Source organism: Fundulus heteroclitus, chromosome 16, assembly GCF_011125445.2.
Source record: "Fundulus heteroclitus isolate FHET01 chromosome 16, MU-UCD_Fhet_4.1, whole genome shotgun sequence".
Lineage (NCBI taxonomy): Eukaryota > Metazoa > Chordata > Actinopteri > Cyprinodontiformes > Fundulidae > Fundulus > Fundulus heteroclitus.
The window spans coordinates 8,877,026-8,948,415 of record NC_046376.1 but is presented as its reverse complement, the minus strand read 5'-3'; the positions used below and the strand labels follow the sequence as shown (position 1 = coordinate 8,948,415).

At 40.1% G+C, this 71,390-nt stretch overlaps 5 protein-coding genes across 7 annotated transcripts in view; 1 reads left to right on the top strand and 4 right to left on the bottom strand.

Moving 5' to 3' along the window:
* Positions 1 to 1,124, bottom strand: part of rdm1 (RAD52 motif containing 1) — a 4,596-nt gene extending 3,472 nt beyond the window's left edge. The window contains exon 1 of one of the 2 annotated variants that reach the window (XM_012872060.3): positions 774 to 1,124. In XM_012872060.3, the coding sequence (XP_012727514.2) occupies positions 774 to 872 (99 nt within the window). In that variant the 5' untranslated portion in view covers positions 873 to 1,124. The remainder of the gene's footprint in view (positions 1 to 773) is intronic. The other variant, XM_012872059.3, reaches the window with a different exon arrangement.
* Positions 1,125 to 17,346: 16,222 nt separating this feature from the next.
* Positions 17,347 to 20,758, top strand: ifnphi3 (interferon phi 3). The gene is made up of 6 exons (XM_036148008.1): positions 17,347 to 17,452; positions 19,233 to 19,436; positions 19,953 to 20,045; positions 20,127 to 20,288; positions 20,391 to 20,462; positions 20,557 to 20,758. The coding sequence occupies exons 2-6, from the start codon at positions 19,308 to 19,310 to the stop codon at positions 20,662 to 20,664; spliced, it is 564 nt and encodes a 187-aa protein (XP_036003901.1). The 5' UTR covers positions 17,347 to 17,452; positions 19,233 to 19,307; the 3' UTR covers positions 20,665 to 20,758.
* An 11,706-nt stretch (positions 20,759 to 32,464) lies between these two features.
* syngr1a (synaptogyrin 1a) lies at positions 32,465 to 46,226 on the bottom strand. 2 transcript variants are annotated; one of them, XM_012872115.3, is made up of 4 exons: positions 45,908 to 46,226; positions 40,421 to 40,658; positions 40,197 to 40,342; positions 32,465 to 33,109 (listed from the first exon to the last, which is right to left on the bottom strand). In XM_012872115.3, the coding sequence occupies exons 1-4, from the start codon at positions 46,007 to 46,009 to the stop codon at positions 32,987 to 32,989; spliced, it is 609 nt and encodes a 202-aa protein (XP_012727569.2). In that variant the 5' UTR covers positions 46,010 to 46,226; the 3' UTR covers positions 32,465 to 32,986. The 2 variants fall into 2 exon arrangements, with proteins under 2 accessions (XP_012727569.2, XP_012727570.2); XM_012872116.3 differs by lacking the exon at positions 32,465 to 33,109 and adding an exon at positions 38,943 to 39,302 and having other exon boundaries at positions 45,908 to 46,225.
* Positions 46,227 to 48,363: 2,137 nt separating this feature from the next.
* On the bottom strand, positions 48,364 to 54,083 carry LOC118566462 (DELTA-sagatoxin-Srs1a-like). Its single transcript, XM_036148683.1, has 3 exons — positions 53,774 to 54,083; positions 50,174 to 50,256; positions 48,364 to 49,606 (listed from the first exon to the last, which is right to left on the bottom strand). The coding sequence occupies exons 2-3, from the start codon at positions 50,245 to 50,247 to the stop codon at positions 49,189 to 49,191; spliced, it is 492 nt and encodes a 163-aa protein (XP_036004576.1). The 5' UTR covers positions 50,248 to 50,256; positions 53,774 to 54,083; the 3' UTR covers positions 48,364 to 49,188.
* A 15,040-nt stretch (positions 54,084 to 69,123) lies between these two features.
* The window catches only part of LOC110368410 (DELTA-sagatoxin-Srs1a), a 7,298-nt gene continuing 5,031 nt past the window's right edge, over positions 69,124 to 71,390 (bottom strand). Inside the window, exons 2-3 of the mRNA XM_036148677.1 lie at positions 70,967 to 71,049; positions 69,124 to 70,399 (exon numbers count right to left, since the gene is read on the bottom strand). Coding sequence (XP_036004570.1) covers positions 69,982 to 70,399; positions 70,967 to 71,040 — 492 coding nt within the window. The 5' untranslated portion in view covers positions 71,041 to 71,049 and the 3' untranslated portion in view covers positions 69,124 to 69,981. The remainder of the gene's footprint in view (positions 70,400 to 70,966; positions 71,050 to 71,390) is intronic.

Here is a 71,390-nt window from a genome sequence, read left to right as displayed (position 1 = left end):
GAACAAAAAAGTGCCTATTTTGACCTATAAGAACAGGATTTGAGTTGATCTTTGTTTGAAAACATTTGCTGTATTTAGCCCATTTTATGAACTGAATTGAAGGCAGATTTTGGTGCACAAAAGTCTGCATTTCAGTAAAAGTCATTTGACCGATGTGGTCCCATTTACTATTAAATTAAACAGAAATGTAAAGGGTGGTTATTAAAAGGCCAATACATCTTAATTGTAAGAAGATTTCAATTTTCAACTGCTTGTGCTGGGTAGGGCAAATTGTTCTTGAATTGCAGTTGGAGGCCACAGAAAACCAGTCCAGGGGCCGCAGATGGCCCCCGCACCACAATTTGGACACCCTGCTCCAGAGGTCTGTGGCAGAAATATTCAGTCAAAAGGTAAAAACATAATAATAAAACAAATAAAATCATTCAAAAGGTAAAACTAATAAAACATTTAGAAGTAAAAAAAGAAACACCTAAAGTAACAAAAAGTTTGAAATACAATATTGAATACACTATTCAATATTAACGTCATGAAGCTGGAAAATATTAAAAAACTAAAATAAACTAAAACCACCAAATAAATCAAATGGAGAAACTTTTAATTAAAGACAAATCTACAATTATCTATTAAAATAAACATTAAATAGATGTCATTCATTAGATGTCATTCTGAACATTTGATTTCACAATAAAAAGTTCTGCTTCCTATCTCTGGTACCGACAGGAACCATTCAGGCTCTCCTATTAAAACCTGATCCCGTTACAGTGTGTACTTACATTAACCTTATCCTGGGTCAGAACCGGAGGGATATCCCAAACGAACACAGTCTTGTTGTTGTCCACCGGAACCTTGAACTCCAGGATGTCCACCTCCATCGCAACACACCAAATTCCGTTAAAAACCCAACAGTTTCTCGGTCGTTCCCGTCTCCAATTTGAACCAGTCAGTTCAGAACATTACTCAAAGCCCAAATCTGTTTTAGAAGGACCACCAAACATTTCGGCATTGATGTCACCTGTTCACACCTTGAAATGAAGGATGTAAAAAGAGAAAGTTTAACTCTTCCGGCATAAATAGTCTTCTCCGTGTTTGAGTAAAAATGGCGGGTTTCTGACTGTAATCTGGTGGGTGGAGCTCGTCATCACACAGCCAATCAGATTCCCGATTCCCTGAGAGGCGGAGATTGTGATGCGGAAGTCCCGGAGCACTATCAGTTTGGACACACCTTCTCATTCAAAGAGTTTTCTTTATTTTCATGACTATGAAAATTGTAGATTCACACTGAAGTCATCAAAACTATGAATTGACACATGTGGAATTATATACTAAACAAAAAAGTGTGAAACAAATGAAAATATGTCTTATATTCTAGGTTCTTCAAAGTAGCCACCTTTTGCTTTGATTACTGCTTCTCACACTCTTGGGATTCTCTTGATAAGCTTGATAAGTGATGATGGAGGCCAGGTCATTTTTGTTAAGTATATAATTCCACATGTGTTAATTCATAGTTTTGATGCCTTCAGTGTGAATCTACAATTTTCATAGTAATCAGAATCAGAATCAGAATCAAACATACTTTAATAATCCCAGAGGGAAATTACTTTTGTTACATGCTCCAGATATACACACATTTTTATATATATATTTACACAAATATATATATATATATATATATATTTCATTATACAATGAAATGTGTAATTAAAATAAAGAAAACTCTTTGAATGAGAAGGTGTGTCCAAACTTATGGTCTGTACTGTGTATATATATATATATATATATATATATATATATATATATATATATATAGAGAGAGAGAGAGAGAGATAGATAGATAGATAGATAGATAGATAGATAGATAGATAGATAGATAGATAGATAGAAATAATTGAATTTTTAGTTTGAACATGGGCGTTTTGGTGTCTGAAAAGGATCAGTCTTTCTTTAGACATATGCCAACTGAATAAACACATATATTTGAAGAAGAACTGATCTTTTTCCAGCCTTTTTGGTCTAAAAGCCTATATTTGACTTAAGTTCTCAGGTCTTAATATATCACTGTGATCCCTTTTAAACGGCATACATTGACTCAACATTGATTAGACATTGCCATTTCAATCATTAGAATTTAACCACAAAGCAACATAGATTCAATTACATCTTTTCTTCATTGGTTAATTGGCTAGAATTGGAGGATTGTTTGATGGTTGATTCACCATCAATTGTCAACCTTAACCAAAGATAAACCTTTTTGACCAAAATTCAACATTGGATTAACATATTTTTCCTATCTGGGGGTTTAGTGGTCAGAGCAGCATGCTTTGACCACTAAACCATGCTAAATGAGTCAACTCCCTCCAATTATTTAAATTTCCACATTCCCAGAACTACAGGAAGAGAAGGAGGAGTAGCAACTATCTTTCAGTCTGATTTATTAATTTAAACCTTGTGCTGACATATGGCATTGATTGTGAAGAATTAACAGTATTTCCTCACAACCCTGTCCTATCTGACCATTTTTTAATAACCTTTGGGTTCAATTTAACTGAGTTCTCCACCACCAAAAGAAGGTTTTATTATAGTAAATCTTTATTAGATAATGCTGTATCAAACTTTAAAGAGTCTGCCCCCTTTTAATATCCTCAGTATTGCAGAAATGCCCTGTAGATGGCAGCAATGTTATTTCTTCCCATTCACAAATAAACGCATTTGTTGGCGGTGTCACTTCCTCATTGCGTTTTGTATTAGACAATGTAGCTCCCTTCATAAAGAAGGTGATTATTCACAGGAAGCTGGCTCCCTGGTTTAATTTAGAGCTGCGTTCTTTGAAGTACAATGTAAGGAAATTGGAGAGAAAATGGCGCTCTACACACCAAGAGGAATCCTACTTAATCTGTAGAAACAGTCTACTGTTGACCCTTCGTAGACTTAGAGCAGCATACTTTTCATCATTAATAGAGGAGAACACAAATAATCCTAGATTTCTCTTTAGTACAGTTGCCAAACTTACCCAGAGTCATAGCTGTGTTGATCCATTCATTCCCTCAGTTCTCAGCAGTAATGACTTTATGGGATTCTTCATAAATAAAATTGATTCCATTAAAAATAAAAGAATTGGCATCCTCCCAAACATGATTACCTCGTCCTCAAGTGAGGCAGCGTTGGAGGAATCTTTAGAACCTGATCGGTGTTTGAACTGTTTAGAAGCAGTAGAGCTTTCATAGCTTTCTAAAGTTTTGCTGGTGAACATTCTCAGTCATCCACGTCATGATCATTTTTTTTTTTTACTTTTTTGTAATATATAAAGATTTAGCTTTACCTAAACCTTCTACCTATGTGTTAGACCCAATCCCAACCAAGTTGTTTAAGGAGGTATTCCCTTTGATCAATGGTCCTATTTTAGACATGATTAATCTATCCTTAGTAAATGGATATGTACCACAGGCTTTTAAAGTAGCTGTTATTAAACCTTTACTTAAGAAACAATCTCTTGATAAAATGACAGACCTATATCTAATCTTCTTTTCCTATGTAAAATTCTTCAGAAAGCAGTTGCTAATCAGGTATGTGAAGCTGTACAAAGTATTGACTTATTTGAAGAGTTTCAGTCAGGCTTCAGAGCTCATCATCACACTATAACAGCTCTGGTGAAGGTCACTAATGATATTCTTATCGCCTCAGATAATGGACTTGTGTCTATACTTATCCTGTTAGATCTCAGTGCTGTATTTAATACAGTTGAAACTGTTCAATATTCTCCTAGAGAGACTTGGAAGCATTAGGCTGGTTTAAATCTTATCTGACAGATTCCAGTATGTACATGTTAATAATAAATCTTCTTCAAACTCTTGGGTCCCCTGTGGAGTACCACAGGGTTCAGTCCTTGGACCAATTCTCTTTACTATATATATGCTTCAGATTGGCAAAATTATCAGACAGCATGGGATTAATTTCCACTGTTATGCTGATGACACTCAGCTATATTTATCCATAAATCCTGATGAATCCAATCAATTACCTAGACTGCAGTCATGTCTTGATGACATCAGAACCTGGATGACTTTAAATTTCCTGTTTTTAAATTCTGACAAGACAGAAGTTGTAATCTTTGGACCAGAGTCCTCAAAAAATAAACTTCTTAATCAATCCTTTAATCTGGATGGTATTAAATTGGCCTCTGGTAATAAAGTAAAAAACCTTGGTGTTATTTTTGACCAAGTCATTTAAACCCATATTAAACAGGTTTCCAGGGTTTCCTCTTTTCACCTCCACAATATTGACAAAATATGAAACATTCTGTCCAGGGGTAATGCTGAAAAACTAGTCCATGCATTTGTTACTTCAAGGCTGGACTATTGTAATTCTTTACTATCAGGAAGTCCACAAAATGCCGATTAAAGTCTTCAGCTGATCCAAAGTGCTGCAGCAAGAGTTCTGATGAAAATCAAAAAGAGGGATCATATTTCTTCTATTTTAGCTTCCCTTCATTGGCTTCCTGTTAAATCAAGAATAGAATTTAAAATTCTTCTTCTAATGTATAAAGCCCTTAATAATTAAGCTCCCTCATATATCAGAGCTCTGATTACCCCGTATGTTCCTAACAGAGCACTTCGCTCTCAGACTGCAGGTCTGCTGGTGGTTCCTAGAGTCTCTAAAAGTAGAATGGGAGGCAGATCCTTTAGCTATCAGGCTCCTCTCCTGTGGAACCAACTCCCAGTTTTGGTCCGTGATGCAGACACCCCGTCTACTTTTAAGACTGTTTAAAACCTTTTCTTTTTTGATTAAGCTTCTGGTTAGAGTGGCTTAGGTTACAATGAGCAATCTTTGTAGTTATGCTGCTATAGGCTTAGGCTGCTGGAGGACATCAGGGTCTATTTTTCTCTCTCTGCTGAGCTATCCTATTGTTCTCCAATTTGCATTGCTTGATTGTTATTTTATCTTTTACCTTTTTGTTCTTTGTATTTTTTTTCTTCATAGTAGGTACAGCTGGTCTGGTGTTCTGTTAGCTGTGACATCATCCAGGGGAGGCAGGTCATCTGTTATTACCATCTATTGAAGAACAGATTCCTGGATCAATGTGTGCTTCTTGTTGTGTCTCTGCTCTGTCTTCTCTAACCCCCAGTGGGTTTGATGACTTTAAGTGACATACACACACACACACACACACACACACACACACACACACACATATATACTATATATATATATATATATATATATATAATATATATATATATATATATATATATATATATATATATATATATATATATATATATATATATATATATATATATATATATGTGTGTGTGTGTGTGTGTGTGTGTGTGTGTGTGTGTGTATAAATGTGTGTCACTTAAAGTCATCAAAAAAATCATCAAAAAGTAACTTGTCACTTAAAGTCATCAAAAAAAAAAATCATCAAAAAGTAAAATAAATTGCAGCAGAGTAAAATTTAGAGTTTCTTTTTTTTATATAGTTCTCAGTAAACCGGCGACACGAAGAGAAATTCGCCTCAGAGCCGTGGGGCTGTAACAAGCCGAATCCAAGGATATGCTGCAAACGTCACATTTTTTAGAAACCGCTAGCATGTGGTGGTGGATGTTGTCATGATGTGAGCCAGCCGGGACATTCCTCTTAGGGGGCACAGAGAAGCAGCGCATTCTTTTTTCCCCCCTTTTTTTTTTGCAGTGGGTGGGTGGGGGTAGCTGTGGGGTTGTTGCGTCAACTTGCGCTTGAATTCAGGTGCAATAACTCAAATAAGTCACAGGGTAATGTCGGTGCGTACGTTTAAGGGACATTTTTAAGGTCTTGTAACTTTGGGAGCTTCAGTCCAGACCCGTTAACGCCCTTATTCTTTAAAAAGAGCACTTTACAGTCTGTACTTATGCATTTCCCCCGCTATGTTTATTCCTTGCGCTCAGTGCAGAACTGAAAACAGTTTTGTCCGCTCCCCTCACCTGGCATCATTGAACATAAATGATGGTGGGACCGGACAATAAGTTCCTAAATAGCCTGTTGTTTTCCTATATGGGCTGTGTAGAAAAGGGATGCACAGTGAAGTGTAGAGCCTAAATAGTTGTAGCTCTACTTGTAGAATTTGGGGCTACGATAGAGAAATAAAAGTGCTATTTCCTTTACGGTTAAGACTATTGCTAGTGGATTAAAGGCAAAGCAGGAGTTCATTCCTCACTGGGTCCAAACATGAAACATCTGCTCGGAGAACAACTTCAAACTCAGCGCTCGGCGTAATTACGCACTTAGAGGTGCGCTGCGTAAATACAGAAATAATGTCTGATCAGGGTGGAGGCTGAGGTGACAAACCTGTCGCTGTGAAAGGTGACAACAGAGGTTACGAACGATACCCGCCTAGAAGAGCAGGAGCAGACCAGAGGAAAACCCAGCAGCTGGATCGTGCGTAAAGACGCAGCGTAACAACCGCCGGCCAACCGTATTTCCCCCTTTTTTTAGCTGTTAACTGCAACATTGTGTTTAATAAAAGAAAAGAAAATATAAGTTTTCCATTCATTAAAAAACGGTTCCGTGTGTCCTGGGCGTCTGGATCGGTGAAGCGACGATGGTGGTTATTGGGTGACGTTGCGTTCAGAGACGGAAATAATGACTTTGCCAGGCTGCCGCAGTTTAAATGATCCATGATTCCGCGGTGTTTGTGGCTCTAAATCATCTTACAGATGATGATGGGTCCTAATTATTTTTTTCCGCTGTCAATTCAAGGATGTTCACTGGAACGGAGAAGGTCTTTTCTCCTTCCCCTCAGCCTGGATATTCTCCATAGTGAAGTAACAAACGTGCAACTTACAAATAAACTTACTTTCAACTATCATTATTTGGCACAAACATTTTTTTGTTAGACCTGTCCGAAATGCAATTTCTGGCCACGCCACTCGATTAATGGCTAATAAGACTAAACATATGATCACTGATTTGAGAAGAAAACCTCACAAGCACAACGTCACTTTAATTCAAATTAGAGCAGTGCGCTTGCGCTCTGAGAAGGATGCAAGTACCAGGTTCGATATTCACTTGTCTTATCCTTTCTCTAAATCCCTGCAGTGTGCCACTATGCGTCCCTGAGCAAAACCCTCAGCTCCAGATTGCCCCTAATTGCTGCCCACTGCTCCCTTAAGGATGGGTTAAACGCAGAAGACAAATTTCGTTGCAATGTACAATTGCAGTGGCAAATAAAAAAAATATTATGGGGTATTAAAATCCCTCCCAATGGCAGCGAGTCCAGATGGACTATATCCATCTGGGGAGAGTCAGGTTAGTGGTTATCAGACTCTGAAAGAGAAGAGTTCCCTCCAGTAGGTGGAGATCCTGTCATTTTGACTCATGAGATGATGGTCCCAACCATCATCTCATTCCTGCACAGATGGGAGAGCCAGTCCCATTTTAAATGATGACCTTCATCCCTTTCACGGGGAGTTTCAGCTGCTTAGTCCCTAAATAAAAAAAGAGTGCACAGTTTTTTCGAGCTAAAAGTTGGCAGTAGCGAGAAATTTCAAAACTTGCGGCGCATAGAAAAATTCAGATGTATAAAACTGTGACTAGATATGTTACCGTACAATTTTCCTCTATACATCCTGATTTGCGAAAAATTAATCACAACTGCAATAAATAAATAAATAAATAAATAAAAAGAAAGAAAAGAGAATTTCACAAATATAAGACAGAGATCTCAGTGTCCTAGGTGGAGGCTGAAAGTTTAATTTTATTTGGCAGCATTTGTCCAGTATGAGTAATAAAATTTTAAACTAGTCCATGCATTTGTTACTTCAAGGCTGGACTATTAGTATTCTTTACTATCAGGAAGTCCACAAAATGCAGTTCAAAGTCTTCAGCTGATCCAAAATGCTGCAGCAAGAGTTCTGATGAAAATCAACAAGAGGGATCATATTTCTCCTATTTTAGCTTCCATTCATTGGCTTCCTGTTAAATCAAGAATAGAATTTAAAATTCTCCTTCTAACGTATAAAGCCCTTAATAATCAAGCTCCATCATATATCAGAGCTCTGATTACCCCGTATGTTCCTAACAGAGCACTTCGCTCTCAGACTGCAGGTCTGCTGGTGGTTCCTAGAGTCTCTAAAAGTAGAATGGGAGGCAGATCCTTTAGCTGTCAGGCTCCTCTCCTGTGGAACCAACTCCCAGTTTTGGTCCATGAGGCAGACACCCCGTCTACTTTTGAAACTAGCTTTAATACTTTCTTCTTTGACAAAGCTTCTAGTTAGAGTTGCTTAGGTTAACTTGAGCTATCTCTGTAGTTATGCTGCTATAGGCTTAGGGTGCTGGAGGACATCAGGGTCTATTTCTCTCACTCTACTGAGTTCTACTGTTCTCCAATTTGCAATGTTTGTTGTTATCTCGACTTTTAACTTTTTGTTCTCTGTCATTCTTTTCTTCATAGAAGGTACACCTGGTCTGGCGTTCTATTAGCTGTGACGTCATCCAGGGCAGGCAGACCAGCTGTCTAAAACGGCATGTTGGCCAGGAAATATCTGATCCCTGAAAACGCTTTTCCTGCTAATAAGGTCTGGCCTGTCCACCACACAGCTTTATGAATGAGTGTATTTTACCGTTTACAATAATTAAACCTTTTGCTTCACACCTTTTTACAATAATCTGTTAATCTGTGGAACACGTCACCCTGGTGAGAATCGGGAGAGGAATATGATAGTAGAAATTCCTGATAACTTTTATTTAAGATGTAAGATGGCTTATGGACATTTTTCTTACATTTAATTCAAAGGTCCTTTTGTATAGTTATGTGTCACCAGCCAGAGCATGAAGAACGCTGCAGGATCTATGATTAAAGTCTGGTATGAAGTGAAATTGAAGTCTGAAAGTGATCATGATGAAGTTTGGCTGTAATTCACCACTTTACCATCTGAGTCTCTAATTTCCCCCGCCTCCAAAATGAGAGTACCCCTGGGTCAGAGTTGGCATGAGGATCGCATATTTTTCAGTCAAGTTTATCTTTTTTTCTTTTTAATAGATCACAACCTTTGCATGGAAAGTGTACACATGTTTCAGTAATGTGAATTATTAACAAGTGAATTTGCTAAAAAGCTATAAGGGCCCCCACTAAAAGCCCTTCTGTAAAGTGAAACTAACTTCGCGGCTGCATAAAAGGGAAATGGGAAATAAAAGCTGGAGGGATGCTGTCAGAGGAGAACTGGGAGGAGATCTCTAGGCAACCGAGTTTGGCCCGGGGTGTTTTATTAGCACGATGGAAATCCCAGGATACAAGATGTTGGAGACAGCGTGGAGAAGATGGAGCCAGTCGCTTCCATATTTTTTGAAACTGCACCTACATGATAACACTTCGGCAGGATTTGAAGAACTGGACAGAGAACGTCTTGAGGGTGAATCTTCCAATGACTTTTGACATTTTATACATGGGAAGAGAGATAGAAAGGTTAACAAGTTTAGATGATAAATATATGTTATGGATCATGTTGGTAGCGAACAAAAAATAAATAAATACATGAATAGAGGATATTGGGTTGTAGTAATGTATGATATCTCCATTATGGAATGGTTGATGTTTTCTGTTTAATTTCTATGAAGTAAGATGTCAATATAAATGTAGTGTTTGGTGTCTGACTTAGTAAATTTAAGTCAATAAACATGAATACAGTAAATGTACGATTTGTGTTTGTTTCTTGTCAACTCATACATGTGACTCATACAGATGTTTCATCTGTGAGAATACAAGTTTAGCAGTTATGAATACAAGTTACAACTTTGCAACAATACATACAAGTACCAATCACAAATTTACGAGCACGATCTACTGATTTGTACCTGCATTGTTGCAAAGTTGTGACTTTTAAACTTGTATTCTCACACGTTCGTATGAGTTGAGGAACAAATCAAAATCCTAACATTTATTGATGTTTATTGACTTACATTTACAAATTTAGACACCTACGCGTGTGTTTTTATTTACAATTATCTTACCCCATAAAAATCAGGTCAATTTAAGAATTACTGGAAAACTGGGTGGATTTTCTAACACCACTTCGATCGGATTTTGTTTAGTAACAGCGAGCAATTGGGAGAACCCGATTGTGCCACAACATGTAAAAAGGTATCTTACAGGTACCTTCTGTTGAGAAGATATTAAAAATTTAAAAAGATCTGAAAGGAAAAATAAATGACAGGTATTTGTGGATTTGATGAGAAGCGTAAAGAATACCAAGGTTGTTTTAACTACTGAACTCATGCATAGATTATATGCAGTTTCTCCTGGGTATCCTGTGTAGGACATTTGAGTGAGTGATGGATTTACAGTAACATTGAAATTATAATCAATAAGAGGTGAATACAGATTATTGTAATTTCCAGTTTTTGTAACCACACATTAATTTTGGCAGGTTTTGCAGGTTGAGCTGAAGATACTTTGGGTTGTCCACCTGAGAGAACACAAGAACTCAAGGATAAAAGAAAGTGAAATATTGGCCGCTTTAAAGCTGAAAAGGAACCATTTCGGTCTGTTTTTTTTTTCTGTTTGTTCTGAGAGATTGTTGTAATAAGCTAAGTAGAACACAGAGTTCCCAGAACACTCTAGTGTCCTTCTTGTTTCATGATTTTAGCTGATTTTTTTTGTAGAAATGTCTGCTTTTAGGACACATGGTTTAAAGGGAGGGCCTGAAGAGCTGAAGAAGGGCTGAATGGGAGCAAAGTTTTTACAGAGTAAAATTGTCTGAGTACATTTTACTGAGACAAATTTCCTGTGTAGAAAACACAAGCTGAGTCGTCAGAAATGAGGTTTGTTGTCTTTGTCGCACAAACGTCCACAAGAAAGCTCTCCTGGTCTGGCTTATTTCCAAGGAAGGAGAGTTTTTCATCAAGCAAACAGTTTTACAAAAACGTTCTGTTATAAAACTAGTCTTTATCTTCAGAAAATAGATGTTATTGGTGAGTTAGCTATCTAATAAAGACAATAACTCATAGTTTCTCAGATTTAGTCTCCAGCCGATCCCTGTTACCCCTCAGCAGTGGTTAGCTTTTACTTATTTACAGAACATTTTAGACAACCTCTGTTTCAACAAAAGTAAAAAAGAAGCCAAAGTCTATGGATCAGCAACAACATATATATCTCTCTATATATTTCTATATAGATATATCTCTCTCTCTCTATATATATATATACAGTATAAAAAAAGGATCGCTCATTTTGCTGCATCAAACATGCATTTTCTAATTAAAAGACAGTGATGCCTCTTATACGCATGCATGTGGTGTGGCTATTCTGATACATAAATTCCAGTTTGCTCACATTTTCTGACCTGTTGACTGTTCTGAACTTGACGTTGACTTACTGGGATTGCAAAATGTGACGTGCAGACATTACAGACTGGTCTCTCCAGGAAGAAGGAGTTGCAGCATCATGATGCTGACAGCTGCTAAACTCAGATTTCCCTCAGAAACGTTATGCATCAGCTGAGCCAGACTGCCTCAGCCTCCCTGTTTCAGCTGAAGTGGAAACTAGCCCCGAGAGAAGGACTTTCCTTGTCACATTTCTCTACAACTGCTGCTTCCTGCCATCTTTCTGTTCTGTCTAAACCTGCAGCGGGACTCCACTTCCTGTTGTTTGTTGCCTCGTCTTCTCTGTAAACCTAAACTGAAGCGTTTGGGGGTTGAACCGCATTAGTTTTATTCTGATTCACAGTGTGAAAAGCTGCAGCTCGCGGCCTCGCGTTCTGTGGACAGCCGTGTCCACAGAACCTGAGAGGAAACATTTACAAAGACATGAATTAGTTCAACCTTTCCAGCTAGTCTGTGCCTCATTGATGCAAACCAACCAAACACGTCAGCAAGACAGAAATAAGCAGCCTGGGTGCAGCGCATAGTGGGAAGCTCTTAAAATGTTTTAAAACAATTTATATTTCTCATTTAATGACCCGAGCCTGAGGTTTAGGAATGAAGTTCCTGAATTCAAAGAGTGTAAATAAATCAAATCACCAATAATCGACCGCAAAAATAATTTAATGGTCTTGTTTTGTACAAAATGCTGAATTAAATAAAAATAAACTGAGAGAATATGTACTGATTTCAATTAATTTATAGTTCTTATGTTTTTTTTAAGCAAATGCTGTTTATGTTTAAACATTTCTCAAAGTAAATCATTATAAATGCTCATTCATGCTAATGTTTTCCTGTTTAAACAGTCAATCCTCAGCAGGGATCATTAAATATGGCTCTGACAGACTATTAATTAGAATCAGCTTTATTTGTTTTGTGGTTGCTCTGGGAAGAGAGATAGAAAGGTTAACAAGTTTAGATGATAAATATATGTTAAGGATCATGTTGGTAGCGAGCAAAAAACTATTAAGGTAATTAGAATCAGCTTTATTTGCTTTGTGGTTCCATTTTGCTCTGAATAAAGAAAATTTTAGTATGAATGAAAAAAGCAGAATAGATTATTTTTAGTAAATATTCATATATACCTGTTTCACAAAAGAAGAGGACATGGTGCATATAAACATGGTATCTGGACGTTGTGTTTAATCTTCATCAGATTGACGGTCTGGAGGAGGAAACTGTTTGTTACGACTGGTTTTCCACTGTTTTTCTCATAAATTGCACTCTGTGTGTCTGTTGTGTCGGAGTAAGATGTCGAAGACGAGTTGGTGGGAACTGTGGCTCCTGCAGACTGGGATGTTCCTCAAAATATCCCAGTCTTTAGCTGAGAAGGTGCCTTGTTGTCTTTGCTTAGTTTGCTCCTGGCCTGCTGATACAGGGCCCGGCCCCCCGTCATGTGGACTGTGCTTCATTGCTGTTATACCTGTGAAAGGTGTTGGTCCGTACACAATGTCCTCATAAACACTGATTTACGAAGGGACCGTTTCAGTAAGCTCCTTCAGGTCAGTGGCTGAAGCTTTAAAGAATCCTATCTGTGCAGTCAAAGCAGGCCTATCACATCAGTCCACTTCCCAATGGTCTAAACCACAGGTGTTTACCTGTAAGGTGCAATGAGATGAAGCAGGCACACAGGGATCAGAGAGCTCACGAGATGCACAGGGAACTGTGGGCTATACATCCTTCAGAGCTGTGTAACAAAGAATCAGTGTGTTTTTATCTCCAGCGGAGCGCCTAATATGCTGTCTGTAATTTGGGACTTCACTGGGGAGGTTTGCACTGTTCAAAATCCACAAAAACAACAACGAGAGAGTCTGAGTGTTTTTCCTCAGCAAGCTGTGTTCGGCCTCTGGAGCGCAGGCTGGTGGTGGGATGTAAACACCGGCCAGAACAGACCTGGAGATCTCCCTCTGTGAATAAAAAGGTTTGCAGTCAATAAAAAGAGCTTGGCAACAAAAAAAACAACAACAGCTGGACACATCTGCAGTGCACCGTTTGGGATGTGCTCATTGATCCAGGCTTCAGTGAAACAGAGGACAGCAAATCTGCAGGAGTCTGGGTTTACAGAGATGAGAACTAGCACATTATGCATGTTACCAGCCTTGGAGCAGATATTAGCCGGGAGGAATAAAGGCACTGGTGTACAGTGTCTCCATTACTGAAGCTTCACGAGAGCTCCTGTCCGTTTACCTCAGGAATTGCAAATATTTTAATTTTTCACCGTGGCGAAATTTCTCTTTGGCTACTTCGGTTCACATTACACATAATGAGGCAAAAACTGACAAACAATCAGGCAATGAACAGGAGTTCCTTATCTGTCATGAAACCATTAGTGTCTTAAACAAGCAAATATCTAATATTTGTATTTAATCAGAAACCAATGAAGTGACATCACTGCCAAATGCTTTAAAAAAAATACCTCTGCTGAGTTTTTCCTTTCTTTTCTTTTTTTCCCTGATTGGTCTGTCGGTTAGTAATGAATGTGAACAAGAGCAGAGAAAGTGGGAACTACAGACTCAAAAAGGTGCAGAACAGCTCTGGGTCGATCATCGTTCTCAAAGGATCACAGTAATGGAACCTCAGCATCAAAAGACACTGACAGACGAGGTTTTTCTCTCCGAAACTCAACAACAACACTGTGATCACGGCAAACCTCACCCTGCTGTGTGTTTTCATGTATTTCACGTGTGTAGTGTAAAGTGTAACTGTGCTGCACTTTATCTGTCACAATTTCAAATTGTTTCTTGGATCCAAAGCCTAAGCAGGGACAGGGGATGTAAATTAGCCTTTAGCCATTAGCACTGAGTACGGTGCACCAGTTGCCTATGAGTTAAAAATTTTAGTTGTTCTAAAGAAAAAAAAAATACAATTAAAAATGATCTACCAACTTTTTAAAGTTGGAAATATGGAGATAAAAGGCCCGGAAAGGACTTTCTGATGTTTAGGCGCTTCTCTCTAGTGAAAGTGACCAAAGGCAAGGCAAATTTATTTGTATAGCACATTTTGGTACAATGCAAATTGCTTTACATGATTAAAACATAGCAAACTAAAAACAGAATAAAAGCAAGTAACAAAAACTGTTGGAATAAAATGTAGGAAAATGGAAACAAAATAAAACATGGGAAAATGGAAATTAAAAGCAAATACTAATGATTTTAAAAATAGTTGGACTACAAAGTTGAACTAATGATGTTTCAGTAAAACAGTTTAACTAGAACAGTCGAAGGAAATCCTAAACAAATGTGTTTTTAATCTTGATTTAAAGGAACTCAGGCTTTCAGCACTTTTACAGTTTTCTGGAAGTTTGTTCCAGATCAGTGGAGCATAGGAACTAAATGCTGCTTCTCCATGTCTGGTTCTGGTTCTGGTTCTGGTTCTGCAGAGCAGGCTGGAGCCAGAAGACCTGAGTGGTCTGGAGGGTTGATGCCCTGATAACAAGTCTGTGATGGATTTAGGTGCTAATTCAGGGATTTATAGACTAACAGAAGGATTTTAAAGTCTATTCTCTGAGACACAGGGAGCCATGGAAGGACTTCAGGACCGGGTCCATGTTCTCTACGTTCTTAGTCTTAGTGAGGACTTCAGAACCGGGTCCATGTTCTCTACGTTCTTACTCTTAGTGAGGACTTCAGAACCGGGTCCATGTTCTCTACGTTCTTAGTCTTAGTGAGGACTTCAGAACCGGGTCCATGTTCTCTATGTTCTTAGTCTTAGTGAGGACTTCAGAACCGGGTCCATGTTCTCTATGTTCTTAGTCTTAGTGAGGACTTCAGAACCGGGTCCATGTTCTCTACGTTCTTAGTCTTAGTGAGGACTTCAGAACCGGGTCCATGTTCTCTACGTTCTTAGTCTTAGTGAGGACTTCAGAACCGGGTCCATGTTCTCTACGTTCTTACTCTTAGTGAGGACTTCAGAACCGGGTCCATGTTCTCTACGTTCTTAGTCTTAGTGAGGACTTCAGAACCGGGTCCATGTTCTCTATGTTCTTAGTCTTAGTGAGGACTTCAGAACCGGGTCCATGTTCTCTATGTTCTTAGTCTTAGTGAGGACTTCAGAACCGGGTCCATGTTCTCTACGTTCTTAGTCTTAGTGAGGACTTCAGAACCGGGTCCATGTTCTCTATGTTCTTAGTCTTAGTGAGGACTTCAGAACCGGGTCCATGTTCTCTATGTTCATAGTCTTAGTGGAAGGACTTCAGAACCGGGTCCATGTTCTCTACTTTCTTAGTCTTAGTGAGGACTTCAGAACCGGGTCCATGTTCTCTATGTTCATAGTCTTAGTGAGGACGCGGGCAGCAGCGTTCTGGATCAGCTGCAGCTTATCGGCTTAAGGACAAAGACCGATGGCAGAGAGCAGAATAATTCGGATGGCACCCAGGCTGTCATCTGAATCCTCCGAGTTATGGTATTAGTCAATTTTATCAGATCGGCCAATGTGGACGTGATTTACAGGAAGGGACAGAGCTGGCTATTCTTCCTAAGGAAGCTAAGGTCCTTTGATGTCTGCTGGGAGATGCTACATATACTTTATCAGTCTGTGGTAGCAAGCATCCTCATGTTTACTGCTGTTTGCTGGAAAGGCAACATCACAAAGAAAGCCATCAGACGTTATGACAACTTGGTCAACGGCAGGCGTCCCTGAGAAGGTTGTTCATGACACCCCTGACACCTCACATGGGCACCGGGAAAGAGACTATTATTATCACTATCAGTGCTATTATATGTTTTTAGTTATTTATCAACCAATCTATTTATTTATTTATTTATTTATCACAGTTTGACCTTTTATAAAAAAAATTTATTTGGAATGCCAGTCATTGCTCACTTGTTGAAACTCTCAATGCCGGTTGCTGTTGTTGTCGTGCATTTGTTAAATGTCAGGTTTTTTACACAGCTGAGCTTTTATCTATCTATCTATCTATCTATCTATCTATCTATCTATCTATCTATCTATCTATCTATCTATCTATCTATCTATCTATCTATCTATCTATCTATCTATCTATCTATCTATCTATCTATCTATCTATCTATCTATCTATCTATCTATCTATCTATCTATCTATCTATCTATCTATCCATCCATCCATCCATCCATCCATCCATCCATCCATCCATCCATCCATCCATCCATCCATCTATCTATCTGTCTATCTATCTATCTATCTATCTATCTAGTTAGTTCAGAAATAATTAATTCATCTGACAGTAATCTTTTATTTTCTATTGTAAAACTCTACATCAGGCAATATATATATATATATATATATATATATATATATATATATATATATATATATATATATATATATATATATATACTGTTAAAACAGTTGTATAATCCTTTTTGTGCTTTTTAATTTATAAATACAACTTCATCTGTATTTTTACCAGTATGTATGTTAAAACAAATAAGAGCTGTAATGGCTCCTTTTAATAATCGTTTTCTTTTTAAAACTGTTACTTTGCTCCTTTGAAAGTAATTGACCATTACTAAACCACAGGAAACAAAAATATACAAATACTTTCATTTTTCCAGGCAAAAAGTTTCTGTTACATGAGTTTGAAACCTGCAAAGACGAAAAATTAGAGTTAGTTAAAAATCTAGCTTTTTATCAGGTTAACTGTCTGTTGCTGTGGGCTGGGGAATAAATTCTGTTTTAGCTCCACATTCAGGTTTTGATCATTAGGATTTATTAACTGTATTTGTGTTTTAGCTAAACTCTTAAATGTGCGCTTAGTTGTGTCGAGTCAGCACACTAAGGAAGCTGTTGTGGGTGCTCTGTGGTTTGGTTGGTGGGGCTGTTGGTGGTTTGAAAGTAGGGAGGTGGGAGATCAAAAGGGAAATTTTCTAATTTCGAAGAATTTATCTACAGTTTCATTTTGTCTTTCCAAGCTCAAGCTTTATTTAAGCCGCAAGATGACAGCCTCAATCATCACAACCACATCTGCAGCCTGTCAGAAGAAGAACCAGATCTTTCAGGACCAGGACCTTCAGAGAACTTTGAGTCTTCAGAACCAGCAGGAAGGACTGACCTGTCAGAACCAGCGGGACCAGATTGTGGAACGTATGTTGTTTGCATTAATTTTAAAATTATTTTCGTCCAACTTCTCAGTTCAGAAGGTATTAAGTTTTATTGCTGTTTTTCACGAAGTTATCAACAAAAGTTGAATAATTAATTTTGACGAAGGCAAAACACAGAAGGTCGTTTTTGAGCTGTGGATTTAAAAAATTTTGATTAAAAATGTCAGACTAATAATGCTGAGACACAGAAAATGAATGCAATCAATCATTTGGATTCTTCGTTTAATTTCCTTATTATCCAAAATATCCTAAAATAATATGCAAAACTAAAATTATATTAGCCACATTTATACACATTCGATCTACATTTTCAAACATATGCTATTCATTTCAATATAATTGAAGCTTGACCTCTTTAAAATTAACACAACAGGTCGATTTTTCCTACATTCTATTTGATCTTTTTACATTTCACTGATTTATTGCTGATGTTTGAAATGATGGTTATCTGTAGGTATTGACTTATTTCAACCTCCTGATCCAGATGTTTTCCAGGTTTTATTCTTGACTGTTTCATCGCTCAGTCTCAGTCCATTCTTTGCATTTTACTAATCTGCGTTTTTTTAACCTGAGCGTCAGAATCGAATCTTTAGTTTCAACAGTCATTGTTATTTTTCTTTTAGAATTTGGGGAAATGTGGTGATCTTTTGGCAAAGTTTAATAAGTTTAAGTTTAAACTCTGCTCACTGGTATGGACCCAGTTTATTTAGACGTCATGTGCTGGGCCATTATAGAACAAAAAGGTCTAATTGGATGCAAATCTAATCTCATGCAGGCAAATTCAGCTGATGCTAAAATGCTAATTAGCACAAACAGCCGAGTAGACTGCAGTGAGGTTTCATTATGATGTAATCCCTTATGCTGAACAGACAAGCTAAGAAAACTGCTGAGGAGCTCCCAGTTCACCTCCCAGTTAACCTCCCACTTTACATCATGAAGAAATGGAAAGCCGATGATGAATCGACGAGTGGTGCGTCAGCGAATCGGTTGGTGGGTCAGCGCCGGTTTCCACTCTGCAGAAGTGTAACGTTCTGGAAAGTTGAAGCCCTGCTAGAGCATCTGATTTAGGTTTCATTTCAGCGCGAACCGATTGGTTTGGGAATCAGTGAGCTCAGTGACTCACTCGCATCTTCTCGCTTTCAGGCCCTATTTATTAGTTTCCACTCAGGCTTCGCCAGCTGATGGCGGCAGCTCTGAAACCCGACGTGCGGTCATGATGAATGTTCCGTCTCGTCTTCGGCGCTCTCGGCCCGCCATCAGCGTGGAAAAGCGATCATGGCAAGAGTCGTATGTTTTTTTACGCGTCATGGGGGCAAACCGGGGAGCAGACTCGGTTCCGAGTGCCGTCCGCCCGTCAGCGGCCCACGCTGGCAGGTCGCACAGGTCAGGGGCTGTGACATCACTTCCTGTTAAAGCGGCGCTTCCCATAGCGGCGCGCGCATCAGATGTTAGTTTAACTCCGCAAGCTGGAAGATGTGAAGCATTTTCAGTTATTCTAGGTTACTCTTACCAGGATTTAAAAATCCTGGTAAGAGTCTGGATCAAATGAAACCGTCAGAATCTAAAAATAATAAAGAAGCTGTAAATAAAGTCTCCCCTGCCAACAAAATAACTCACCTGAGCCCTGAGGGGATCTGAACAGAGCCGCGGTGACTCACCTGGTCCCGGTCCAGGTTTCTGCGGCGGCAGTTTCTGACTCACGCAGGTGAATGGGTCTGATTGGTCCTGACGGCCCAACAATCTGCTGCTCTTCTCTCTTCCAGGTTACCTGAACTCACCCGAGTCTACCAACTCGCACAGAACACTCCTCAGAAAAGACCGGAACCAGAACCAGAACCATGTCGCCCTCCTCGGTCCTCTTCTTCCTCCTGCAGCTCTGCTGCCTTCAGATGATGCTGGTCTCCATGCCAACCTGTAAGCTGCCGGGGAAGGTGGTCAAGAAAACCCACGACCTGCTCCATGACCTGGTAGGTTCCTGAGTTCTAGCAGAGGGGTCTTGGTTCAGAACTTGGTGCAGAACTTAATGCTGAGGTGGATGGCAGATGGCAGCAAGAGACAGAGCAAACAGCAGAGGCTGTCCTCATTGTTATCTCCATCCAGAAACACCAGCTGTGCTGATGTTTTGAGATAATTCAGATGTTAAAACTTCACGTAGACCTGGAAAGGTTCTGGTAGTTTATTTCAGAACGTTCTGGTTCAGGGTTCCGATCAGTAGAATTAAATTTTTAAGTAGAGGACAGATCGGAGGAGGAAATTGTTTTTAACAGCTTCAGGATTTTCTCCAATCCATCCTCATCTCCTTGAGTTGAAACAAGGAGAGCATCACTTCAGGTGCTGCAGGCTAGCGCTGATATTTCCTGATGGAGATGAACACGGAAATGTTAAAACTTCTCTTTACTGAATTGGGTCAAGATGAATGAAATCAGAAGAACCTTCTTGTAGATAGACCTTCATTTAATCAAGCTCTGCTTCCTTTCTTCTAGGGGGGGCAGTTTCCAGCCCACTGTCTGGAAGACAACAGTAGCATCCACTTTCCAGACTCTGTCCTTTCTGCGCCCTCAACCAGACACAATCAGGTAAACATGTGACCTCACCGCAGCCTTCCAGCCAATCACAGAGCTGGACGTTGTGATCGCTAACTGATTGGTTCTCTGCAGTGCCGCTGGATGTCGCTGGTGGTGTACGAGTGTCTGCAAAGGGCGGGGCTTATTTTTGCTGATTACGAGCTACCTGAGGGGGAGGATGGAGTATCATGGTCCATGCTGAAGCTAGACCACTACCTGAACGTGCAGGATCGGCTGGTGGAGGACCATCGTTGTGTGAGTACCAACACCAGAACTAGAACAAAGTGCCGACTGGGCCAAACCAAACTGGACTGGGGTTTCGGTCTCGTTATTGATCGACTGGTCTTCTACCCACAGCTGAACACCACTGAGGCCTCTGGGGCTTTGTCGCCATACTTCTCCAACGTCACCGCTGTTGTTGATCAACAGGTACGTCGACACAGATGTCATGTTCTGAGACAATATTCCCGACCGAACCATTTTAAACTTTTTAAATTAAAAACTGTTTATACTTGTTCTACAGGTCGGTTCCGCTTGCGGCTGGGAGATTCTGAGGAGTGATCTGCTCCGCGTCCTGAGGATCGCACTGGTCAATAACCGGGGATGCTTCAACTGGACCAGAGCCCACTAAAAGACCACTGACCATGCTCTCCAGCACGCCAAGTGTCCTCAAGGATTCCTGTTTACATCTTTTTTTTTTTTCCAATTATGTCTATTTCATATTATTTATTTAACTTAATTTATTTATTTATTGCTTAAAATAATTTTAGTAAAAAAATGTTTTTTACCTCATTCTGCTGAAATTTTTCGTCAGCTTGTTTTTTTACAATTTTGTATTGTTCATTAAAAAAGCATGAAAAAAAAAAATTCTGTTTGAATTTTACTTTGAAACGCAATCCAAAAAGCAACCCATCTGACATATTCACTAAACAGATCCCATTATTGATCCGTTCAGTTTAATTTATTTATATAGCACCAATTGTTAGATTATGAAAATAGATGTATTCTTCCAATTATTGTGTTGCATATGATCATCAAAATAACCAAACTATCAGTAATTACACCAACATAATGATTAATTAACCGACAGGACACAAACAAATGAAACAACATGAAGCCTAAAAAGTAAAATAGGTTTTCTTTGGCTGCTAAGATTTAACTTTGTCAAATAGTCTCTCTCTCTCTCTCTCTCTCTCTCTCTCTCTCTCTCGCTCTAGACAGATAAATTCAGTTTATCTGTCTGTCCCCTAGTTTGGATGGTTAAATCCCTGACTGAGGTCTGTGTAGAAGCCTGTACTCAGCGTGAGTCCCATTAGCGGCTGCTAAGGAAGCTTTGTGGGGTCCAACATCAGACCGGGGTGTCCTACAGACCTCATCAGGTGCGGTTGGTGGTTCTGCCTCAGAAAGTCTCACTGTGAGCACTTTAAAAGACTGAAAGTTATATGAATAAAAGCAAGGCAACTGATAATCAAATTAGTTGGTTGACTCGATTGGGAACAAGTTCTTGGTTCTGTGGGCAGCTGGCCTGTCGGTAATTGTGTCCGTTGGGCACCCTCCACATCTAAGATTTTGCTTTTTTAGCCATATTTTGAAAACATGGATGGTTCTAGAGATAAACTATGAGAACAAACTGGAAGCGGAACCACAACATGGACTGAGACTTTCTCAGCAAGACAAGATCATTCTTTAGAGATATCCCCTTTTGGTGAATATGAAGAGTTTTTCTGGCATTACACATGTTTTAAAGTTATTTAATGTTTAATAAATAACTCTCAGTCTATTAGGTATTGTCCAGTAAATTGGCTGATATCAGGACAATAGTTGAAAGGAATGTTTCGAGCACTGCCGTTCTTTTAACAGCAAACTCTGGACACATATAGAATAAAGGAGTGACAACTTCTCTTGAAGTTCAAGAATTTATTAACATAATTCTTTTAGAATTTATCTAGAGAACATCACTATATAATGCAGGTTATCTGAATTAACACTATATTTCTATCAACAAATCCTCTCTACTAGGCTAGTGAAACTTAACTAAATCTACTACGCAAAATGAAGATAAAAAGAAGTTAAGGAACTATGTACATACAAAAGAATCAAAAGACAAAATAAAGTGGTTGATCATCATCATCATCATCATCATCATCAGAATAATTCAGTGAATCCTGGTTCACTGCAGATCTAAATTGGAGAACCAAAGTTCATCTTTAAGAACGTGGAATGAGGTTAAATTAGCTTAACTAATTTAGAACATTTGGTATGTGTTTCAACCACTGATCTCTATTATACACTGGAGAGCTGATTTTGCTGAAAAACTGAAGTCACTGGCCGCCATCTTGCTACTCTCAATTCTCACAGAATCCCATAGGATTTGGTTGCAACAAAAAGCAGTTTTCTGGCTGTGTGAAAATGTTTCCCAGGTAACTTTACAATCAGTGGATTTACTAACACTATCAACTACTAGAAAATTATGTGCTGAAATATATGACATGTTATTCATATTAAATATATATATATATATATATATATATATATATATATATATATATATATATATATATATATATATATATATATATATACAATATTTTTGTATATTGTTATTTATATATTTATAAATGTTATTTATATATGTATAAATAAATAACATGCAACATATTTCTGCACATGACTTTCTCAATACTTGATAGTTTTAGTACATAACATAAAAGTATATGGCATTTGACATTTTAAAAGTTTTAAGCCCCCCCTAGACATGAGAAAAACGCAACTCGTTCTAACAGCGGGCTATTAGCATTCACAACGCAAATCCTGAGTTAAACAAAACATTATTTGATAAAATAACATTTTAAAGAATGATTTGCTAAAATTAAAACCAATAACCTCTAGGACACTTGATTTTTATTGATGTAATTATTTCTTTTTCGGAAATAATTCAAACTCAAATCGGTAACTTAGGAAGCTAGAGGGCGCTAAATGACGTGTCAGAGCGCATCCTGTGGCCATTGTTTACGTTAGCTTGACGAGCTAACCTTAAGTTACACGAAACATCATTCATTTGATGTTAATGTTCCCTATTAATGCTGTACGAATGCTCGTAGCACTATCGAAATGATGGCGAAGCTAATAAGAACAAACATTATTAAAACAACCCGTAGTTAAGTTCACTGCGGTAGTTATTGAATAGGTTAACAGTGCTACTGCTAGCGGATTTTCGGCGCCCATTTAAAAATACTTTTAAGCTCGTAATGAGCGGACTGGACAATACAAACATTAATATCCCATCGGTGTATAAAACCCTTATGGAGATAAAGTTTGTTATTACCGTAAAACACATCAGCAAAGCTTTGTTTCAAGACACCAGCTGAGACATAGCCTGTAAGCTCCAGGTCTAGCTTGGTTAGACCTTAAAACACCGTGAAAACACAGTGAAAACACATTTAAATTAAACATGCCTGTAAAAGTCTCACATTTCTTTGTGGCTTACGATTTACAGTATGAATTTATATTCCACTTGGCTGAAAACACCACCCCAGCAATGGGCAAGGCGTTACAGTTCTGTGAGGCAAGTAGCCAGTAGCCCAGCTAATACAGTTAGCATTGTTTAATGCAGCATAAAGGGGTTGCGAGCCGGCCACCATGATTCTTTTTTTTTTTTTTTTTGACAAAAAGTGTGAAATTGAAACCAATAACTGGTCTGTTGCTTGGATTTAGGAGGGAGAGAAAGGCGTGGCTTGCCACACATCTTGTTTTGGCCTACAGACAATTCTCATCAGGGCACCTAGCGGTGAAATTTTGCTCCAGGATGATGCTATTATATTTTTACCCCCAAGGTTAATATTCTTTTCTCTACATAAATTAGCAAATAGTAAAAACTGCATTAATGGCTGACATACTCAATGAAGAACAAAAGACATTGTAGTAAAATGTTTTATTTAATATTTCTGGCAGGACAGATAGTTTCCTCATAGGTGGAATGAAAGGTCTGGAAAGGTGCAATAAAATAGGACTGGTTCATGACAGAAAACATGTTTAGAGAATACATTTTAATCAAATGTTTGGAAAGGTCTCAGTATAATTAAAATATAGAAACGTGTTTTAAGAGCTTACAGTTTGACTAAGATTTAAGAAAATTAACTTTATACCAGTTTCCTTTTTTTAAATGTAAAAAAAAACAGGCATAGAGCTGCAGAAGTGAAACACTTTGAATAGAGTGTAAAATATAAAAAGGTAATTTATATTGATTAGGCAGGAAGCACATTTATTTGCCCCTTAGTAAACATAGCTTCTGTTTTTCAGAAAAAAACTTTTGCCAGTTTGAGCAGAAATTAAAATGTCTTCAAATATCCCAAAATCTACCTTTATCTTCTTCAGCAAAATGATTTTTCCTCATTTGCAAACTCTGTCCCTCTCCATTCTTCACTTCAAAATAAAAAATAAAATAAATAAAAGCCTAAAACAAGTGTTGCTGTCTGATATGTATCATTGCAAAGCAGCAGTGTGGATGGGCATGTGATTATTTCTGAGAGTTACTGACCAATTAGACAATGGGGATTTGAACAGTCTTCCTGTTTAATTAAAATATCTTCCCGTGCTAACACATGGTAATTCTCATTGTATTACAGTTTAATGGTATGTGTGAGACAGTTTAATGGTATTTGTGAGAGAGTTTGGTGGTATTCTTGGGAGACATTGAGATTATAGTGGTGTTTGTGGGAGTGTTTAGTTGTCTTTATGCAAGTGAATAGCCGTATTTGTGTGTGAGTGTATGTAGGCACGTGAGAGAAATTGCAGGTTTTGTTTAATGGGGCCTCTCATAAGACGGCGTTAAACACTGAAATACAAAGCCAAGCGTATCATGTTTAAAAGGTCAACATGACTTTGATGATACTGTGATCAATTTTAGACTCTTAGATATTAAAAATCTCTCCTTTTAGAAAGGCTGTTAGTACTCAGCCTCATAACAACACTGTGGTTTCTGTGGTTTTTAACCTCATTGGTTCCAGTCAAAGGCTGATTTCTAAACTTTTGACCATGTTTGAGACCTAAAACAATAACGTATATCTTGTCTGCATCAATCCAGAGCAAATGACCCAAATCCCTCAATGACTAATCTGTGTTATACAAATATAAACATTGGTGTCATCCGCTTTTGGTAAGAAATTGCGTTATGATCTGAGCTTTGACGTACCCAGCAAGGAATCTTTGCTCACTCATTTAAATATTTTCAAATGCCACACATTGTCCCAGTCTGCCAAGAAAAATCCAGTTTAGCAGAAATTCTCACCGATATTTTCTACCTATTAGTCAGTATGTTCTGAACCACAGTGTGAGATGCAGTGGTGCCCATAAAAAAAACTTTGACGCATCAGTGTTTTAAGTAATTTAAACCCTGAATAAGGTCAGGCTCAGTGTGGTGATGTGGCTGACTGGAAAACACTGGAGTTTATTAATATCACTGCTACATCAGTAAAGGACAGGTACAGCTCACATTTCCTGCGGTCTGTTTTTAATAAAGGTCACAGATAAGGTTTCCAGTAGCCCTAGCATTTCTATCAAGACCAGAACATTAAAGCCAAAACAGGATGGTTAGCTGGGTTAGGATGGCACAGTTGTCGGTTGCAGTTCTGGTTCTGAAGGATAAAGTTTCCACCTTTCTCACAGCTCACCTCGATGTAACAAAGTTTCACTTTAAACAAGTGTTGGACCAAATCCTTTTATCAATACAATTAATCGCTCCTAAGAGAATACCAGGGTATTACCATACGCCAAGACAGTAAAGATGGTTTTAGGCCTTTAAATGACATTAGAGTAGCAAGGCCCGCTCCACAAAGAGATGAGATTATAGATTTATTAAAGGAAGGGGTCGAGAAGATGGATGATCGGATCATCTGAGGAGACTTGCATGAGGACTTGTGGGTGCAGTCTTCAGGAAATGGCCTTCTCCTGAGCCAACTTAGGACCCCCAAAGAGTTTCAAAACTGAGTTGAGCAGTGGTCGTGTAAATCACCAATGTTACGAATGCAGGAACAGTATGAAAGGGATGACCAATGACCAAGAAGTCGGATCATGTAATCAGAAATGCCTTGACTGGATGCTGCAGATGCGACTTCGATACGGAAGGAGTGGACTGAGTGATGCTCCGGTAAGATGCCGGACCTACACATAACTCGGCGGAGTGATCAATGAGCCAGGATGGCCGGACTTTGTAGCGGCGCTGGCCTTCTGGGTGCCCAAAGATCAAAAAAGCTTTGTGGCAGGAGTTTACCAAAACCAAAAATCCTCAAAGTCTGCAGAACTTCTCCATATTATATCAGGCCAACACACTGCTGCTCAGAGTGAATCATTTTGAATTAGGACAGATCTAACAGGCTGAACATGGGATCATTTGTTGCCTTTGCACTTATCATTTTTCACGCTTTCCATTTGTTCACAATTTCGTGTCTCTTCAGTAGTGAATAAATAAAATAAAATGATGATTTCTATGATTTTTGTCTACAACAGTAAACAACTTTAAAGGTTCTTTCTGTTTCTCTCCCTGTCAGGGACGCCTACAGCTGTGCTGAGCTGTGAGAGAGGAAAGGTGGATAAGAGGTTTCCCCAACCTTTAAAGGAAAGGGATCAAAAGCAAGTTGGTTGTTTGTACCTGTAATACTGTAATACTTGGTTTGTTCTTTTTATATCTCTCCTTGCAGGTATAGAAGCAGACTCTGAGGATGTTATCATGTTCTTTCCCTTTCTAGTCCTCTTTCTCTTTCACCTTTTCTCCCTTTTAGCATTTCGTCTCATCCGTTTCTCTCCTATTTTTCCTCTTCTATCTTCCCAGTTTCAGCGTCCATTGAACATGAAATAGTCCGAGCATAAAATCTAATAATGCTTCTTGCAGAAAGAAAAGAAAAAAAAGAAAAGGGAGCAACAGCTGACACAGAAAGCAAAATAATGTTCAAACTACAGTGCGGATGAGATCTAAAAAGTACAGAAGCATATGCATTAAAAAATATAACTTGGTTAAAAGTAGGAGTGTAGACCACCACCTTTATCACAATACAATGTTATATTGATTTGCTTGGATGACAATACGATGCTTCAAACCACACGGTGTCTGTTACGATTTCCAGTAAATTCAGTTCAAAGGCAGATCAACATGATCTGATGCCATCTGCCCACAAAAACTTCTATTTACATTGATTGCAATTAAGAAAACAACATGATTTCACCATTTTATGTCTAAGCTTACATGAATCAAGCTTTAAATTGAAAAACATAATTCTAATAAAAAAGATGATGACGATGCACGGACTGAAGAGATCTGATGTGAGTGTTGAGCATTGGCTGAGGGTTCCTTCTTTTTAAGCTCTTTGGGAACCATGGATAAGTGACGGTGAGTAAAAGATGGAGAGCTGATAACTGTTGCCAGCTTGAAGACAAATGGATGATAGATAAGTCTCGATAGAAGAGGTGCGTACGTTGAGGACAGAATAGGAGTAAACAATGAAAGGTGTCGAAACGTTTTCAGAAAGAACTGAAGGAAAGTTGCCTCCGATTTAAGCCTGTTTGCTGTTGCCATGACTCAGATAACTCAGAATTTGCACAGGCAAGTAAACAAGGAAATGACAGAAGCACATGGCATCTTGAAAATGAAAGTGCAACATGAAAGGATTTGAAGCCGTTCCAGCCTGACAAGGAAGCTGATGGCGTGAGAGGAGCAAAGTTGTTAGGGATGGCTTCTTGAGAAGTATTCAAGAGATTGATGAATGTGGAGTTAGCTGAAGTTCGTTGAAGACATGGTGGGACTCGAGTCGGGTAGGCGCATCAAGTGATAATTTTCTGAAAAGAGAAGCAAGACAGAGCATTGGCGATGCTGTTCTGATTTGCTGTTGTTGTGCAGATATTAAAGTGGAAGAGAAGAGCTGAGAAAGCTCAGACGAGGGAAACACACCTGACTTTGCCGTAGGGGGAGCTGTTGGTGCAGGGCTGAGACCTGAAAGCTGGCAGAGTTTTCTCACCAGAGAAAACTCTGCCAGCTGGAGGAAGTGGACCCTGATGAGTAAGAACTTCAGGGAATGTAGACAATCTTTCATTTATTAGGCTGTGTCTGACAAGTTGTAAGTGGTAACGACTCTTTAGCCAAAGCAGCAGTGCTGTCAGAATAGAGCAGTCAGTAAGAAGGGAGGTAGGAAAAGGAGCCTGCATGCTTCCTATCATAGTTCCTTTAGCATAGGAAGCTGACAGGCGCTAAGGAGCTATAAGGACTCCTACAACGCTTTCACAAATGTTTGTAGAAACAGACTACATGCCTGGTGCCTGATTTTATACAACCATGCCCATCAAAGTGGTTAGAACATCTGATTTCCATTATTTAGACAGGTGAGCGAATACATTTGCATTGCAGTGTATGTCTAGTTTTTTTTAATTTGGCCAAATTGTATACCTAAATTTGCATGTGAGAAATTTGAATTTCAACTGTCAAGGCAAGGCAAATTTATTTGTATAGCACATTTCTGTAAAAAGACAATGCAGTGCTTTACATAATTAAAACATAGGAAAATAAAAACAGGTTGGAATAAAATGTAGATAAAATAAATCATGGGAAAATGGAAACTAAAAGCAAATGTTAATGATTTTTAAAACAATTGTACCACAAACTTAAACTAATGATGTTTCAGAAAAACAGTTTAACTAGAGCAGTCGAAGGCAATCCTAAACAAATGTTTTTTAAATCTTGATTTAAAGGAACTCAAGCTTTCAACACTTTTCCAGTTTTGTGCAAGTTTGTTCCAGATCAGTGGAGCATAGGAACTAAATGCTGCTTCTCCATGTCTGGTTCTGGTTCTGGTTCTGCAGAGCGGGCTGGAGCCAGAAGACCTGAGTGGTCTGGAGGGTTGATGCCCTGATAACAAGTCTGTGATGGATTTAGGTGCTAATTCAGGGATTTATAGACTAACAGAAGGATTTTAAAGTCTATTCTCTGAGATCCAGGGAGCCATGGAAGGACTTCAGAACCGGGTCCATGTTCTCTACGTTCTTAGTCTTAGTGGAAGGACTTCAGAACCGGGTCCATGTTCTCTACGTTCTTAGTCTTAGTGAGGACTTCAGAACCGGGTCCATGTTCTCTACGTTCTTAGTCTTAGTGGAAGGACTTCAGAACCGGGTCCATGTTCTCTACGTTCTTAGTGTTAGTGAGGACTTCAGAACCGGGTCCATGTTCTCTACGTTCTTAGTCTTAGTGGAAGGACTTCAGAACCGGGTCCATGTTCTCTACGTTCTTAGTCTTAGTGAGGACTTCAGAACCGGGTCCATGTTCTCTACGTTCTTAGTCTTAGTGAGGACTTCAGAACCGGGTCCATGTTCTCTACGTTCTTAGTCTTAGTGAGGACTTCAGAACCGGGTCTATGTTCTCTACGTTCTTAGTCTTAGTGAGGACTTAAGAACCGGGTCCATGTTCTCTACGTTCTTAGTCTTAGTGAGGACTTCAGAACCGGGTCCATGTTCTCTACGTTCTTAGTCTTAGTGAGGACTTCAGAACCGGGTCCATGTACTCTACGTTCTTAGTCTTAGTGAAGGACTTCAGAACCGGGTCCATGTTCTCTACGTTCTTAGTCTTAGTGGAGGACTTCAGAACCGGGTCCATGTTCTCTAACTTCTTAGTCTTAGTGAAGGACTTCAGAACCGGGTCCATGTTCTCTACGTTCTTAGTCTTAGTGAAGGACTTCAGAACCGGGTCCATGTTCTCTACGTTCTTAGTCTTAGTGAGGACTTCAGAACCGGGTCCATGTTCTCTACGTTCTTAGTCTTAGTGAGGACTTCAGAACCGGGTCCATGTTCTCTACGTTCTTAGTCTTAGTGGTTCTCTACTTTCTTAGTCTTAGTGAGGACTTCAGAACCGGGTCCATGTTCTCTACGTTCTTGGTCTTAGTGAGGACTTCAGAACCGGGTCCATGTTCTCTACGTTCTTAGTCTTAGTGGAAGGACTTCAGAACCGGGTCCATGTTCTCTACGTTCTTAGTCTTAGTGGAAGGACTTCAGAACCGGGTCCATGTTCTCTACGTTCTTAGTCTTAGTGAGGACGCGGGCAGCAGCGTTCTGGATCAGCTGCAGCGTTCTGATCCACTTTTCAGGCAGACCTGTGAAAACACCGATGCAGTAATCAGTTCTACTAAAGATAAACGCATGGATTAGTTTTTCCAGATCCTGCTGAGACATCAGTCCTTTAATCCTGTGGAGTTTCTTCACTGAGCTCTGCATGGCTGCAGGCAGGAAGGATCTCCAGTCTGTCTTACGGTGGATCTGGAGAAGATTCTCATTGAAGACTCCTTGTTGTTGTACAACAATCTTCATCAGATTGTCGTACAAAAACGGATAAAGGATTCAGGGTTGACCCTAATGTTCTTGATTTTATGAAGAATCCTTCTTTGTGAAATCATCTCCAGAGGTTCTAGAATAGTCCCCAGAAAAGAGCCGGTCTTCTTAACTTTTAACTTGTTGACCTTCTTCAAGTCGGTTGCTCTGATGCTGCTAAATGATGCCGCACATGATATTTCTGATTATCAGCACCGCTGATTTACATGCATCAGGGTGAATAATAGTGCATTTCCCTAAAAAGCCTCTGTAAATAATGAGTTATGTACCCCCTCGCCCTCGATACTTTGTTTTATGATGGTTTTATGATGTTGTTGGTGGCCTGTGCACAGACTGTTGTTCTGTGTTTTATAAAAGTTTTAAAGAAAAAAAAAGATATCAGCTTCTATTGAAGCAGCCTTAGGGTTGGGGTTGTGGAAACTACTAAGCTTTATATTGTCGACACGTCCTGTGATTATAAAAATCTCAGACAAACTTTTGCTAGGAATGTCATCTGGATGCATGGAATAGCAGATTAACACCAGAATCAGTCGGTCCATTCTTCGTTGCACTGAGATCTCTTTCTGGTGTGTTTCTGCTGCAGAAACAAAGCTGTACGGTTTGGAGAACTGTCGTATGGAGGTCGATCTGGATGTTTTCTGTCTGCTGAGGTTCAGACTCCGATGCTGCTGTGTGGTTAAGACCCCACATCTCTGCAGTTTACAGCCAGACAGAAAACAACAAACAAGCAGGATGTTAATAGTCTGAGTCGGCAGCGATTCACTGACATTCCTGTTGTCGTTCTGGAAACACTCCTGCTGGATCATCAGGCTCAGCCTCACAATGTTTGTGGAGATCTGATGAATCATCCTGCTGACAGACGCCCTCACCGCCTGCAGGTGTGTTCGTCAGAGCCCTCAGACATCACCTGAACTCAGGTTAGGCGCTCATGGGGGATCTACGGCTGCTGCAGCACTCGGGACCTTCAGCGCCGTGTGGTTTCTGCTGAGATGGTGTTTAAAGGTCTGGAACGGGAAGGACAGAAGACGCACACAGTGAAGCTCAGACCTGATGTAAAGATGACAAGGATGGCAGACATATTCTCTGTCTTTTGCTTTTTGTGCATCTTTAATTGTTGTTCAGGGGTCCTCAGACTGGCTGAACATTGCTAAACTGGCCTGGAAATTTAATTGATTCCTGTTCAGAAAAGATTTCTCTGCTTGAAGTCAAGAGTAACTCCACAGATATTTCCATTCACCTGCAATTCAGACAAACTGCCCCTAAAAAAAAAACAGTTTTAACAGAGCGCCGATCAGGAGGTCAGATCAGGACCTGAAGATGAGCAGCTTAAGACCTCAGCTCCCCTTCTCCTCTGTCCATGATGCATCTCTCTGTAAACTCGGCTTGTGTCTGACTCAGTTTTTCCTTTGGATCAGACCACGGTTACCTCAGAGCGAAATGTCTACAGGTGCAGAACCTGCCGGCGCTTCAGTTTTGTTCCCTTCTGCAATCCCATGGCGGCCTGGTCCATGCCTGCAGAGATCCTTCTGGTTCTGCAAGCAGCTGCTCAATGAATCCTTTATCTGGACTATTGAGTTCCTCTTAGGAATGTCATCTGGTTCTGCCTTTGCTACAAGGAGCCCTGCAATCCAGGCTGGTGCTGTTAGTGGTTCCACTACACTGGAACACTCGAACCAACTCCAACTTCCATTGATAGTCTGTTCTGACTGAAGCGTCATGCTGGTCCTCTCTTCAGACAGGGATCCATGTAGTTACCCTGCAGAGTCATGATTCCTGAAGTCAAACCAGGTCAAAGTTTACTTTCACTTCTCTGGTCAGCTTTGGATGCTTTAAGCGGAGCATCTGACAGGCACTCTGAGTCACAGAACAATAAATCCATAAATACCACTGAGTTAAAACCTTCTCATCAGAGTAAATACCTCTGGATCCAGTATTCCTGCTTTGAGTCCTGCATGTCGGAGCACGTTAAGGAAAACAGTGAGCAAGCTAATAAATCTGTCTCACTATTACACGGACCACACAATGAGTCTGATCCACAGAAATCGCTGTCACACAGAACTGAAACACACAGCTCATCATTTAACGCCAGTTTATTATCACAGATCACAGCACCATGAAATACAAAGACCGTCTCATACCTCAGTGGAAAATAGCAGCTTGCTTATACAAAGAGGATGCTCCAATCTTTTAAAAAACATTCCGAAGAGTCTTCAAAGCAAAACAAAATAATTTTCTGAAAGGAAAATGACATTTTCCAGCTGGCTGAGTGACCCAAGATGTCCAGGAAGTAGTGGAACCCGGATATGATCTCGCATGGCCACCTTTGTTGACTGTTTGGATGATTGGTATAAAACATCTACCGATTTACACTGTTTGTAATAAATAAAATAAATGTCACCATTCTGGGATGTGAGTGGCTCCTGAGAAAGAGGACTGGCCTCCAAGAGTGTCGTCATCAAACTAAACAGTTTGTTGCGGATCTGTGAAAACTTGTGTTGCGTTCCTGAGTGCATCACGACCACATCACCTACATTTTATGATACATTCCCTGAAAAGTTTAAACCCCGCCTCTAGGCCAGCGCATGGGCGGGGTTTTACTCGTATGTGGGCGGGGCCTCAACCGGCTCCTGCTGCTCCGGGTCCACGTAGTCCTGGTTGAAGATGACGGTGCTGGCTCCCTGTTGGAATTTGTGGACGGCCAGCAGAGCCTGGAGCGCCTGCAGACACAGGATGACACTGGGTCACGTATGAGCCAATCAGAGAGAAGACGGGGAGAAAACATGTCAGGAAAAAAAAAAAAAGACAGAGCGATTAACAGGTCTGAAAATATTAACATGTCCACAATCAGAGAAACAGCACACAATCAATGTTACTAACATGTTGGAAAGAACGCAAAAAAGAGTCGCAGCCTCAAACTGAACATAGCGCTAACATACAGAACAGTAACAGGTCAGAGCGGATACATGCATGATGTTAACATGTTGGAACGAACACATGTAGAAGAATATGTGACAGAACATATTAAAAATTTTGCAGCCACAGGCTGAACATGTGAAGAGCAACAACATGACCAAGAGGTCATAGCATGAGCATGCAGGATGTTAACGCGTCAGAGCATGTCCAGGACAACATGTAAGAGCATGCACCTGCAGGATAACAAGTCTACATGTGCACAGGCATGACTTTAATGCGTCTGAGCATGCACCTGCAGGATAACAAGTCTGCATGTGCACACGCATGACTTTACTGCGTCTGAGCGAGCCCATGCAGGACTGCAAACATGTAAGAGCATTTACATGCAGGATTGCAACATGCATGCATGCGAGTGCAAAATGGTAACATGTCAGACCATGCATGACCCAGAAACCCCGTGTAGAATGCATGTGCATGCATGCATGTGCAAAACGGTAACATGTCAGAGCGTACATGTAAAAGAAATTAATATGTTAGAGCTTGTCCTTGCAGGACATTAATGAGTTAGAAAGAACCATAACACTTCAGAACAACATTATGGATGTTAACATGTTAGAAGGAACGCAGACATGGTTAGCATGACGTAGAGAACATGCTACAGGCGTGGCTTACTGCTGCAGCTGATCAGAACACACGAGCAGGTTCTGGTGGACGTCAGGAACGGGTTAGGAGTAGAACCAGGAGCCGGGCTGTGATCCTGAACATGTTAGGTAATGTGGGTCATAAAAAACACGTTTATACACGGAGGATGTGTCCAGTCAGAACGAAGCAAATGTTTTCTAGCCTGGAACATTCTGGAAAAAGCCCGTTATCACTGGGTCTGTTTCAGGAGAATTCTGAAGGCGATCATTAAAAAAAATCCAATTGTTAAAGAGCAAAAAGGTGATTTCCTTTTTCCGGTTGGTTTGAATTTTAAAGATGTGTGTAACGGACAGAAATGAGGGGAACATTTTTACTAAGGAGGAAAACATGGAGGACCAAGGGTTCTTTCCTGAAGCTATCGATCATCAGGAAAACAGAGCAGGTCCATCAAACAACACCAGGGCAGCTGAAAGCATCAGGAGGAATGCTGAGATAAGAGAAGAAACCAGAAACCTGTCTCACCCTGTCTGATGCTCCTCAGTCACAGACAGTTTTCTGAGAACATCCTGCAGAAGGTTCTAAAACCAGATATTTCCCCCCATCCTGAACGGGAACCAGGAGAACGAGGGTTGACAGACTCTCAGGATTAAAGATGTGCAAAATCTTTACGGACACATGAGTCTGACCTTATGAATGGTTAAAATATTAATGCCGTTATTATAAACGCTGTGAAAACCCTCCTTCACATAGAAAAGGGCTGCAGGCTTCAGGTGTTGATTCATTTCTGGAAGGAAGAACCCGGACTGGAACAAGAACCATGGCGAGGATATGAAGGGAAGAGCAAAAATTGTAAGACTTAGAACCAGAATCAGGACAAAGGGGTCAGAATAGAACCAGAACAAGAACCTGACTCAGATACAGGGGCAGAAACAATACAGAGCCAGATTAAAGACGTGTCTGGATCTGTTCAAACAGTTTAGTTTGAGCAATGGGATTCACATGATGATGGATGCGGTGGTGTCGGGACCTCCAGAGGCTGGATGGATGTGGTTCTGATGGAACAGTGGCTGGACCAGGACCTGTCCGTCTGAACCAGTAACAACCACTGAGCTATATAATACACTGGAGTGCTGATTTTGCCGAAAAACTGAATTCACTGCCCGCCATCTGCTATCTCCCTACCTCTCTACAGAACCCCATAGGAATTTGGTTGCAACAACAGCATTTTTCTGGATTCGTTGAAAACGTTGCACAGGTAATTCTACAGTCAGTGATGTAGTAACACTATCCCTACTAGGAAATTAGGTTGGCTGAAATAATTTTACATTTTATTCAGATTAAATATATATAATATGATATATATATATAATATTATATATATATACATAATATATATATGAATATAAGTACGTGCCTTGTTTATAGTATATATATGTATAACACAGATGTAAATATATTTTTTGTATATTGTTTTTATTTTATATATTTTTATAAATTTTAAATTATTATATTTAAATGAAAAATGCTAAATATTTCAGCACAGGACTTTCTCTCCGTACTTGATAGTTTTAGAACAAACATAAAAGTATGGCATTTGACATTTTAAAAGTCTTAAAGCCCCCCCTGAACATGAGAAATCCGATGCTTTAGCGAACATAACATAAAACTATATGGCATTTGACATTTTAAAAGTTTTAAGCCCCCCCTGAACATGAGAAAATCCTCGTCATTCGATGCTGTAGCGCACATATTCCCTAGTTACTGGGGGGGAAATAGGGAGTACCAATATGGCGGCTGGTGGCTTCAAAGCGACTCGTTCAAACAGACGGTGATTAGCACTCCAGTGTATGATATAGCTCAGTGGTTCAAACAGACGGTGATTAGCACTCCAGTGTATAATATAGCTCAGTGGTCTGCTGTTTGAACTGTGTTCAGTGTGAGGTCACCTGATTATGAAACAGCGCCGCCTGGTGTTGATTAGTAACAAGTGGTGAAAACTGAATCTAGAAGTATTTTTTTAAAGGGAGACGTCGTCTACTCAGATCTGCTCCTCTGCTGTAGCCCCCTCCCCTGGTACCGGGTGAGCTCCAGGATATTACAGTAACACACATTTAAACTCATCAGCTGTTTAATCATCATTTCACATCAACACACACGACCATCATATCAGCAAAGTTATACAAACGGCAGGTCTGAACCACTCAGGAGGTTGAAGCTAACCTGGTCACCTCTTGGTTAACTAACCCTAACTATCAGGCTCTAGTTCCAGTTCAGGTTCATCAGGTTTACAGATGGCGAAGCACAAACTGTACGTAACTCTGCTCTGAAACCATTCAGGAAGGAAAACGGGAACAAAGTTGATTCAGTCTCAGTTCGGGGCTCCATCAGCTACAGAAGAGGCTCTCTCTGTCCCTGAGCCAAGGTTCTGATGGTTCTGATCAGCCAGGAGTAAAACTGCATCTCTTGTTCAGACAACCAAATCTCCTGCTAAAGCTAAGGAGGTTTTCATCATTAGGTGACAGAGACCCATCTCTCTCACTGCAAAAACAGATCTAAAAATAAGTAAAATGTTCTTAAAGTTAGTGTATTTATCCTTGATTTGAGCAGGTAAATAATATTATCTGCCAATGGAATGAGTATTTTGACCCCTAAAATAAGATATTTAGACATCCTGCACTTGAAATAAGGTGATGAAGATGAATTGTTCCTATTTTAAGTGCAAACATCTTATTCCATTGGCAAATCATCGTATTTACCTGCTCAAATCAAGGACAAATACATTAATTTTAAAGAATATTTCCGTTTTGCAGTGCTAGCCATAATCAGAGTGTTGACGATAGTATTTCACTTAGTAGTCCACCTTTCCCTAACCCAGTTACAAAGGAAGCTTCAAAACCTTTATTGAAAATTATTTAAAACAAAATACAGAACATGGTGGGTGTTGGGTGTAAATAACTCAGTATGTACTGGGCCTTTTTAAGGAGATGCAGCTGTCCATCTGATATTTTGTTTGTGTTTTGTTATTCTATTAAATACATTTTTTCTTTAAAAGCATTTTGTTTCAATCTGTTTATACTGTAGACATCTAATGAGTTTACTTAATAACAGTAAATGAAAAATAAGTTTGTTAATCAGTGTTTACTAGTTATTGTAAAGGAATTATGCAGTTGACAAGTCACAACTTCAAATGTAAAATATTTTTGAAACAGTTCCTGCGTATGGGTCTGTAGAAACTTAAGAAATAATGTAAGAAATATATCAACTATATAACTCTAAAGCCGGTCATCATCTACTCTTATTAGTAAGTTGAGCCAAACAGTGATTTTTAAGCAAACATTATACATATTTTGTAGACAATCATTCTTCACTGTTGACAGAAGTCTGAAAATGTAATAAAAGAAGGAAAACCAACATTTACTTAGTAAAGTTTTTTTTTATGATAAACAGAAAACTTTATATCATTATTTAAAAAGGTTTCAAAATCTTCCCAATTATCTAGCCCATACATGTCTGAAATTAAGATTTTTCTTATTTTCTTATTATAAATGAAATTGTTCACATAAACTGAGCTGAGTCATAAGAAACATACGTCAGATGTTGAAGTATAAACCGTTTCGATTGCCGTTCTTGTATTTGTGAACCTAGCAGTACGTACTTTCTGCTGTACTTCCCAAGAAAATACATGTCAAGTACACAAAAACGTACCACCGTTCCTGGGTATTGAGAAACATTAGTGTCTGTGGTTAAAATGAGCATCCAACCTTGTATCCAGAGTTTATAATTAAACTTCAGCGTCTGAGGATGTTATTCTGTTACCATGACAACAGAAAGGCACTTTGTGTGACAGGCCATAGACGTTATATACGTGGATGCCTCATTACGTGCTGGAGCGCATCCTGCGGTGCCGCCATATTGGATGGGTCTCTCAAAGGAGCCGACGGGAATAAAGGCAAAGGGAGCAACTTTGCCTGTATTTTCTGCAGCTTACGGCTGCAATAACCGAGGATAACTACTGAAAGTAGTTCTCGGAGTGCAGAGCCCTGTTTTGGGCTGAGGTTGGTTCTGAAGATGAGTTTTACCTGGTGAAATACAACAGATGGAGCATAATTTTATGTTTATTAATTTGTTATTGCTGTATTTCATAAACTAAGGCTGAATCATGTTGCCAAATTAAGTACCCTGGAGTTACAGAGTGCAGCACATGGAAGAAGCTGTGCAAAACAATGTTTTTTCAAGGGTCTTAAGCTCCAGTTGCAAGAAGGATGTAAGACATTGGAATAACCTGGAAATTTTAAAGAGCACTTTTCCAGGCCTTTTCAAAATACTGTGTGCATGCACAGCATGCAAAAAATATGAAGAAATTATTGTTGGTGTGTTGAGGCTGAGGGTTGTACTTGTGAGAGAGTGAAATAAATTTAAATGAACAATCCAATTGGTTTCTTTACTAAAATATAAAATATACCACGTTTGTCTTTGTTAATACCATAAAAAATATTTCAGTATGAAATCATATTTATACATTAATATGCCATATATCTGTCTGTTGAAGAGCATACATTTATAAAATATGCTGTTTAAACAACATATTTCAGCATTAAAACATCTTTTTTACGTGTGACAGCATCCTGCATCACAACATCTCTGTTGTTTACTAAAATATTAAATGTATTAATTTATACATGTATTGATTTGTGATACCAAATCTTTTTGTTTAAGAGCATAAATGTATTTCAGCATGAAAGCACGTTTTTATTTACATATTCAATAATATTCCATACCACATGTTTGTCTTTGTTACATAAAAAAGTATTTCAGTATGAAATCATATGTAGACATTAATATGACCTATATGGTTTGTTAAAGAGCATGCATTTATGAAATATGTTGTTTAAACAACATATTTCAGCATTAAAACATCTTTTTTTTATGTGTGACAGCATCCTGTATCCTAACATCTCTGCCGTTTGTAAGAAACGAAACTATGTGAAAGTCAGGTAAAAATCCAGAGTTATGATTTATTTTAATTGTGCAAAAAACTTCCTCAGTACAAATATATGCACTGGGATCGCATGAGAGACCCATCCAAGATGGCTGCCGCGTTGAAACGTCAGCTACAGGAGAAAGCACCAGTCCATGGAGCGTCTACCTATATGTCTATTTTACAGGCAATTAAAGCAACCAATCCGAGTTTAGGCTGAGTTGATGAAAGGAACGGAGTAGAATGCTCGTTCCTGATTGGCTGTGGGAGAAAGGTGAGACTTTGGCTCAAGAGAGAGGAGGTGTGAACAGTTTGTTGTATTCTTCTTCATACGAGACTCTCTTCAGACGCTCCAAGGACAGCAGAGAGACGCCTCCCTGTGCAGCACATGGAATAAAAACATGCACCACAAAACAACACAGAGCAACACAGAACAGCGCAGGACATGGAACAACAATACAAAGCAACATAGATCACAGAATAACACGAAAACAGTGACAGAAAAAAATCATGGAACATATCCACAGGACGAAGCGCATCATCAGAAACATCAGACACAACAAGAAGATTTAAGACAACATAATAACGAATACAAGAACAAAACAAGGAAAGAGGAGACGTGTCAGTTCTGACATGTGATCTAAATAATTATTCTATACATTAAAACATGTCTGTAATAAAGCTGAAGGCTGGACAGGTGAGAACATTAATATCAGGACCTGCAAAGAGCAAAATCTAAAGCTGATCATCTGTAACATCAATGAATGGACAGAACATGTCTGTTTAATCTGCTCCTGACAAACCTGAAGCTCTCAAAAATAACAGGTACCACCATGATGACACTGTATTACATTCGTATATCTGCACATTTACACATTTGCACATATGCCATCAGACTGTTGAACTGCTGAAGGCCACAAAATGGACTCTGTACCACATTCGTAGACTACACAGTTTTTAATAATACTCACCTGTACACTGTGAAATCGCACACTGTCTTTTTACCCTGCATTATTTACATTGTTTACATTTCAATTGTTTACATAAATCACCGCTGCACCTTATCCTGTAATTTACTGTAATTTACTGCAACTCACTGTGATTTTTCAAGCTGTATGTAAATGAAATTTTGTTCTGTACGCACTCTGTGCATACAAAATCATAAATAAAGTTGTCTAAGTCTAAGTCATGGTGATTCAGGTGGAACCTGTAATACCCCTGTTTGACCAACAGGTGGAAACAGAGCAGACAGGGTCTGGTTACCTACGTACCCAGGTGAAGATGGAGAAGAAGCAGAAGATGATGGTGGCTCTGGCAGCATCGGCGCCTTCATTCAGAGGGTTGTCTTCAGCTTTGGAGACCTGCCACTGATTGGCCAGGAAGCAGAAGCCCACAAACCAGATGAAAGACCAGAAAACTGCAGGGGAACACGCGTGTTACATGTTGAAATCAACACAGGAACAGGGAGGTTCTGAACAGGGACACAGACTCTCACCCGACACCCCGATGTCCGCCATGACGGCCTTCTTGCGGTCCTTCACCCCGCTGATCTGAGGAAAGTAAACATCCAGCACCAGGAACCCGGCGCTGCAGAGGAAACAGAGCGTTCCCATGGCAACGGCGTAGTTACAGGCATTCTGGTTGCGGTTGAAGATGCAATACTCCTCCACCTCCTCGGGACGGTTGACATAGCCTTCGTTCGCGATGCATCCCAGGATCACAATGGAGAAGAGCTGCGGGCCGGAGAGGACGTGGTGAAATGGTGAATGGCTTGCACAAGTCAGACGACCCCAAAGCTCTTTACACGACAGTCAGTCATTCAGCCAGTCAACCCACTGGGTACGGGACGAACGTCCACCACTGTCGCCCAGGTGTGAGCTCCATGCCAGCACACTCTCGTCATAATTCAAAGCTAGCATCTCTAACCCTGCAGAAACATTCTGTCCCCAGAGCAAGCAGCTCACCTGAAGTTACCTGTGAGGTAGCGCAGAAAATCACCTGCTTCACCTTTACTCTGAGGCAAAAGCATTTATTAATTTATTTATTTTTATTTATTTTTTCCCCCAGTGTCCTGTCTAGCAATGTGGCAACAGGAATTGATATCTCAATGCCAGATAGAGCTCGACAGATTTTGCTTTCACTAGTGGAGCGAACAGCTTTCGCCATAATGCTCCGCTTGATTTGTGCGTGTAAATAGCTTTAATTGTGATTCCTGCAGGGAGAATTTCAAATTATATGGACACTACAATGGGAGAGTAAAGGACAAAGAACAAGAAGAGAAAAAAAAAGAAAGAGAAGAGGTGAAAGAAAGAAGAGATAAAAGGGAGAGAATGATAAAACGTCCTCCGTCTGCTCACCTGGAAAGAGAGATGCAAAGGCAAAAGCATTTATAATAAAACATGGTTGAACGGGTCTCTGAAAAGCAGAGTATTTAGGATCCCACGTCCCATTGATTCTGTTTTATCTCCTGTTTGAGTTATTATTATGTGACTCTGACAACTGCACTAAAGGGGATTGTACCTACTGGACAGCAGTTGGTCCTGTTTGTCCACTCAGAGGACGTATTCTTGTAACGTATCTGTGTTGCCGAGTCTTTAAAGCTGGTGTGTCTAGCTCCAGAGAGCTCCTACAGAGCTGCTGTTCTGTAAATTCTGCATCTCAGCACCAGCACAACAAAGTTAAATGGCTGAATGACCTCTTCAGCATGTCGCCAAGTTCTGCAGAGGTCTGGTAAGAAGCCATTTATGCTAGAGCACTGGACAGTGACTCTTGTCTTGAGAACCAAGAAGGGAGAACCCTGGTCTGGGCTGATGGGAGGCACAAAAAAGGACCCAACTGGACCTCCAGCTGCTGGGACAGTTTCAGGATGTTTCCTTTCTCTGTCACACTCCTATCGGAGATATTTATTATAAATAATAATAATAATAAGAGTTTCCTGAAAAGATGGCAGCTGTTCCATAGATAAAATGTTATTTTATTTATAAAGCGCCAATTCATGATACATATCATCTCAAGGCACTTTGGCACAAAGTCAAATTCAATCAGATCCTCCAGGTTGGTGAGAAAGTTTCCTCTCTAAGGAAACCCAGCAGGTTGCATCAAGTCTCTCCAAGCAGCATTCACTCCTCCTGAAAGAGCGTAGAGCCACAGTGGACAGTCGTCTGCATTGCTGACGGCTTTGCAGCAATCCCTCATACTGAGCATGCATGAAGCGACAGTGGAGAGGAAAACTCCCCTTTAACAGGGAGGAGAACCTCCAGCAGAACCAGGCTCAGTGTGAACGCTCATCTGCCTCCACCCACTGGGGGTTAGAGAAGACAGAGCAGAGACACAGAAAGCACAGAAGCTCACATTGACCCAGGAGTACTTTTTATGTTAGATGGTATGAACTCGATGGATCCACCAAAGACCAACAGAACCCGATCAGATCAGTAAGGCTGCGACAGATTCCTGTTGTTCTCCTGTTATAATCCCAGCAAGTTAGCAGGAAGACCTCTGGTATCATGTGACCACAGTCATGTTATCTCTTGGGGGAGCTTAAGAAGTCACATGACTTCATTTGATGTAGTCTATAAACCTGTTTGCAGATTTTTTTCCCCCCTCCATCAAAGAACTTGTTTCTCCTCCATCTAAACACCAAAACATTCAAACATCTGATCAAAGTGTTGCTGCATCTGATTGTCATCAGAGCCAGTCTGGTCCATTAAGGCATCCCGTCAATGCAGAGTCTGTAACAACAAGCTTTTGTTCACCAAGTCTTGTGCTGAGCCTCAGGAATGTTAAAGCTGGTCTCATGACCCAGTCACACTGAGTCAGCTAAAGCTACAGGAACACAAACTACCCAGCCGTAGCTCACAGAACGGACCAGAACACACAGGCAGAAGCCCAACTATAAATCAGTCCGGTGCTTCTGTGGAGATCAGACATACAGATGAGCACCTAAGCAGAGCCTGAGTACCGTATACTGGACCTGGTCCTCTAATACTAAACAAACATCTCATCAGTCATCTTTAAACTAGCAAGATTAATGACATTATAGTTTTATTAATGATTTCAGGTTGAAAATGGGGCCCTTGTGCAGAGAAATAAGTCAAACTGAGAGTCTTCTCCCAGGTTACATGTAAGCCCATAATTATTCATACCTGTGACTGAGGAAGCATTATGAAGGTTCTGAAGCGACACGGCCAGAGCCCAAACATGATTGTTACGGGGAATCTTGGAGCTAAAGATTAGGATAATGATCGGCTGGCCTTCCAGCCTCAAACAATTAGACCTCGTTGCAAAAGTCAAAGCGTCAAAATATCGAAGGAAACATACAAAAGCTGCTCCGCAATCACAAGAGTTTATTCGTGCATTTCAACATAACAAATGGGGAAATCCTTCGTGGTTTTAATCAAACAAGCCATTTTATAAATATAAAAATCAAATATATATCTTTTCAAGTCGTTTTATTGCCTCTTGGGAGATGTTTGTCTCACTTTCTATCAGAAACCTTTCATTTTCATTCAGACACAGGAGTGAAAGTCGTTTTAGATGTAAATCTCTCTCCATTGAATCATCACCTTCACATGATGGAGGTTTTACGCGTATGATCCTGAGGACCATGCTGTGCAGAGCTCCAGTTCCTGGAGGGTGGCTCAGTCTCCCAGATCTGGGTGAGGTTTACCTCTTCCTGTTGTCCGCCATGTCATCAGAATCATTGAATTTCTCTTAGGCCACGTTCACACTGCATGTCTTAATGCTCAATTCCGATTTTTCTGTGAAATCAGATTTTTTTGCGTGGTCGTTCACATTTCCAAATATATGCAACTTGTATGTGATCTCCTGTGTGAACTGAACGCGTTCAACCTAAGTGTCCCAAATGCGGACTCGAGGACGCGATGACGTCACACGTAGCAAGCGTTCTCAGCGTTTGCGGAAGTAAACATGGATTATAATGCTGCCGCGCATTTTGCGGTCATTAATTTATTTTCTAACCGGAGCTTTCCCTCCATTGACTGCTCTTCTCTTTGTTGTCCGCTATGGGTGTCGTTTTTATTCCTGCTTCTGCATAGCAGGACGCAGAGTAGTGACGTTTGTCGAATATCGGTGACGTACAGGTCAGATAAAAGCGACCCGGCCGTACAGACAGACACAGGTCGCATTTGAAAAGATCAGATACGTATCGGATTCAGGACCACATATCCAAGTGGCCCGGGTCGCATTTGAAAAAATCCGATCTGTGTTGTTCAGACTGTCATAAAAAGGTCAGATACAGGTCGCATATGGGCAAAAAAAATTGGAATTGGGTCACTTCAGGCTGCAGTGTGAACGTAGCCTTAGTCTGATGCCTCCAGTGAGGCCAAATTACCGATGGGTGACCCTACCAGGAGCGGTGCTTAGGCAGTGGACAGCAGTTCAGCTTACTTGGCCTTCCTGGAGTCTCTGGATGGTGTCCTGGAAGGAATACTGTCTAGGGATTCAGGGGTCATCCTGGGGGATTTCTATGCCTATAAAGGTAATGATGGTGTTGACCCCTGGAGGTCTGTGACAGAGAGGAATGGCCTGTCTGATCTGAACCCAAGCGGTGTTTTGTTGTTGGACTTCTTTGCCAGGTGTGGATCTCAAGGTGTAGTCGTAGAGAGGAGTCTGTCTGGTATAGGAACCTCAGCATCTAATCTTTGCTTTTTGTTGGCGTCTTTGTGGCACGGCGTACACTGAAGCAGTTCTGTGCTTTATGAAGCAGCCAGGATGAGAGCCACGGTCCTCTACTGGAAAACAGTGAACTACCCCGTCTTGTTTGGGGGTAGGTCTGTGCTTAAGTATCTTTGGATCTTGTTCACAGGTGCTGGCAGGATGACACATGGACCAACGGATTGGGGCTTTGTCTGCTCCAGACTGTCATGCTGAAGAAAAAGCTCAGTCAAAAAAAAACAAAGCACTCCATTTACCGGTCCGTCTATGCTCTCTGCTTCACCTATGGTCATCAGGTCTGCATCATGAGCAAAAGAGCATGATCCTGGATACAAGCAGCTGAAATGAGCTTCCTCCAGAGGGGTGGCCAGGCTCGGCCTCAGAGACAGGGTGAGGAGCTCTGTTATCCGCAGGAGCTCAAAGTAGAACCGCTGCTTCTCTGTATCAAAAGAAGCCAGTTGAGGTGGTTTGAGTAACTGACCAAGATGCCCCCTGGGTGCATCCCTTTGACATTTTCCAGCCACGTACCTCAGAGAGGTGACCTGGGTTTGCTGGACGGACTATATATCCTGTCTGGTCTGGGAACACCTTGGGATCTCCCAAAATGAGCTGGAAGATGTCGCTGGGGAGCAGGATGTCTGGGGGTTCCCTACTGGACCTATTGCCCCTGCAACCTGAACTCAAATAAGCTATGATCAGATATGGATAGATCTGCCAGCGGTAGGAATAATTTTGGGCTTAACTTTGCATCTGAAGGAAAATGGTTGAAGTTTTAGAAGAAAAAGTCACAGACAGAGGAGCTGTTTCTCCAACAGAGTCACTGACCCAAAAAAAGCCTGCTGCATACAGTTTTTCCTGCATTCGCAATGTTTTTATTTCTATCTGTCCATCTGCTCCAGGAACCATTGTGCACTGTGATTGGACAATAATATCCATCCATTTTCTAACATGCCTATACCTTGTGTGGTCGCGAAGGGTGTTGGTGTTTATCTCCAGCTATAGTATTATCCATGATCACCCTGTTTGAGTTTCAGCTAATGGTGATGAAGCTGCAGAGAAGAAGGTATTCCTGCTTTCCACCATGCAGCTACTTCCAGAGACCAACCATGTAGAGTTTCACCGTCACTGATCTGAGTTCAGCTAAACATCTCTGTGGGTATGCAGGCCATAGATGTTTCTAGTTGTTCAGAAAGGGCCTCGGCTTTGGTTATCTCTGAATGATACTGAGCTCTGACAAGAAACCAATCAGAGATCGGCCTGTTGTACCTGTCCAATGAAATTACAGCGATGACATCGTCACGAGACTCACCCAGCAGAGGATCCGGATCACGGTCTGAGGCTGCTTGATGAAGGTCAGAGGATCGAAGGCGCCGCCAGCCTTCCCTGCTCCATACGCCTGGAACCCGTCCATCCACACTGCCTGCTGTCCCCAGACCGGCCCACAAAAAGTTCAACCTCCCTCCACCAACTCACGCTCACTGCTGGAGTCTGTTCAGACAGGCTGGTACCGGTTCACTGCATCAGTTCAGCCCAGTTGGTCAGAATCTATCCGCTAACTGGTGTGCGTTCTCTTCTTCCTCCTGTCTGCTGTTATAAACTGCTCAGTAATCTGCTCTAATCCTTCTCATCCTCCCTCCGAGCCTCTGGGTTTTTCCTCCCTCAGTCGTGTCTGACAGGCTCAGGGCTGACTCCAAGCAGCTCCACCAATTACACTCAAAAATGCAGCATGGGTGCGGGTGGTGGAAACACCCAATTAACTCTGATTGGGTTACAATTTAACCCAATCAGAGTTAAGAAGGTGGGGTTTAAATACAGGGCTGGAGGAGAAGGCACAACTCAGGGTCTCTATTCATATTACTTTCCAGGACATCAGTTTAATCAGTAGTTTGTCATATTTTCTGATATTTTAAGATATTTGTCATTTAGTTTCAGGGGGTCATTGTTAAATAAAATTGATGGAGATAAATTTCTAATTAAAAAAATTGCTATGACATCTGAATTTTAGAAGGGATTGCAATAACAAAATAATTCAAATGATTGCCGTCTTTTGCCTTTTGTGGTTTGTTCGTCTTTTAACAAGATGAACAAACCAACATAGTGTCCGGCAACCAAGAACCAACAAACTGCTTTACTTCGCCAACAATAAATGTCTGCTCCAGCAATTTAATGAGTCAAAAATATTCAAATATAAGAGAACATTTATTAATCCATCCATCATCTATACCCGTTCATCTTTGCAGCACCGCTGGGGCGTTGGTGCCTGTCATGTTTTTTGATTATTGGGAAGAAGTTGGAGGAGCCAACTCAGGCATGCACAGGGAGTATGAAAATAAATTATAAATGATCCATCCATCTCTGGGTAATATAACCGGTTTCCTGCCTGAACCGTATTATACCTGTAAAAAAAAAAGTCCTCATTAATTTTATATTTCTGTAACCGACCAACAGTGCCTCTTTATCCAAGGATGAACCCGACCTACAGAGGTCTACAATTCTCCTCCTGTCATCTTGGCAGATTTATTTTTTCTATCATGTCACCAAATATGTTATGTTTGTCTTTGTCTTTCTCTTTGAGAGTCTGCCCAACCCATCAATCAGTGGTGCGCTCCGATCAGCACCTGGCGCTCACAGAGCGAGACTGTGGTACACCATCACACCAGAGTGCAAAATGGTTAAAAATTAACCATTGTTAACCGTCATTTTGTTTACAGTTCAACTTAGATTTTATTTACTGCGCAGCATAGCTTTGCTGTGTGCGCTGCTGTGCGCGAATGCACTCTCGTGCAGCTTAGAAGGAACAGAAACATTTTGGCGCGTCAAGTCAGTTCGAAACAGTTCCTGTATCGGTCACGTGACTTTCCTGTGTCGATACGCGCATCGACACGGGAAAGTCACGTGACCGATACAGGACACAACATGTTTACTGACATTTTGCTCTATGAGCTCGCCACATGCGCCGACGCATCGGTGTTGCCGAACCTTTCACTATCTCATCTTTTGCAGGAGAAAAGCTGATCTGAAAATCGCCACTTCAAGCTGTGGAGGGAGCCTAAGGAAAGCCACGCCAGGAAGGCCGCGCAGAGATCCCCATGATTGACAACTCGTGCAGACCGCCAGAGCCCAGATCACAAACGAGGACCTTTTTCCCCCTGACCTTGCTTGCCGCCATTGGCCGAAGAACCAGTTTCACCCTGCTTGTATAGGACATAATGACTGAGACGGTCAGAGCAGGGGGGACCCGCTGTAACCCGACGGTTACAGGACAAATATGTGGTGTCTACATCCTGTAGAAATTCTGTTTGTTTTCTTTATAACTGTTCAACCCTAGTTCAGCCCAATCAGAAAAAAAGGTTTTGTGTTCAAGAATCGGCCTTGAAGATGTGATGAGAGGAAGTCTCCCTGTGAAGAAACAGCAGTAAATCGTTCGGCCCTTTAAATAGATGAGATGTGTCAAAATAGCCCTAACCTTGGGAATCCTATCCCAAAAGGGAGACTTGTTTTTGGTGTCAGAACTGTCTCCTGGACATGGCCAAGTATATGTATGTCTGATATAAAATATATATAAGAGGGGCTGTGGTCATCGTTACTTGGGAATACTCTCATGATTGGCTAAGATCCCTCCTGATTTTGTGCACAGTTGTACAGTGTAAAACAGTGTGAAACAGTGAGGCAGCATAAAAGCAAGAGACAGTGGAGCAGGTGTAGGACCATCAAAAACAGGGGAACATATTAAAGATCAACTTTTATTGGTTCAGAATATTCAGATATTAACAGCAGCAACGTGGGATCAGGACCATCAGATCTTACCTGTGTTCAGTGATGCTCAGACATTGGACAGAAGTAAAGATTGCTGACAAAAACGATGGTGACAATTCTAAAATATTCAGCAGTGAATGAACCGGTCCAGTACAGTAGAACTTAACTGGACCTGATCCAGTGTGTTTAATCGATTATGGTTCAGCTAAAAGTCTACGAAGAAGATAACACAGTCACATATTGAAGCTCAGTTACACCCAGTCCTATTTAATCCAATAAAGTGAAAACATTTTTAGGTTAACTTTTATTAACTGTGTCAGTAACAGCACTATTCCATCCGCATCTGTGCTGATGTCCAAATCAGAAGGAAGCACAACCATTCCAACCTTGTCATGTCCCTTTTTTAGGATTAGTTTCAGGTAATATTTTCATTTGGCTGCTGGAGTTCAAGGAACAATTCTGAATCAGTTGGAGGGTTTTTGTTTTTTATTTGATCTTTTAAAGATTCAGAGAAGCATTGAACTCTTCAACATTTCCTCTTCAATTCAGCAAAAATTTGAGTTTTCCAGATTTTACAGATCACTGATAATTGCAGATGTGTAAACTCAACAGGAAAGACTGGAATGTCTTTGATGAGTGTGGATGGAAAACCACATGCTACTGGGTAACTGGTTTACAATATTTAACCTGAGAAAAATAGCATAACTGGTATTGATACAGATTAAGTTTATTATGGTTACAATATGAAAGAAGAAGCTTTTGCTAGTTAAACAGACTGAGTGGCGTCAGATGGTGTTGATCCAGGAGAAATTGGACCAACAGGAACCACATGTTTCAGTTGTCACAAACATCCACCTTCAGGACTGGCTGGTAGCTGTCAGACATGCTGGCCCTGATGGTCACATGGCTCCCTTTGTGGATCAGACTGGGTCCTTTTGCATGTCCTCGGACGAGGTTGTCATTGGAGTCGTAGTACATCTCGTGGTAGAGATCCTTGTCACACTGCTTATTCTTGCTGAATTTCCCCACGGCATACAGGTTGGAGTAGAAGTTGAAGTTGTATGGAACAGAGAACATGACAGCCAGCCGGCCGTGGTCCTGCTTGGTGGACTTGTGTACGATGTTATACGTAAAGACGCCCACTGAGCCACATGCCGTGTCGCGCGTCTTCTTGAAAAGCGCGGTGCCGGATTCAGTTGGACTGAGATCTGGAGGGAGAGGAATATCACAGTTCCCGCTGTGGAGATGGACCCTGGATGGAAACACAAAGAGATTTAATTTTGCTGACACTGTTGCTCAGAGTCCAATTCTACCTGCAGTCTAATTCTACCAGCCTACATCTACCTTCATTCTACAAAGACTTTCAGTCTGCTTCAATCTTCACTTTTCTTGTATCTTCAGCTTCTACATTCAGTCTGCCTGCCTCTCCCTTCTGTCTTTCCACTTTAGTTTCTGTTTGTCAGGAATGCAGTTAGAAGTTAAAGTTGTTCAAGTCAAGTTAGTCTTTTGGACTGTTGAAATAAAACTGGGCTCCCACTTCTCAAAAATCAATCCAATTAAATTTTATTCATTTAGCACTAATTCACAACATGTCATCTGAAGGCACTTTTAAGGAGTTGGTTCACTTTCAGGTTAATTTGTTTTTGTTATTATTTCAATTTCAAGTCAATTAGAACTCTGTCTTTGCTCTCATAATTCAGTACGGAACAGAATAAACACAGAACTGCCATCTGAAACATGAACAGAACCAGTTGAGGAACAGCTGGCCTGTTGGCTGGTTTAGGTTCTGGATTCTGAGTGTGTCTGTTTTAAAACTCACTGTGGATCACGAAGGATGAAGCCGGAGGTCTTGTTGTGAATTGTCACTGTGCACTCACGGTGAGTCAAAGACATTTTTAGAACCTGTTCCGGGAAACAAACATTGAAATATTTAGGTACCAGGAGAACTCTATAGAGATTTTATGGTGAGCTCATACATCCACGCAGGGAGCACAACCTGAAAGTTCATTTATTAGACAGGAAAATAAAGACAAACATTTCAATTTGGACTTAAACTTCAACATTAACATTTAAAGGCAGCTCTGGACAAACAGGTTTTTACTTCGATTTAAAGGAATTTGGGGTTTCAGTATTTTTACAGTTTTCTGGAAGTTTGTTCCAAATAAGTGGAGCATAGGAACTATGCTCGTATTTATTTCTGGTTCGGCAGAGCAGGCTGGAGCCAGAAGACCTTGGTGGTCTGGAGGGTTGATCCACTGATAACAAGTCTGTGATGTATTTAGGTGCTAAGCCATTCAGGGATTTATAGACTAACAGAAGGATTTTAAAGTCTATTCTCTGAGATCCAGGGAGCCAGTGTAAGGATTTCAGAAACGAGTCCATGTTGTCTACGTTCTTAGTCTTAGTGAGGACTTCAGAACCGGGTCCATGTTCTCTACGTTCTTAGTCTTAGTGAGGACGCGGGCAGCAGCGTTCTGGATCAGCTGCAGCTGTCTGATCCACTTTTTAGGCAGACCTGTGAAAACACTGTTGCAGTGATCAGTTCTACTAAAGATAAACGCATGGATTAGTTTTTCCAGATCCTGCTGAGACATCAGTCCTTTAATCCTGGAAATGTTCCTCAGGTGATAGAAAGTCGACCTCGTAATTGTGTTTACATGCTTTTGGAGGTTCAGGTCTGAGTCCATCACTACACCCAGATTTCAGACCTGATCAATGGCAGTGTTGGGCAAGCTACTTGTCCAGTGTAGTGAGCTAAGCTATCAGTTACTCAACAATAAATTAAGCTTCACTACACAGAAGCTACCACCTATAGAAATATAGCAAGCTAAGTTACACAAATGTGTTAAAAGTAGCTTAACTACATCAGAAGCTACTTAACGTTGTACCAACCTAATGTCAGATCAATTCAAAATGAGTCTGATACACTGGTTAAAACATTTATTAAAGACCAGCCAATGACCTAACACAGTGTAGACATCGCTTTATGAGCAGCATAATAAAATACAAACTGAAGTAATTACTGCTAGAAATAAAACAAAAAGGTTATTGGCCTAGTACGTGCGGTGGCGTTAATAACGTTTGGTGGCGTTTTTTGCATATTATATTATCAGGAGGTTGTCTTTTATGTGCTCAGCCACTAGATTTAGAAGCTGTGTGCTTATTTTTGATCTCTTTTATATTGGTCCAAAAATTATTAATTCACTTTTGTTTTTATTCAATTGAGGAACATTTTGCCACATCCATGCATTGATTTCTTCTCAGCATTTCCTCAGTGCTTGAATGGGTTCATTGTCACCTGGTGACATGGTGATGTAGAGCTGTGTGTCATCTGCATAGTTATGGTCAGAGTTGTAATCCAGGGTATAAGTGGGTATACGGTGTGTACCCGCCTGTTTTTCAGTCAGCATTGCGTACACCCATTTCTAAAAAGATTCACCAGTTTCCCCGTCTGTGTCACAGCACTTTGCTGCTCTCCCTCCCCGCTCATACCGTCACATGGCTCAGCGGTGCCAGCCAATCAGCACGCAGGCTCAGCCTGGCCTGCCCACTCAGCTCTCTCTCCACTCGACACAAACAATCATACTGCTGCTGCTCAGACTTGGAGAGAGAGAGACAGAGGCCACCGGAGCGGAAAAACGTGAAGAGAGAAAGACGCGTCGTTTGGCTATATTTTAATACCGCAAATGAAAGCAAGCTGTATGGTTTGTAAAAAGATGGTTAAAAAATTGGTAAACGAGTTTACCAATTTTTCAGTTTATCTGATTGGTTTTAATGTGTTTGATCTGAATTGTTTTATTTAAATAAATGTTCAAAAAATAACTGCAACACCATGTTTGCCTTATCTGTATTTTACCTTCAAGTAGGCTGCCTGTGTGATCAGTAATACCTACAAACTGCTCCTGATTAAGTCATGTTAATTTTATAATAGTGACACACTCCCATGGTACCTGTTGCTAATCAGCTATTCAGCTTACAAAAGGAATAAGGAATAGTTCACTCAAATATATAGTTGCCTCTTACTAGTGTCTGGGCCAGTATTGATTTAGTAATTTCATAATACTTCTTCCCTGATATGGTAGCAGATATTATGTGACAATAAGCAAACACTACTGACGGATTTTTTGGGTAAACTAAATAGAGCAGTCTTTCATGTGATTGTTTCTAAAACAGGGCATTTTCCTGGGCTGCTCTAAAAAAAGGGCAAAAACTGTGAGTATAACCACTTCTCCAGGAGCCACTACACCACTGGTTATGGTAAGTGATGTTGTTTTATGATCTGAGCTAGAGGGAGCATGTAGATATTGAATACGAGGGGACCCTTGGGGAACCCCACATATGATTTTTGTTATCTCTGATGTAAAGTTACCTACTGACACAAAAAGTCCCTTTCCTTTAAGTAGGATTTTATCTAGTTGAGTGCTGTACCAGAAAGGTCAAATAAAAAATTGGGTGGGTCAAATAATTATAGTTGAAAGTAAGTTTATTTGTAAGTTGCACATTTGTGAGTTAATTATGAATAAGATACAGGCCGAGGAGAAGGAGAAAAGACCTTCTCTGTTCAAGTGAACATCATTAAATTGACAGCAGAAAAAATTATCAGGACCAATCACCTATGAGATGATTAAGAGCCACAAACATGGCCAAGTAACAACAACTCAAATCGGATGCTATGACAGGCAGATATGTATAGATATGTTCCTGCTCCAGCACATACTATTCAAAAGACTGACTTACCTCATCAATATTTCAGGCTCTGCAGAAACCTGTTTTTAATTTTTTTAAACCAGATTCAGGGGAACAGTGAGATATCTTAAATATGCAGGACGGGGAGTCCTGAGGACTGCTGGCTTAGAAAATAGATATAACCTGCTACAACATCTCCAAGATAGTGTTTGAAGAAGGTAAAATCCCTTGCAGAAGGTTTACACATGAAATCATATAACCACCAATAAAGAGTGAGGAGGTTCCAGAACATCTGAAGACATCTGGGTGTTTCCTGTCAGTTTCTGACAATCAGTTAAGTCTGCAGTCAAACAGATGTTTAGGTGATATTTTATCTCTGAGATGAGTTATTTTCTCAGCATCATCAGCATCACTGTAGCAGCTTTACAGTGTTTCCTATAGAGGCATCACAGCAGCTTACTCCATTAAACCTGCTCTGAAACGTCAGCAGATGTCCTCAAACTGCTGAAGAGTCCTGTTCTGACTAAAGGTAATTCAGATACAGCAAAAAAATCCTTACTCAAATTAGGTATTTATAACTGAATTAATTTATTTATCATGTGCAATGATAGTAGTTAAACAGTGACTCTATAGTGTATTAGGAGAAGAGAACATGTTCTCCAAAATTCAGAGAGCAGAACCAGACAGAAATATTCCTAAACACAAAGTTCTATCTTAAACACGGCATACTTACAGTTCGTCTTACAGTCAGTCTGAAGTGAAGTGAAGTGAAGAAGAAACTCTCCAGGTGTGATCAGAGGTCAGGTCCTTTATAGAACGGAGCTTCACCTTTGGTATGAGGGGGGAGCAGGAAGAAGTAGCATCAGCAGGAGCTGCCCAATTCCTGCTGCAACGTATCTGAAATTCCTGAACAACAAACTATCAGATGGAAAATACTTTGTTTTTGCTTTTAGATTCATTGTTACTCTGAAAAAAACAAACCTCCACCCATTTCTGTGCACATTACTGATAAAGATGTCAGGGGAAGTCATTATGTTAAATGACTGGTCGGTTCTGATCAGTTTAGCGTTCCTTCTGTTGTGCAATTACTGTTTAAAAGTTATTTAATGTTTAATAAATAACTCTCTGTCTGTTAGGTATTGTCCGCTGAATATCAGCCCAGGAGCTGATATCAGGACAATAGTTGAAAGGGATGATTCCAGTACTGGCGATCTTTTAACAGCAAACTTTGCACACAAATAGAATAAGGAGTTATAACTTCTCTTCAAGTTTAAGAATTTATTAACAGAAATAAAATGAACATCCAGAGAACATCACTATAAAATGCTGATTATCTGAGTTAACACTATATTTCAATCAACAAATCCTCTCTACTAGGCTAGTGAGACTTAACTTAAAATTAGTGTAAAGCTATTAGCTTCCAGATAAATTCCGCTCTTCCGGGATATACGACTACATTTTGTTTCAAGCATAAGGTTTCAAGCATAAGGATTTTAGCGACCAATCGCTACAGTGATCCCTAGCTCCCTGGAGGTATCAGAATCAGAATCAGACATACTTTAATAATGTCTGATTCTGATTCTATAATCGCATTGATAAAATTGAGCATTCTTAAGTTTATAGATTTCTACTGAGAAAATCTTTAAAATGTTATTTTATCAAATGATGTTTGTTTAACTCATGATTTGCATTGTGAATGGGCGGAAACACATACAAAATGTTGTTCTGAATTAGATAAGATAATTTAACCTTAATCCATGTTCTTTAAGATGAACTTTGGTTCTTTAATTTAAATCTGCAGTGAACCAGGATTCTTTTATCTTTATTTTGCTAGTTTTAGTTAAGTTTCACTAGCCTAGTAGAGAGGATATGTTGATTGAAATATAGTGTTCATTCAGATAAACAGCATTCTCTAGTAATGTTCTCTGGATGTTAATTTTATTTCTGTTAATAAATTCTTGAACTTGAAGAGAAGTTGTCACTCATTTATTCTATAGGTGTGCAGAGATCGCTGTTAAAAGAACGGCAGTGCCCGAATCATTTCTTTCAACTATTGTCCCAATATCAGCGGACAATATCTAACAGACAGAGTGTTATTTATTAAACATTAAATTACTTTAAACAGTGTGCAATAGCACAACACAGCAGAGGACAGCGGTTGTGAACGATTTGGCCTTCCTGAGTGATGGAAACATCAGGAAAAAAGAGAATGACAAACTAGAGTGAGTGGTGGATGAGAGAGCATTTTTCTTATATTTACATAGACACACACACACACACACACAGAGTTGGAAAGCCCTAATTTGACACATCCTCAATATCTTTATGCTGTATTTTTAAGATGTCAGGGGAAGTCATTATGTTAAATGACTGGTCGGTTCTGATCAGTTTAGCGTTCCTTCTGTTGTGCAATTACTGTTTAAAAGTTATTTAATGTTTAATAAATAACTCTCTGTCTGTTAGGTATTGGCCGCTGAATATCAGCCCAGGAGCTGATATCAGGACAATAGTTGAAAGGGATGATTCCAGTACTGGTGATCTTTTAACAGCAAACTTTGCACACAAATAGAATAAGGAGTTATAACTTCTCTTCAAGTTTAAGAATTTATTAACAGAATTAAAATGAACATCCAGAGAACATCACTATAAAATGCTGATTATCTGAGTTAACACTATATTCCAATCAACAAATCCTCTCTACTAGGCTAGTGAGACTTAACTAAACTACTAAGCAAAATGAAGATAAAAAGAAGCTTAGCTAAGGAACTATATACATGCAAAAAGACACAAAAGACAAAACAAAGTGGTTGATCATCATCAGAATAATTCAGTGAATCCTGTTCACTTCAGATCTGAGTTAGAGAATCAAAGTTCAACTTAAAGAACATGGGTTAAATTAGCTTAACTAATTTAGAACAACATTTGGTATGTGTTTCAGCCCATTCATAATGCAAATCCTGAGATAAACAAAACATTATTTGAGAAAATAACATTTTAAAGAAAGATTTTCTCAGTAAAATCATTATCTTTAGGGACGCTTGATTTTATTAATGTGATTATACCTCCGGGATGCTAGGGGTCGCTGTAGCGATCGGTCGCTAAGATCGGCTAATCCTAAAGTTAAACAAAACACCTTTAAATCAACATTAATATTCCATATTAATGCGGCAATAACGCTCATAGCACTATCGAACGATGGTGAAGCGAAACGAAGCAAACCTTCGGCTTGAATGAGCCGTTGTTGAATATCCGGAAATTGGATGTTACCTGAGCTAATACCATTTAGGTTTTGGATGCCCGAAGTGAACCGGACTGACACAGAGGCACTGAAAGGTTTGGCAGAGAAATAAACAGGGAAAGTTAAATGGTTTTATTTAGAATGCTTTACGTAATGCGTTTTCAGTGTTTTAAAACACATGGAGCTTACGGATAGCTGCCGCTAGCTTTCTTGAAACCATGCCATGATGACGTGATTCGAATGTGTTTTCAGGTTATAACAAACTTTCCTCAAGGGTTTTATACATTGATGGGATACTAATGTTTGTGTTATCCGGTCTGCTCATTACGACCAAAATAAAGCTGAAGCTTATTAAAATTAGCGTAAAGCTATTAGCTTCCAGATACATTCCGCTCTTCCGGGATATACGACTACATTTTGTTTCAAGCATAAGGTTTTTTTCATTCGCTCCACCATCGTTTGATTGTGCTATGAGCGTTATTGCCGCATTAAGATGGAGTATTAATGTCAATTTATTGGGTTTTTGTTGTATAATTTTAGGATTAACTGATTTTAGCGACCAATCGCTACAGTGATCCCTAGCTCCCTGGAGGTATCAGAATCAGAATCAGACATACTTTAATAATGTCTGATTCTGATTCTATAATCGCATTGATAAAAATGAGCATTCTTAAGTTTATAGATTTCTACTGAGAAAATCTTTAAAATGTTATTTTATCAAATGATGTTTGTTTAACTCAAGATTTGCATTGTGAATGGGCGGAAACACATACAAAATGTTGTTCTGAATTAGATAAGATAATTTAACCTTAATCCATGTTCTTTAAGATGAACTTTGGTTCTTTAATTTAAATCTGCAGTGAGCCAGGATTCTTTCATCTTTATTTTGCTAGTTTTAGTTAAGTTTCACTAGCCTAGTAGAGAGGATATGTTGATTGAAATATAGTGTTCATTCAGATAAACAGCATTCTATAGTAATGTTCTGTGAATGTTAATTTTATTTCTGTTAATAAATTCTTGAACTTGAAGAGAAGTTGTCACTCATTTATTCTATAGGTGTGCAGAGATCGCTGTTAAAAGAACGGCAGAGCCCGAATCATTTCTTTCAACTATTGTCCCAATATCAGCGGACAATATCTAACAGACAGAGAGTTATTTATTAAACATTAAATTACTTTAAACAGTGTGCAATAGCACAACACAGCAGAGGACAGCGGTTGTGATCGATTTGGCCTTCCCGAGTGATGGAAACATCAGGAAAAAAAGAGAACGACAAACTAGAGTGAGTGGTGGATGAGAGAGCAATTTTCTTATATTTACATAGACACACACACACACAGAGTTGGAAAGCCCTAATTTGACACATCCTCAATATCTTTATGCTGTATTTTTACCTTTAGATGAGCTAGACAAGAATGAGGAGCGGTGTAAAACTCTGAAGTCATCCTGTGATGCCCAAACACAATATTGTGTCCAGGGATGGAGGACCATAACTATTGAAAGCCCTAGATGTAATGTGTAGTGAGTTCACCTCCCCCAGCATTGCCAAACTATGTTTGAGAAAGATTTTTGCAGACTGATGAAGACTATTTCCTATATACAGGGATTACACTTATGCAGTTTCAAACACCTTTATCTTCCCTCTAGCTATTTGCTCCAGCTTCCTCAACAATGCCTGTTGGGCCAAATGCTTATGACTTTGATAACGCTAAGAAATAACTTTGTCATGGTGGTTTAAAATGTCACAGCGTCAGGTCAGTAAAACTATAGAATGTGGAAAGATTTAATGTTTATCCTCATTCTGACATGCACACCAAGGACCTCGGTTTTGCAGAAAGCAAACAAATCTGGATTCCAGAAGTTTATCATACAGTCACTGCTATGCCAACAATACTGTGAAATCTTTTCTGGTCGTTTCCCCTTCTGGGCTTATCATGTTTATTTCATATGCTTATGGTGGCATGTGTAGTGATAGGGAGTACAGAACTAAGTGTTTCTGGACTATTTGCATGCTGGAGATCAGGTGATAGGTGATTGTGGTTTCACAATTAGGAACTTCCTGGAGGAGCGTTGTGTGAATCTAATCACTCCAACATTCACACCCAAAGATGCCAGTGACCAACAAGGAAGTCACTCGCAGACGGCATATTGCCCACACCTGAGCTGAGCTCATCTCAAGTGAAACGTAAAAAGAAACTTAACATTGCACTTGGATGCACTTTTGAATTATTTTGATACTTGAAAACTGTACGATTACTTATTGAAGATGATCTACTTGTGGGATGCAATGTTGATGCAGAGAATCCTTCATGAATCCGGTCTTCTTTATGACGTCTAAAAGTTCTATGCTTCAACCATTGAGCTCAACGTTGTTTCTTGTGCCTGCATTCCACATTATCTGTACATCAGTGCATGACTTCCCTGTCTTTCCCCGTCTGACTGCATTCTCAACCTGAATAAAAAATTAAGTTAAACATTAGAAAATGTTTTACACTGTCAATAAAGATGATTATAAAAACTACAAAAACAATCATAATGTACCTTCCACAGTATTGCAGCAGTGGGGCTGCCTTGTCCTGCAACACATGAACATCCAGCTGTTTGTATTACACTTGATGTTGAAACTAAAACCCATTCTTATGCAAAATAATTCAATAAAGCAATATCATTTTGTCTTTTTAGGTCGGTTTGGATTTGAAATAAACCTCTATGATGAAGATTAGAGCCTGTAGTCAGGGATGCTGCGATGTCTAATTCCTCTGATATGTCACTGTTCTCGTGCAAACTATAGCACCTTGAATTTTCACAGTGTCACCACAATGACCTCCTAATTCAATTTTGTTCATACTACATGAAGTGCACTATTGAATTAAATTAAAATAAGCCGAAACTTATCTGGTTGCCCCATGAAACAATTAAAGCAACATTGCCAAAAGCTTTTAAAAAGCCCTTCTCTAACACAACCTGTGCAATTGACTGCACAGAAACAGTTTTACAGAAAGCTAAACACTTTCTGGATTCCAGAAGTGTATCACACAGAAACTACTATGCCAACAACACTTTGAAATATTTAGTGGCCATTTCCCCTCCTGGGCTTATTGTGTTTATGTCATATGCTAATACTGGCAAGTGTAGTGATAGGTAGCACAGAATTAAGTGTTTCTGGACTATTAACGTTCTGAAGATGAGGTGATAGGTGATCGTGGTTTTACAGTTAGGGACTTCCTTGTGTGAATCTAACCATTCCAGCATTCACACCCAAGTGGAATGAGTGGCTACATTGTCTAATGCAAAATACAATGAGGAAGTGACACCATCAACAAAAGTGTCTTTTTATGAATGGGAGGAAACAACATTGTTGCCGTATGCTGGGCATTTCTGTGATACTGAGGATATTAAAAGGGGGACAGACTCTTTAAAGTTTGATACACCATTATCTGATAAAGATCTACTACAATGAAACCTTCTTCTGGGGGTGGAGAACTCAGTTAAATCTAAGTCAAAGGTTAAAAAAAACGGTTTTATAGGACAGGATTGTGAGGAAATAATGTTGATTGTTCGCAATTAAGGCCATATGTCACCACAAGGTCCAAAGGATGAAGGCAAGAGTGTTTCGGTTTATGAATATTTTGAGCAAAACCAATTGAATCTAGGATAGTATTAAAGGCTACATTAAGGTTATCACATTCAGTGTCAACAAGAATTTTAAAAACCCCCACTATAACAACCTTGTCAGTGTTTAACAGTAAATCAGATAAGAAGTCTGACAACTGATCTAAAAACTGATAGTAAGGCCCTGGTGAACGATACAAAATAACAAACGGAAGATGTTTTATTGCTTTGCAGTTTGAATGAGGGAAACTATTTGGCAGGGGACAAATAATAAATCAGATGGAAATATAGTTGGTATACTCATCCTTTTGTGTGTCTTTCTTCTGGAATCTGCACCTCTGCAACCATGGCACCTGTGCTGTTAGTCCAGCAGATAGTGACAAAGCTATAAAGAAACACAGAACACATCTATGGACAGTGGCATGATCAGAATACCAGATATCAGACTATATTTTTTGTCAGCTGTGAATGTGTTTAGTATCACGTAAAAAAAGTGTATAAACACATTAGCAGCAATTTTATTTTCCTCATGTGTACATTGACCTTGAGCTGTGTTGCGCAGCTAAGTTTTTATTGTGCTTTTTTCCACTAATCTAATGCCAACCTCTGAGAATATGTCTGTAACAAATATTTGTTGTGCAATTATATACTGTTTAAAGTTATTTAATGTTTATTAAATAACCTTCTGTCTGTTAAGTATTGTCTGGTGATGATCAGCTCCTAAGCTGATATCAAGACAATGGTTGAAAAGGGATGAATTCGAGCACTAGCGATCTTTTAACAGCAAAACCTGCACACACATAGAATAAAGGAGTGACAACTTCTTTTCAAGTCCAAGAATTTAATAACAGAAATAAAATTAACATCCAGATAACATCACTATGTAATGCTGTTTATTTGAATTAACACAATATTTCAATTAACAAATCCTCTGTACTAGGCTAGTGAAACTTAACTAAACTACTAAGCAAAATGAAGATAAAAGAAGCTAAGGAACTATTTACATGAAAAAAAAAGACAAAACAAAGTGGTTGATCCTCATCAGAATACTTCAGTGAATCCTGGTTCACTGCAGATCTAATTCCAAAAGCCTGGAATGGAGTTAAAAACATTTAACATGTATTTCAATCCATTCACAATGCAAAGTCCAAGTTAAACAAAACAGTATTTGATGAAATAATATTTTGTTTAAGTTAAAGAACCAAAGTTCACCTTAAACAATGTGAATCGTGGTTAAATTAGCTTAACTAATTCAGAACAACATTTGACATGCGTTTTAACCCATTTACAATGCAAAGCACAAGTTAACCAGAACATTATTTTATGAAATAATATTATGAGGACCGGTTTGTCCTGTAAAATCATTTAATTCAGAATCGCTTGCCATTGTTTATGCAATTCTACCTCCGGGCGCTAGGGGTCGCTGTAGCAAGTCGGTGGCTAAGAGGTTGCAACATAAAGTTATCAAAATTGCCCTTTACCAACATTAATATTCGATAGTAATGCGGGGATAAGGCTCATAGCACCATCGAAGGATGGCGGAGCAGAACAGTTACGCTTTATGCTTTATGTGACAGGGTGAACCAGGAAATAGGAAGTTGGGGGCGGAGCTTAGTTTCTGAAAGCCAGAGTGAGGCATATCTGGGCCTTTCACTCAGTTCCTCCACATGGGTGCAGAGGGCAACTGGCAGCCATTACACTCAAGCTTTTAAGCCAAATCTGGGTTTGGTGCACGGGCAAGAAGGTAAACAGATTCAATATGTTTGTCATGAAAGCAGTGCAGCCAATATATGACCACATCCTCTTAAGTCCAAGCAATCCCAGTCATCAGTCCCACCTTACTTGATGAAAGGCCCCATCACCTGCTGGCCTTTAGAACTAGGAGAGTTCTTTGGTTGGATGTTAATAAAGGTAATTTTTAAATGGTTAAGATAGTCATTTTAATAATAAAATGATTGTCATACTGAATTAAAAATATTTGTATCTTTTAGTGGTGATTTGGATGCTGCTGAGCCGCCATCCACTGTCTTTTCCCTTGGTTGAAGTTTAGGCTGTACATTAGTTGTTTGGGCCCGTATAGAGTTTTTGGACTGTGTCCAATTGGATTGACTTGGGGGCACTTTTGCATGTTTTGTTTGGTTTTTATTTGGGCTGTTTGGCCATGCCATATTGATTTTATTTGTGTTTCCCAAGCTGCATGTTTATGATTTGCACAACTCCAATTCAGCCAATTGTATGCTTGTCCTGTTTTAAATACAGCCCATCAATTAACTTTTGTATAGGATTTTAGAACAGCTAATAATGATGCTTTTATGTTTCTGTAAATAAACATACAAGTATTTTACTACTAATTAAGTCTCTTTCCACTCTATTTTACACTTGGTCACATTTAAAACGAACTCCTTTTGAAATATCCGAAACCGGATGTTAGCAAGGCTAATAGCAGTTTGGCTAGCGCGAGCTACCGGTTAGCCCTTTTGTTCTAAACACCATGTGTCCAACGGTTTACAAAACATTTCCCAATAAACCTTTTAACGTCTCCCTCAGCTCGCTGCCCAAACCTGTCCTTTGTCTCGTGTCAGTTCTGTCCACTTTGGCCATTCACGGAAGGAGCGTTGAAGCAGGGAGAACTGTTGGTTTCTTCTTGGCAGGCTAGCGTTTAGCCCTGCAGCATGAGCTAACAGCGTGGTCGGGGTCGGAGGCCTGGTCTGAGCATGTTCTCTGAACTGGTTGCAGTCCGATTTGAGCAGGGGTTTTTCCTCAGCATGGGGAAGTTGCTCCTGTGCTGGTTTTTCAGCTCTGCGTTGCCTGGAACCAGCTGAGGAGAAATACAAGGCTGTATTGGCAGGCAGGATATTTGCTCCTGCTACCGGTGATGAGGTTAAGACAGCAAACTTAGCTCTGTATTTGCCCGGACATGTTGTTTGTCCGGATTGAGTCAGGTCCTCTGCTGAAGCAGGCAGTCGAGTCTAGCAGACCCTGGATCAAGCATGGCTGGTCCAGGCACCTTCCCTCAGCTGCTGGCTTGTGTGTCAGTCAGGGCCAACCAGGCCCTCATGGTTTGGCCTTCTTTGTCTGCTCTGAGAGAGCTGCTGTAGAGCTGAGAGGTCTGCAGAAGTGAAGAACTGAAGAATGTGGGAGCTGCAGAAAAGGGCCTGAAGAGGGGGTGGTCAGAAGCACCCTGCAGAGAGAGAGGAGGGCTGTCCTTGCTCTCTTTCTCTCTCCCTTGTGGCTGAATGGTCAGATTTAATCTTATTCAGTCAACCAATTATTCATCATGGCAATATTATGGCATAACATATTTCACAGCATTCAATTTTTTTCTACCAAGCTTGCTCACTTGTCAAGGTAATTTTCAATGTCAAATTAGCTTTGATGCTAATAAAGACTCAAGAATCTTTATTGTCAAGTAACCATCATGGAAACTTGGTAAGACACCAGCATGTACAGAGTGCACCAACAACTCCTCTGCGAAGTTAAAACACAGTAAGAAAACATTTTCTTACTTGCATTAGTTATTTCTAGCATTATTTCACACATAAACATTATTAAAGGAGGAAACTTTAACATTAAAATAATTTTTCCCTAGATGAAATATTAAGGCATAAAAACTATTTTCTGTGACATGTCCAGGAGTTCGATATAACAGAGTTTCTTTAATCTCTTCTATTAACATTAAAACCAACTAAACCAAAAGAAAACCAAAAGCTCCAGTTCAGTGTTCTGCATCAGAGAATTTAGAAGCTGTACTTTAATTTCTTTCTGTAAAAAATATGCAGTCAGACAGGTCGCATTGAATGACACTTGGTGGGAAAGTTTCCAAATCTTTGAACATGGTGGGAAAAAAAGACTTCATTGGCAGGAGTTTGTCTTCCTCTGCTGGTCAAAGTAAGAAACACTAATCACTAATAAACAGTTGAAATAGTCTCAAACTCTAATCCTTGAGGGCCGGTGTCCTGCTGCTTTTACACATCTCCCTTGCCCTACAGACTAGAATGAAATGGCTAAACTACCTCACTAGCGTGCAGTCAGGGGCTCTGTTTGAATACATTTAATTATCGCTCATAACTCCTATTCCTTGACCTTTCATAAGGTCAACAGTCAGAACTCTATTGTGGGGAGGAAAGGAGCTTCGGACGGCTCTGCCGACTTCGGACAGCCTTTAACTCCATCGTCATTACGTGACGGAAAAGCTCATGGATGATGAGAGTCAAATTCAGGCCTACAGCCATTCCAAAAAACAACCACAAAGTGTGCACGCTCTTCTCTCCGGACATTTTGTTGATTTCTGTGAGGTGGGCTGTGCTGATACATCATGTCATGCAAAGGATTGTGAGATTCTTTATAGGTCCTTAGTGCCGATAAGGGAAATCACCAGGTTCCTAGGCTAAATTAGCTGCGAGAGGAAGCATCCAGGCCCTTTTCCTACTTCCTTCCTTACTGACCACTATTCAGACAGCACTGATCATGGTGACAGCTGATCCACTTCTCCTTTGGCTAGAGAGTCCTTACCCGACAGATGTATTCGGCTGAAGCAATGCTCTTCAGAGCTCTGGTAATGAACTGATCACTGAAATAGACTTTATAGCTAAAAGTATTTACTCACCCATCCAAGCAATTGAAATCAGTTGTTTCATGGCCAAATGATGTTGAATCTCAGGAGCTCATGTGACTTCCCACATGCTCTGTCATTTAAACTCACTGACATCATCAATCAAATTGTATTTCTAAAGTGCTTTACAACAACAACAGTTGATCACAGTACAGTACGTAATTAAAAACACAAGTAAAACAAGAGAAATGGGCATACTCTCAATTTTTGCCATTTTTTTATTGCAACCCAGAAAAATGCCCTGTTTTAGAAACACTGACATGTCAGACTACTCTATTTAGTTTACCCAAATATCTGTCACTAGTATTTGCTTGTTGTCACATAATTGTTGCTTCTTGGTCCGGGCGGACCCACCTCAAGCCTTCGCTCCAGAGTCTCGTGAGGAGGGGGTCTGTCCACGCTCTAGGACCTGAAAGGGACCTGCATGAAAGGGACCCAAGTGGGCTTTCGTCGCCGGCCGCCGAGGGTCCTGCTCCACCTTCACTATGGGCACAGTCAAAAAACAGGCCCCATTTCATTGGCTCCCAGTACATTTTAGAGTTCATTTTAAAATTGTTATTTTCGTTTTTAAGTGTTTGGGTGACCTTGCTCAGCCGTACCTCTCTGAGCTTCTTCATCCTTACTCGCCCTCTCAATTCAATTCAATTCAATTTTATTTATATAGCGCCAATTCATGAAACATGTCATCTCAAGGCACTTTACAAAATCAAGTTCAATCATATTATACAGATTGGGTCAGATTATACAGATTGGTCAAAAATGTCCTATATAAGGAAACCAGTTGATTGCATCAAAGTCCCGACAAGCAGCATTCACTCCTGGGGAAGCGTAGAGCCACAGGAAGAGTCGTCTGCATTGTACATGGCTTTGCTGCAATCCCTCATACTGAGCAAGCATGAAGCGACAGTGGGAAGAAAAACTCCCCATTAACGGGAAGGAAAACCTCCGGCAGAACCGGGCTCAGTATGAACGGTCATCTGCCTCGACCGACTGGGGTTACGGAAGACAGAGCAGAGACACAACAAGAGAGACAAAAAAGCACACATTGATCTAGTAATCTGTTCTACATTAGATGGTAGTAGCGGGTGAGCCGTCTTCTCTGGATGATGTCACAGTTAACAGAACGCCAGACCAGGTGTACCTACTATGAAGAAAAAGAGAGAGAGCAAAAAGTTAAAAGCTGAAATGACGACAGTCATTTCAATGTAATACAATGCAAAACTGGAGAACAGTAGACTGAAGAACAGTAGAAATCAGTAGAGTGAGAAAATTAGACCCTGATGTCCTCCAGCAGCCTAGGCCTATCTCTCGGCCCCTGAGCTGAGCTGAACTGCACCTCCTGGAGGTACCGAGGTCTAAGAGGAAGCTCAGAGGGGGCGGAGCCTTTTCTAATGTTTGTCCTCTATAGACCAATTCACGCGTGACGTCACAAGCTACATCCACGCTATGTGGCACGAATTAGAGCGTGCTTTTAGTTAGTTTATTTTTGGAATCTAAACAATGTCTACGACTTGTGCTCCCGGTTGCACACAGAGGCATTCCAAATCGTTGGATGTACGTTTCTTTCGTTTACCGAAGGACGAAGAAAGAAAAAAGAAATGAACAATTTCAATGAAAAGGATGCAGGCAGACAATCCCAATCGACTGTGGGAGCCATAATACCACGACATAATTTGCAGTCTACAATTCATCTCCGATAAATACAACTTAATTTTGCACTGGTCATTGTTCTACTTAAATAATTATAGAAATAAAAAATAGGATATATACTTAAGTCAAGACGTAAACGTTCGTTTTGTAATAATATACGTACATGTACAATGTATGCAAACCCTCTGGCACGAGTCTGTGAAAAGGATTAATAAGACAAAACCACCAAAATAATCCTTTGTGAACAATGTTTTTTTTAACCTACCGGTGGCGGGTCTTCCTCTTTGCTGAGGCGCTGTCTGTGTCCGACTCCGCTTTCGTATGTTACACAAACATGTCTGAACATGTCCCGATATGAAATAATTGTAGCCGTCAAGTGATTTCATGGCTTTCATGCTCTCTTGTCTGTACTGGCCTGCCGTGTTTACAAGGCAGCTGTATGTGTCGTGGTACGGAACACTTGGCCAGCATTTCACAGACTCGCTCCGTCCCTTCAGGCTTTTGCTTTATGGAACTGGCAATCTGATACCATCGACCATCAACTTACCCTTATAACAATCTTGTAATACGTTATCTAAAGAACAAAAATACGTGGAGAACTCGTCAGTTTCTTTGTTTTCGTCCACCATTGTGTTCGTCTTTTGCCTACCAGTCCGGCACGCATGCGCGAAAAAACGGGATCGATACAATAACAATGAATTGGTCTATTGTGGAATAACCTGCTCCTGGGAGAGTCTCCTTCACTGCCCACTTTTAAAACCCGCATACAGGTACATGCAGAACAAAATTTTTAGGACCGCGTATGCAGTGTCACACTATCAACTGCTTGGCAGCAAGAAATCTTTACATCGAATTGTTTTATATGTGAACCCGAGCTTGATACACTGAGCTGCTCCAAGCAGGCGGTCACAAGGACGCGCAGAATCACAGTCCCTCTCTGTTCGCACTGACAGACGTGTGGTGGGAGCCTGCTGGAAAATAAATGGCTACAGGTGCTCAGCTAGCTAATCAAGCTTTTTACCATCTGTTCCACCGCTTCGTCCTACTGGAAGAAAGTGTGGCAATTGTAGGAATTTGCCACAAGAAATGTTGGCAATAGGTACACTTGTCTATGTAGGGTAGAAAGTCTTCGGAGAGTCAGTGCGAAATCCGCATATCTCACAGTATTTCGCACAGTACGGCCGAGTATGTGGGAGCCTTTATAGTCTTAAATCTCCAAACAGGAAAAATGCCTAAGAAAAGGCATACATTCAGTTCTCCAGGAATTACAGCAGACCGAAAGGGGTGGAGAATGGCTGCCACGGAAACCAAAGCTGTCAGATAAAAATCAACCTTATCACTATGCAAAACCAACGGGTAACATTGGTAAAAGGTGGAGCCAATCCCAAGAACTGATCACAAAAGAAGACTGAAAGTATCTGCAGAGAATTTCTCACTGAGTTTGTGGCGTGTTAAACAAAATTAAACAGCGAACTGATCAAATCCAAAAGCGGTGCCAAATCTTATCAAGCTCCAGCGTATGATAAAATTGAAAATAATGTATAACATGGTTGGTTCTGTGTTGACCCGTTCTATTTTTTGGGACTTAAGGAATGCGGAAAGTTAAGCAATAGTCTTACGATGGTGTTTGAAAATGTTGGGTTTGAAATTTTGTGTGTATGTCTATATATTTCAAACTATAATGAATTTTTTATAGTTAGGGTTAGATCTCTGCCAATCATGCTTCAATCCCTCCCAGAGACAAGCTTCTGATGGAATTGAGCTTTGAATAAACTGTCTTCTCGTCCACAGAAGCCCAGTGACTCTTTACTATTCCAGATCATGGCTGAAAAGAATCAGATCTCCATTATCAGATTAGAGGAGGAATTTGTGCAATCAGCCAACAGGAAAAAAAATTAAAATCAGACTTTAAGGCTGATCTAAAGTCAATATAAATGTAAGCAACTGTTGCAGTCATCCCTCCCAAGTGACTGTTCTCACAGCAGTGGTGGGGTACCTTATAAAGCCCCTGGCCACAATATAATCTGTCTCTTTTTGCCCACTGCTTGAAGCAGCATAGGGCCCCGCTCATGCTGTTCTGAAAATCGCCCCTTCAAGCTGTGGAAGGAGCCTAAGGAAAGCCACGCTAGGAAGGCTGCGCAGAGTTCCCCATGCTCCACAGCTCTAGTGCAGACCGCCGAGCCTGGATCACAAACAAGGACCTTTGTCCCCCTGAGCTTGCTCGGCGCTCCTGGCCAAAGGGCCAAATCAGAGGGGAGGGACCTGCTGTAACCCAACGGTTACAGGACAAATACATGGCGTCCACATCCTGTAGAAATTATGTTTGTTTTCCTTAAAACTGTTCAACCCTAGTTCAGCCCAGTCAGAAGAAAGGTTTGTTTTGTGTCTAAAGAATCGGCCTTGGAGATGTGATGAGAAGAAGTCTCCCTGGGAAGAAACAGCAATAAATGGTTTGGCCCTTTAAATAGATGAGATGTGTCCAAAGTAAGCTTTAAAATCCAAGATTTGGCTCTTTGGGATAGTAATAAACTTAAGAATCCTATCCCAAACGGGAGACTTGTTTTTGTGTCCAAACTGTCTCCTGGACATGGTGAAGTAGATGTATGTCTGATGTAAAATGTATACAAGAGGGGCTGTGTTCTTTTTAATTGGGAATCTTCTCATGATTGGCTAAGATCCCTCCAGATTTAGTCCACAACATCTGTACTTCATGGCATGGGCTTGGTTTGAAATAAAAACCCTCCTGTGGTCAACTAAGCCTGTGTCCAGAACGTGTTTATGAAGTCTGAATGTCTTCAACACCTCATATGAACTACAATTTTACTTACATTTAACCATGAATTATGTCAAAGATTTACTCAATAACAGATTTAGACAGTTGTACAGTTTTAAACCATGTAAAACAGTGAGGCAGCACAAAAGCAAGAGACAGTGGAGCAGGTGTAGGACCATCAAAAAACAGGGGAACATATTAAAGATCAACTTTTATTGGTTCAGAATATTCAGATGTTAACAGCAGCAACGTGGGATCAGGATAATCAGATCTTATCTGTGTTCAGTGATGCTCAGACACTGGGCAGAAGTAAAGATTGCTGACAGAAACAATGGTGACAATTCTAAAATATTCAGCAGTAAATATACCAGTCCAGTACAGAAGACCTTAATTGGACCTGATCCAGTGTGTTTAATCGATTATGGTTCAGCTAAAAGTCTACGAAGAAGATAACATAGTCACATATTGCAGCTCAGTTACACCCAGTCCTATTTAATCCAATAAAGTGAAAACATTTTTAGCTTAACTTTGATCAACTGTGTCAGTAACAGCACTATTCCATCCGCATCTGTGCTGATGTCCAAATCAGAAGGAAGCACAACCATTCCAACCTTGTCCTGTCCCTTTCAGGATCAGTTTCAGGAATATTTTCATTTGGCTGCTGGAGTTCAAGGAAAATTCTGAATCAGTTGGAGGGTTTTTGTTTTTTTATTTGATCTTTTAAAGATTCAGAGAAGCATTGAACTCTTCAACATTTCCTCTTCAATTCAGCAAAAATTTGAGTTTTCCAGATTTTACAGATCACTGATAATTGCAGATGTGTAAACTCAACAGGAAAGACTGGAATGTCTTTGATGAGTGTGGATGGAAAACCACATGCTACTGGGTAACTGGTTTACAATATTTAACCTGAGAAAAATAGCATAACTGGTATTGATACAGATTAAGTTTATTATGGTTACAATATGAAAGAAGAAGCTTTTGCTAGTTAAACAGACTGAGTGGCGTCAGATGGTGTTGATCCAGGAGAAATTGGACCAACAGGAACCACATGTTTCAGTTGTCACAAACATCCACCTTCAGGACTGGCTGGTAGCTGTCAGACATGCTGGCCCTGATGGTCACATGGCTCCCTTTGTGGATCAGACTGGGTCCTTTTGCATGTCCTCGGACGAGGTTGTCATTGGAGTCGTAGTACATCTCGTGGTAGAGATCCTTGTCACACTGCTTATTCTTGCTGAATTTCCCCACGGCATACAGGTTGGAGTAGAAGTTGAAGTTGTATGGAACAGAGAACATGACAGCCAGCCGGCCGTGGTCCTGCTTGGTGGACTTGTGTACGATGTTATACGTAAAGACGCCCACTGAGCCACATGCCGTGTCGTGCGTCTTCTTGAAAAGCGCGGTGCCGGATTCAGTTGGACTGAGATCTGGAGGGAGAGGAATATCACAGTTCCCGCTGTGGAGATGGACCCTGGATGGAAACACAAAGAGATTTAATTTTGCTGACACTGTTGCTCAGAGTCCAATTCTACCTGCAGTCTAATTCTACCAGCCTACATCTACCTTCATTCTACAAAGACTTTCAGTCTGCTTCAATCTTCACTTTTCTTGTATCTTCAGCTTCTACATTCAGTCTGCCTGCCTCTCCCTTCTGTCTTTCCACTTTAGTTTCTGTTTGTCAGGAATGCAGTTAGAAGTTAAAGTTGTTCAAGTCAAGTTAGTCTTTTGGACTGTTGAAATAAAACTGGGCTCCCACTTCTCAAAAATCAATCCAATTAAATTTTATTCATTTAGCACTAATTCACAACATGTCATCTGAAGGCACTTTTAAGGAGTTGGTTCACTTTCAGGTTAATTTGTTTTTGTTATTATTTCAATTTCAAGTCAATTAGAACTCTGTCTTTGCTGTCATAATTCAGTACGGAACAGAATAAACACAGAACTGCCATCTGAAACATGAACAGAACCAGTTGAGGAACAGCTGGCCTGTTGGCTGGTTTAGGTTCTGGATTCTGAGTGTGTCTGTTTTAAAACTCACTGTGGATCACGAAGGATGAAGCCGGAGGTCTTGTTGTGAATTGTCACTGTGCACTCACGGTGAGTCAAAGACATTTTTAGAACCTGTTCAGGGAAACAAACATTGAAATATTTAGGTACCAGGAGAACTCTATAGAGATTTTATGGTGAGCTCATACATCCACGCAGGGAGCACAACCTGAAAGTTCATTTATTAGACAGGAAAATAAAGACAAACATTTCAATTTGGACTTAAACTTCAACATTAACATTTAAAGGCAGCTCTGGACAAACAGGTTTTTACTTCGATTTAAAGGAATTTGGGGTTTCAGTATTTTTACAGTTTTCTGGAAGTTTGTTCCAAATAAGTGGAGCATAGGAACTATGCTCGTATTTATTTCTGGTTCGGCAGAGCAGGCTGGAGCCAGAAGACCTTGGTGGTCTGG

What these genes read in the sequence shown, in the direction of transcription:
- ifnphi3 (XM_036148008.1), top strand. Translation starts at nt 19,308, where the DNA reads ATGTCGCCCTCCTCGGTCCTCTTCTTCCTCCTGCAGCTCTGCTGCCTT. An exon ending in ACGACCTGCTCCATGACCTG is followed by an intron (nt 19,437 to 19,952) that starts GTAGGTTCCTGA and finishes CCTTTCTTCTAG; the next exon opens with GGGGGGCAGTTTCCAGCCCA. An exon ending in CCGCTGTTGTTGATCAACAG is followed by an intron (nt 20,463 to 20,556) that starts GTACGTCGACAC and finishes CTTGTTCTACAG; the next exon opens with GTCGGTTCCGCTTGCGGCTG.
- syngr1a (XM_012872115.3), bottom strand. Translation starts at nt 46,009, where the DNA reads ATGGACGGGTTCCAGGCGTATGGAGCAGGGAAGGCTGGCGGCGCCTTC. An exon ending in TGATCCGGATCCTCTGCTGG is followed by an intron (nt 40,659 to 45,907) that starts GTGAGTCTCGTG and finishes TCCGGCCCGCAG; the next exon opens with CTCTTCTCCATTGTGATCCT. An exon ending in GGCGGACATCGGGGTGTCGG is followed by an intron (nt 40,343 to 40,420) that starts GTGAGAGTCTGT and finishes GTTCCCCTGCAG; the next exon opens with TTTTCTGGTCTTTCATCTGG.
- LOC118566462 (XM_036148683.1), bottom strand. Translation starts at nt 50,247, where the DNA reads ATGTCTTTGACTCACCGTGAGTGCACAGTGACAATTCACAACAAGACC. An exon ending in TTCATCCTTCGTGATCCACA is followed by an intron (nt 49,607 to 50,173) that starts GTGAGTTTTAAA and finishes GTTTCCATCCAG; the next exon opens with GGTCCATCTCCACAGCGGGA.